The sequence below is a fragment of the Lissotriton vulgaris genome, chromosome 7, assembly GCF_964263255.1.
Source record: "Lissotriton vulgaris chromosome 7, aLisVul1.2, whole genome shotgun sequence".
Classification (NCBI taxonomy): Eukaryota; Metazoa; Chordata; class Amphibia; order Caudata; family Salamandridae; genus Lissotriton; species Lissotriton vulgaris.
Genome location: NC_141695.1, coordinates 1151503773 through 1151575861, shown reverse-complemented (window position 1 = coordinate 1151575861; position 72089 = coordinate 1151503773).

The window sequence follows — 72089 nt, the reverse complement described above, 5'->3', positions numbered from 1 at the left end:
GAAGGGTCATCGGCGGTCTGGTCTCCCCGTGGCAGCACAGGTTTATACTGGGTCGTGGTACAACGGATCACATCAGGCGGGCTATCACGCTATTTGATGTGCAGGCTGTCACGGGTGGACGGATCGCCATGATCCTTTTGGACGCAACGAAGGCCTTTGATCGCGTCACGTGGAAGTATTTGTGGGGGCTATTGGAACGGAGGGGCTTTGGCCCTAATATAAAGAGGGCTATAAAAGCCATGTATGTGGATCCAATAGCAAGAATTCAATTAATGGGTGGTAGATCAGAGGAGATTGCCATTTCTCGGGGGACTCGACAGGGGTGCCCCTGTTCGCCAATTTTATTTGCCCTGTACATTGACCCTTTGGTCAGAAGGATTTTAGGTTGTTAAAGTATCAAGCCAGTGGTGTGTAACGGGTTGGAGACTAAACTGATGGCTTACGCAGACGATTTGGAGTCAGCAATGGCTGCCCTTATAGGAATTACTACGGAATTTGCCAGTACTCAGGGTATCATCTCAGTGAATAAAAGACCCAGATAATTTGCTCAAATAATATTTTTAAGCGGGATGGTAGATATTTGGATTCAGCAGTATATCTGGTGGGTAGTATTCGCTCTACTATTGATACAATCATTAAAGATAACTTTTCGCCTCTGGATAAGGCAATCGCGGCAGAGTTAAAAAGAATAGACTGTATACATTTGTCTATAATAGGCAGAATTAACGTTCTTAAGATGACCATGTTCCCCAAAATACTATACCTTTTTCGTTCTATCCCGCTGGTGGTGGGAGAGGATGTGCTGAAATCTATTGAGGCAGTCTTTGCGAATTTCATCTGGCAATATGGGAAAACTAGAAGGTCTTTGAAATATCTCTCACTTCTGCTGGATAAGGGGGGGTTGGCAGCTCCTAACATTAGATTTTATCTCATGGCCTGTCTCTTTCGTCAGATGGCAATATTGTCAGACTCTGCTTCAAATGTGGCTGAGTCTTCTTTAGGGAATAGATATCCCCGTCCACCTTTAAATTGCTTTTAGGTAAGGAAGCTTTTGGAGTACTACTACGTAAGACGGACAGATGTTATTATAATAAAAAGCGATATAAAGTCTTGGACAGTGCCTGGAAGGTCTGGAAGTTCATTCAGAAATATTTGGCAATCCCAAAATTTAACTAATATACCCCACTCTGGGATTCTAGTTTGTTTCCTCATTTTAGCACTGATAGGCTATGGAGATCATGGGAGTGTCAAGGAATTAGGAGAGTGGGGGATCTATTTGATGGAAGTACTCTGATGACTTTTAATGAGATTCAGCGGGAATACGGAATACCAGTTAATCAAGGTTTTAAATACCTACAAATACACCAAACATTATTAAGTACCAGGCCGTGTATTACTCCAGGGGGTAAAATTAATGTGTTTGAGTATGTAATGGGTGGGGGTAGTACAATTAATTTGATTTATAAAGTATTAATCTCAACACTTCAAAATTATTTGGATAAAGTTGAAGCAGCGGGGAAGTTGAAATTAGAGGATCCGGATGCAGACTTAGATAAGGCATTGCAACTGGCTGGGAAGCTATTTCGCTCTATGAATTTGAGAGCCCAACACTATAAGACTGTGTTTAATTTATATTTTATGCCAGCTAAGCTATATGGATGGGGCTAGAGGGAAGACAATAGATGTCCAAGATGTCTTATGGGACCTGCTAATCTCGTCCATATGTTTTATCACTGCAATAAGCTATCCGAGGTTTTTATAAATATTCAGAAATTTTGGTAGGGGCTGCTAGGTAGGAAGATCAACCTATCCCCTACCCTAATGATTTTAGGGTATGATGGTAACCTAAGTTTGAATAAGGAAGAGGAAGCGTTTGTTTTTATGTGTGTGGCGGTACTCCGGATCATTCTGGCTGCAGGTTGGAAGGATACCACTGCCCCTCCTTCCAAATGTTGCTCTCTAGGTTGTTAGGGATTCATAATATTGAGTCAGCCCTGTATTTGGGGAGAGGGAGGAGAATGAGAGAATTAGGGCAGAACCTCTGGGCCCGCTTAAAAAATGGAGGGATTCTTGTTTATAGAGCAAGGCTGTGATATTTTGCTCTATCTATTTGTTTTATGTGCTCTGCTCTTTGATTATGACTTTGTGAGGAAAGTATGTACATAGCCCCCCTTGTAAATTTTAAATCTTTTGTAGCAATCCCCGAACCAATGTTTTCATATTTTTCCATCTTGTAAAATGAATTTTGTATTGTATTATTATTCAGAGATTATTGTTTTATTATTGTATTATATGGAGAATGAATTGCACCAGGTATCTAATAAAAAATAATAAAATTAAAAAAAGAAACTCCAGAACCGCCTCCTTGTCACCAGGTAGTGGATAATAAATGGGCCATCCCGGAGATCGTTCAGGGACCCTCAAGGAAGGACATGGCTGGGCAGAAATGTGCTTCCTCTTTGAATGCCTTGAACTTTAAAACACTAAATGGAAGCGGGTCTCAGGACCAACCAACCTCTTGCACATACACAATGAGCTCCTGTGCCTCTCTAATGGATTATATCTGGATCTCTACCCAGCACTTCACGTGGGCAAGTAACTATAAAATTCTCCATACACTGAAGTGCGAACGTGCAAGGCTAACCTGTACTCTCCACAGGGATACACCCAGATTGACACAACTGCAACTAATTGGTAAGCAAGAGTGCCCTTCGGGCTGCTAAGAATAACATGGCGAACAACTCCCTCACCTCCTGCCTTGGTGGAGCTGAGAGAATGTCTGCAACAAGAGGCCAGGAATGCTTTACTTTCATTGGCAAACTGTCTAAATCCACTTAAAAAGCTAACTGACAGATTCCTTAGCAAGGTCCAAAAGGCAGGAAGTACACAGACCCATATGGGACCTTGTAACCTGGTGCTGAGAGCTCTTAAGTGAGAATTAAACAAACTTCAGAGGTTAGCACGTAAAAGCAGAACAAGCGGCTGAAATCCAGTAGGCTAGGAAGGCCTATAGATTCGAAGCCTGGGAAATCTCTCGGTTCAACGAGGAATTGGCATGGATTGAACTTCATGAAGCCTTGAAAACTAAAAATCCCGCAAAATTTTGGAGCCTGATCAAGAAAAGATCGAGCCAAAATATTCGGAAAATCTCGCCTGCCACCTCGGCCGCCAAGTGGTCGAACTATATTTTAAACCTGTACAACACTGTCAAAGAAGCTTGTGGTCTGGATGCTTCATCGGAAGAAATAGTCCACCGTTGCAATAAAACTCTGCTGCACTGGGGTGAATTATTTTCCTATCAAGACTCGATTAAACGTGTTTTGGCCTCATTCTGAGCAGCTGGAACACCGGGCCCATATGGCTTGCCTACGAGAATATTCAAACCTCCCCAGGAGATTGGGCATCTCTGCTTAGCTCGCTCTTTAAAATCAGCTTGTGAGGGAATGTAGTGCTGCAGAGCTGGAGAGGTGACATACTCACTCCAATCCACAAAAAAGGTGCATGCAATAATCCATCAAACTTCTGGCTCATCGCCCTACTTGATGTGGATGGCAAATGCTTTGCAAAAATCTTCATTCCTGAGTTAGAGGAATGGCCTGAATACCCATCATTCAATCGGGCTTTAAGCATGGGCACGGCACTGAAGATAATCTGATCGTCTTCTCTTCTTTGATTAGAGCTGCTAACATCAAAAGTCCCCCCGCTTTATGTTGCCTCCATTTATTTCAAAACCACTTCTGATTTGGCTGAAGCTGTCTAATTGGGGCATCTCGGACAATCTACTAAGAGCTATCAGAAGCCTATACACTGGAACCTGGGTAAAGGTAAAAATTACGTCCATATTGTGCAATCTTTATTTGGCAGACATAAACAAAGCTCTGATGTCTGCATGTGCTTTTCCTCCTAAATTTGCCAGCTCCCACATACATTGCTTCCAGTGAGCTGCTGATACTTTACTATTCGACCACACAGCTGTAGGGCTGCAGTGATCTCTGTTGGCCTTTAATCTCTGTTGTGTGGAAAACAAACTAGAAGTCAATCATGCCAAAACCAGCATCATGACTTTTGGAGTCAGAAACAGACGTGCTGCCAAATTCAATTTATCAATTAACAATGTGGTTCTAGAACAAGTAACAAGCCTCAAATACATGGGCATCTACTTTAACCAGTGTGGTTCCCATGTCACACATCTGTCTGGTCTAAAGGAATCTGCCTTGTCAATGACCATGAGCTCTAAAAAACTGACTTCTAAGGTGAGTGTCCTGATCTAATGGGTATCTGTAAATAAATGTACGCCTATGCTCACATTTGGCTCATTGATCTTTAAAGATCACATCACTTCCAGGCTGGGCAAAGCTCAAACATGATGTTATAGAGGTCTATTTAATCTGGACGCTGTACCGTCTTCACAGATACGGCTGAAATGTTGTCTTTATAAACCATCTAATATGTTGACGGCACGGTTTTTGGGATACTATATGAAGAGGATGGCTGCCCCTCCGAGATCCCTTAAAGCATTGATAAAGGGAGGTATCCAAAACAAAAAACTCATCTGGGAACCCTTCCTGAGGGAGGCAATGGAAGCTTTTGACGTTCTGAACATCTTTAAGCACAATTTAACCCCAAAGCTTACAGCAACATTGTTCGTTAAAACCGCTAAGATGCAATGAGTGACAAACATGGGCTTTCTCAAAACACCCACACCAGTGTATGTGAGACTCTGTATCAAGAACAAGGGAAAGTATAATATCTACCCATCCCCATGAAACTGGCCCTTAGAAAAGATCTCTTGAGGCTGAGGTGTGGTTTAATTCCCCTAAATGGCCACAAAGTTGGCCGTTTAACCTGATCAGTGGAACACAACGGCCGTTCATGCAATTACAAGAAGAAAAGTCTGACCTACCTGATATGTGTGTGTCTAGCCCTAAAGAATTTAAGATGCTATTGGCTGAAACTGATGTTCAGCAAACTCTGCATAACACAATGCAACATGGCAACCGCCGTGTGTCTGAGTGGTGTGGATGTGCAGCTATCAGTAACGTGTTTAATTCCTCAGAGAAGCACTCAAGCTCAAGCTACTGAATCTACTGCCAGTGAGCCGTTAAGTCGGGACATTTTTAGACCCTTCTTTCTTTCCTTGAAGTCTCCACATCTCCGGCAAGCAGGTGAGGCCGTAATAGGTCTGCCATGCAGACTCATTCTAGTTGGACCTGTCTTTGATCTTCGGCTCTTTATCTTCAAAAAAAGACTCTTAGAGAATGGCCAAAGTGGTTTTTCTGCATGACATTGCAGCAGCACTTTATCCCATTTAAATCAAACTTTCACTCCAGTTTCTGGCCTGGCGGCAGTGACTCCAGCCAGATCTTATTGCATCTGTCATATTCTTAGTTCAATCTGCCCGGGACTGTTTCGGATTGCCTGTCCCGCACCTCAAAAGACTGTCCAGTAAAATTGAAGTTTAGTCTCCGGATGAGGCCTGCCACTTCTTATTGCATGAGGCACTTTACCAATAAGAATCTGTTCATTGACCACCTGTCTTCTACAGAATCTCTGTCATTTGAAGATTCCCTTGGGCCCCCGATGCCTAGAAAACGTGTCCTGTATAGGTCCAGTCACTGTCTCCACCTCATTTCCAATTGCATGATTGTCACCTCTGAGGATAACATTGAACTGATCAGGGCTTCAGAAGATGTTTTAATTAATATTTTTTATCTGCCTGCTGGCCCATTGTGGGTCATCCCAACCGACCTTCATTTGACCCCAACACAGCACCCAGCCCCTCTCTGTCCTGGGCTTGAAGGGTGCCTTCACCATCTTATTACAAGACACTGCACCTTGCACTTTAGTGGATAATGGTCTCAATTGCATTAACTGTGTGTTAGTACGATTGTCCGGAAGACCATGGCTGTTATAGTATGCTAAATGTATGAATTGAAGAAGCTATATTATGTTTTCGCACTGTTTTTATTTTTTCAAGAATAATGGTGTTTTATGTTGTGATGGTTTTAATTAACTTGAAACAATAAAAATGTATCTATCTATCTCTCTTCTAAACAGTGAATGTTCTTGAGTGCTTTAAATCTTAGTAGTGAGTTCCAGAGCTTGATGGATTGTACTGAGAAATCAGTTCCTCCTATAGATTTCTTATGTAAAGGCAGTATGAGGATCCATGGCACATGCCGGAAGTGCAGTACCTCATTTTAGGTGCTTTGCTTTGATTGAATATGGTCCTTTTCCTTGGGAGGCTCTGTGGACCATGGAGCATGCCTTAAAGATTGCTCGTTGTCTACAGACATCTAGTAGAGTATTTGTTGTATTCTGTATATGATAAAAACAGTGGGGACCAGGTAGAGGCTGTTGTTGGCATAGTAGAACTTGGAGATTATGAGTGGGAGCATACATTGTAGTTTTTGCTGTTATCCAAGGTGTAAGAAGATGTGTCACTGTGTTTTCATTGTGAAGAAGGTGTTCTCATTGAGTGGATGGTGCTCTTTATGACCATATTTACATATAGTATCAAAAATAGGTCTAAGTGCATGGTCTACCCTAGGTTTCTTACCTCTCTTCATGTATTTGGAGGGGCTTCAAGTTCCCTGAGCAATATGGCGGAAAGGTAGTTTTTCTGCCATTGTCCATAGGCCATGGACTTGAGATTTAGGTGGTTACTCTTCACTGGCACACTTGAGGCATGGGAGCATTTGTTAAACCCTCCCTTGTAGAGGGACATACGCACAATCCATTTTCAGAATTAATTGCAAATCATATTTGTAACAGGCGAGGTTGCTGGCACTGTGCGATTAGATGTTGGCCTGTAATTCGTTTGGGCCAAAGTTCTTCTGGAAAGAGGTGGTCTAAAGTAGGTGGTTTTAAAAACTGGTAAGTATGAGACTAGTTTCATGGACGTATTGAGTAAGCTTCTAGCTACCTCATTTGCACGGTTGTGCATAGGATATCTTTGGAGATTTTGGAGGTGATGGTTCTGAAAGTGATCCCGATGTTCTCTGCAATGTAAAGGTTGGGGAATTCTTTTTAGAATAGTTTAAGTACAAAGTGACACAAGATTTGTGTTGTCCCTCTTTGTGGTGTTTGAGTTATGTTTTAGATTGTTAGTAGTGCTCTTAACATTAATTTCTTTCTTATCAATAGTGGAACCCCGTACATGGACATTGTTTCACAGAAGGCTTGCGATTGTGGGTTTAAGAGGACAGAACAAGTGAGGGTTGGACTGGGGTGACAATTTACCAGCAAGGATTTCTGGTCGCTCATGGCAAACATTTTGCTGTGTGTTATTTTTTTTTTTAAAAACCTTTATTACAATAAAAATAATACAGTTACAGACCTACAACCACAGTGGCCGGCCATTAGCAATAAAGACCAAAGTTGCAATGTACACAGCCCATCAGCCGACAACCCGTGGGCCCGGCAGCGATTGCGCACAACAATGTAGTAATCCTGTGATGGTAGGAAGGATAAATTAAAGGTTTCACATTTTACATTTTATAAGAAACAAAAACACAAACAAAAGAAATATCGAGGCAATGAAACTATACGGTAAGTGACTGTCCCTGGGAGGAGGGGGAGCAATCCCACCTGAAAGAACATATTTGATAAAGGATGTAAGATCTCGGGGGGGGGGCGAGAGTGGGCAAGCAAGCACATCATAAACAATAGGATATAGAATTCAGGGAATGCACGGTCACGGGGACAGAGGAATGACAGGGACTTCTGCAAAAGGAGGGGTGCAAATCTCTCCACGATACAAGTTCCATTGGTGCCATATCCTTCCCCACTTCTTGGGCCTGCCCCGAGCAACATACACCGTTTTTTCCCTGAACATGCACCAGTCCATGTTTTCTTTCCAGGTTGAGACCAGTGATGCTCTCTGAGATCCCCACAGTTGGGCTATGTCCCTTTTTGCTATCATATTGCCAAGGGTGGCCCATTGAGTCTGAGCAACACTGTTGTCATTCGGCTCCCAGACATTCAACAAGCAGGGTTCTGGCCTCCGGCAATAACGAAACACCCGTCACCTCTTCCATAACAGCATGCACATGGTTCCAAAATACCACAACAGCTGGACACTCCCATAGAATATGAAGAAAGGTAGCAAGCATACCGCATCCACGCCTACACAACCCGTCAACAGAATAACCCATACGCATCAGGCGTGGACCCGTGACATATACTCAGTGTAGAATCTTCAGGTGCACCAGCCGGAGACGCGCCGGAATCGCGACCTCCTTAGGGGAAGATATCGCAGCCTGCCAATCTTCATCGTCCAACTCCAGTCCATCGCCGGTCCATGCACCCCGAAGCTGTACAAGTAGTTCCGACCCATCATTAATAAGTTTTTTGTAGATGAGAGAAATAGTGCTATCAGGGACGTGTCCGTCAAGCACTCTGTCTTCCAGAGGAGAGGACCGTGGAATAACGGTTCCAACCGGAAAGACCGACCCAAGCGCATGGTGGATCTGGATATAGCGAAAGTGCTCTCTATCACTTAATGCGTATTCCAGTTTGAGTTCATCGAAAGTTTTGATTCTGTTCTTGACCCAGAGATCTCCGACCTTACTAATACCGATGAGATCCCACTTTTCGAATCCTTTCGTCATCCAGAGATTGCCCAGTCTCTTTGCCGCGTAAAGTGGGGTAGCTCTAGTCAATCTGTCCGACCACCCCGTGGCAGCGGTTGTGCTACTCCACGCCCGTACCGCGACCCCGGTGGGCCCAGTCAGATTCTTCCTAGCAGATCTGGAGTACAGCGCCCTATTGTAGTTACCTCCCGGTAATTGCCACTTATCCATTTCGAATGCGGGATTCGGGACGGGCCCGTACATTGCGTGGTTAACTGCACTTAGTTGGGATGCCCAATAGTATCGTTTGATATCGGGCAACGCTATGCCTCCATCATACCAAGGCAAAGTCAGCTTCGCCAATGCAATGCGAGGTCGCCCGCCCCACACGAGCTTCCTCTGGAGGCTCTCAATCTCGTGGAAATAACTGGCAGGCACAAGATCAAGCATGTTTTGGATGGCGTACAGGAATCGGGGAAGACACATCATCTTAAAAAGAGCTGCCCTCCCCACCGGGGATAGCGGCAGGCCACACCACGCCGTCACGTCCGATTTAAGCTGAAGGAGCGGAGGAAGCAAATTCCTCTCATATCGTGCAGTGGAGTCCAATGATATATGAATCCCCAGATAGTTGAAACCGACGTGTGAAATCGGTATCGGGCAGACGCGCGGCAAGGGGGGCAGCTCTCCAGTAAGCGAATAAATACAAGACTTGGCCCAATTAATTACCAATCCAGAATTCTTCCCGAATGAACTTAATACGTCAAACAATACCCCTAACGACTTTCGGGGGAAAGTAAGATAAAGCAAAATGTCATCCGCATATAACGATATACGATCCTCAAAATCAGGGGACCACCTAATACCCTTGAGCGACGGTTCCCATCTGCGCCATGCGGCAAGAGGTTCAAGTGCGAACGCGAAGAGCAATGGAGACAAAGGGCCCCCCTGTCGCGTGCCTCTTCCAAGAACAAAAGATTCCGAGACCCTACCGTTGACCACCACCTGGGCCAGCGGTTGCTCATACAGGAGTCTAACCCACCCGATGAAACCGGGACCAAAACCAAATTTTGCAAGGGCCGCCCACAAATACGGCCATTCCACCGTGTCGAATGCCATCGAGGCATCCAAAGAAACCAAGATGGCCGGCTCACGCAGCGTCCCTGCCCTTGCCTGTACGCCATGAAGACGACGCAGGTTGAGCGCGGTATTTCGATGGGGAATGAACCCAGACTGATCTGGGTGTATCAAATCGCTGATCACCTTTATCAGCCGATTTGCCAAAAGTTTTGCCAAGACCTTGGGCTCGGCGTTTAGAAGCGATATCGGCCTATACGATGTACATTGGTCACAGGGCTTCCCGTCTTTATGAATGATAACAATGGATGCCAGTCTCTGATCCCGGGGAAGGGATCCGACATCTCGCGATTCTAGAAACATTTGACGAAGGTGTGGCGCCATTTTGTCGGGACACAACTTATACAGCTCGATCGGGATGCCATTTGGGCCCGTTGCTTTCCCCGAGCGAATGGAGCGGATGGCGAGCGCTATTTCATCGTTGGAAAATTCCGCCTCCATAAGCTCTTTGTTCGACTCCAACAGACTAGGCAGTGCGATGTCTCTAAGTAGCAAAAGTGAGTCTTCCTCCGGTCTGTCTGAAACCGGCGCGTAAACCTTCTGAAAGTGTTGGGCAAAGACTCCAACTATCTCAACCGGGTCCACAACCCGCACCCCATCTACACTTTCAACAACAGGCACCACACAGTTCAATCTATCTCTTTTGTCCAACCAAGCAATCAACTTTCCCGCTTTATCCCCTACATCATACAAACGCCCCTGTTGCTCACGACTCATTGCCTTGGCAGCATCAGTCACCAAAGCCCTATAATCAGACTGTTTAAGGGCTAGAGCATGCAACCCCTCATGCGTAACCCCAGATTGTAATTCTTCTTCCAACGCAGCAATTTCATTCTCCAGACGTACCACCTCCTCATTATTGCTTTTCTTCGCGCTGCCAATCAAGGACAAGGTTTGACCACGGATCACAGTCTTATAGGCCTCCGACAGTGAGATGGAGGAGGACACCGACCCCACGTTCGCGGCAAAATAGTAGTCCATGCATTTAACCACCCCGGCCCTAGTTTTAGGATTACAGAGGTGCCAGGGGTTAATCGGAGCCACCCGACCCACAGCTCCCAACTGTATATCAATAGTAAGCCAGAGTGGGGAGTGGTCCGAGATTCCCCTGGCCAGGTGTCGAATTTCCCTTACAGAGACCATCTGCACCGCCGGTACTAGGATATAGTCAAGCCTCGAGAGACTCCCATGAGCTCCTGAATAGAAGGTATATTGTGCCTGTCTGGGGTGCAGTTGCCTCCAACAATCCGCCAGACCCAGTGCGTCCAGGAAGTTACCAAGCCAAGATTGCGATTTCAGGAGATCCCTGGGGGGCTACGATCCTCCCTACCACAGACAACCGAGTTAAAATCACCACCCACAACCAGCATACCTTCGGGGAGACCCAATACCACCCTTCCCAAATCAGAGAATGTCACGGACTGCAAGGCTGGCGGGACATACACAGAAAGTATGGAGATCGTCTTCCCTTCCCACCTACCCGTGATAGCCGCATATCGACCCTTATCATCTAGTACAGTGTCGTCTATTTCCAGGGGGAGGGAGCTCCTGACAAGAACACCCGCCCCCCTCGACCCAGTAGGGAATCCGGAGTGCGCCACTAGACGATAGCCCCGTCTATTCAATGCATGGCATGTGTTCCCTATCAGGTGTGTCTCCTGCAACAACACTATATCCGGGGAGAGACGTTTCAGATACTGCAAAACTATCCCCCGCTTTATCCTGTCACCCAGACCGTTGACATTCCAACTCAGCACCCTCAGCCCCCTACCCCCCATCCCAGAAATGAGGACAATGCCCCCCCACAAAGAAACAGGCACAAAAAACGAAATATATAGCAATGTGTGGCCTTGTAATAAACAAAGAAACAACAAGTTCCCCCCCACCACCCCCAGAGAAATCCCCAAAACACATCCCTCCACCCTGCACCCCTGGGTTAGACCAAAAAGCCACCCCAACTTGCAGTGTGCCTGTCGCCCCATTAAAACTAATCTACAAAAAGAGAAGAAACCCCTAGAGGAGGAAGAGTCCCGATTCCCCCGCCCCGGGTAATTACCAATATATGTACACAAAGCATCATCGAACCACTGCTGTAAGTCTATAGAGCACGCACGCCGGTGAGGCCTCACTCCTCCTGTTCCTCCGAGCCACCTTCAGCGCCCCTCGATTGTTCTGAGTGATCTCGATGTGTTGGCAAAGTATCAAGCCAGTCACTGACGACCTCCAGTCGGTCAAAAAAGAGCGCACGTTCCTCATACTCAATCCTCAGTCGGGCCGGGAAAAGCATGGCATACTTCAGTCCCATTGCATTTTCGAATTTCGTGGGACCGTTGGTCCGTGATGCTTGAAGAATAGCGTCTCTGTCCCGAAAATTGAAAATCCTGGCTATGATAGGCCGCGGAGCGGCACCTGTTTTAGGCTTCCCACCGGGGACTCTGTGAGCACGCTCCACTGCGAAAAAGCTGCTGAGGCACTTGGGCGTCAAGTGATTCAATACGAGGTCCTCCACAAGGAGATCTGTAGATAGTTCAGTGGGCTTCTCAGGAACCCCGATGATACGCACATTGTTGCGCCTGGCCCGGCTTTCGAAATCCTCCAGCCGACGGGCAAACAAGTCGTTAGATGAACGAAGATTGCGAACTTCGGTCTGAAGATCGGAGACATCGGTAGTGAGACTGGCAGTCTTAATGTCCAGGGACTTGACTCGCTCGTTGGTCTTCGCAAGATCAGTCCTGATTAAGTTAATATCAATTGCCACCGTGTCAATCTTCGAAGCCAGTGTCTCATACTGCTGGCCCATAGACGTCTTCATACTTGCAATGGCACACATGACGTCCCTCAATGTCAGTTCTTCAGTCGCGGGAGAGCCATCCCCAGTCTCGTCCAGAACTTTACCCACACCGCCGGGGGATCCTTTTGGGCGAGTGAAGCGGTCTATGGTATTGAATTGGGTGGTACCCCCTCGGTACGTGCCCTTGGTGGCCCGCTTCTCGCTCTCCGGCTTGCCCGCCATACTGAGCAACGAGCCCCGACGGGGCTTTTGGGACCTGGTTTGAAAGGCTCCCCGCAAAGCTGACTTGTAGAGTTCCGGGACGAGGGTGGAAGACAAGCGTACGGCTAATAGCAAAGCACGGGCCAGCAGTGGCAACAGGCAGCAAGTCTCAATAGACAAAGGCCAAAAACGAAACCGAAAGTACCACAGGGGCGGTGGCCGATTCCCTCTGGCCGTTGTTGTTCAATTGCCACCTGGGTACCTCGGGGACTCGAGTCCCGGGCTGGTCATCGATGTAGGCCGCAAAGTTTCGAGGTGGAGTAAGTCCGGTTCCCGGCAGCCAAATCGATTTTTGGAAAGAGATTCTGTGCCAGTAGAGTGACATCTAGAAGAACCCGTCGTCTATATCAGGATTTGTGGCAGGATAGATGTGGGAGGCGGAGAGGGTCTCGGGAGCCCTGTGCTCACGCGACCATCTTGAATGCGCGCGAAGGTCCTCCCCCTCTGTGTGTTATTTTTAAAACTTTCCTATGGATGGCTGCTAGGTCTCCTCCAATTTTGCCAACATGATTTTTATTGGTGAGCCATATTCAGGCCGAATTGCTTTGTGGTGTGTGTATGAAACTGTGGATTTGTTGCAGTAGTCCCCCCCCACTTTTTGCCTGGTATTTGATGCAACTTTGACTGGAGAGCACCGGGTTCCCGCTAACCAGGTCCCCAGTGCCAGTTTTCTTGCCCCAAAACAAAGTAACTGGTCAATTGATCCCCAGTTTGCCAAACCTTTAGCACCTCTAAAAGGCCCTAGTAAGTGGTACCCCTGTTACCTAGGCCATAGGCACTAAAGAGAGTTCCTGAGAGCTGCGGTATATCTTGTGCGAATGTATGACGTTTCAACGCATACATTCACAACGCATACCATTACAACGAAACTTGTACAACGCAGGATCCTTTACAACGCATGCCATTACAACGCATGCCATTACAACGCTGATGATATTACAACGCATGCCATTACAACGTAAGTATGGGTAAGTATTTTTTTTTTAATTAATGGGAATGTAATAGTCGTGTAAATGTTGGATAGTGTAGGGGTTAAAATTACTATTCTAACTCCAGGGGGGTGTAATAGTAGGGTAAGTGTTGGATAGTGTAGGGGTTAAAATTACTATTCTAACTCCAGGGGGTGTAATAGAGGGTAAGTGTTGGATAGTGTAGGGGTTAAAATTAAATTAAATACTTACCCATACTTACGTTGTAATGGCATGCGTTGTAATAGCATCTGCGTTATAATGGCATGCGTTGTAATGGCATGCGTTGTAATGGATCCTGCGTTGTAAAAGTTTTATTGTAATGGTAGTGCGTTGTGAAAGTTTCATTGTAATGGCTGTTTCCCTCTTGTGCCACTCTAAGGGACCCAGCACCAAACTCATGCAGACTGCAACTTTAAGCTGCGTGACAAGGTGCTCTAAAAAGTAAAAACACTACATGACACACTCCCTGTGTGTCGTGTCCCCTAACACTGCATGTAATATGTGTAAGTCACCCCCTACAGCAGGCCTTACAGCCCTAAGACAGGGTGCATTATATTAGATGTGAGTATGTATCTGCATGGGCAGATATGTCCCTGTACTGGCCAGCTCCATTGCTGACTGTACAAGTGAACAACAAAGCCATCTTAAGGTATGTACCGGGTACTGGTCAAAACGAGTTTCCCAGCTACATAATGGCTTCACTGAAACCTTTGTTGTTTGGTATCAAACACCTAGTGTTAACCCCTTCCGTGCTCCCATCGGCCGTTGGCCGACGAGAGCACTACCTCCCTGTGCTGCCGTCGGCCGCTGGCCGACGCAGCCCCGCCCACCCTTTAGAACGCCTGAACCGCGGAGGAAAAACCGCTGCCGTTAAGGCGTTAATGAACCCACACTGATTCCAGTGATGTATTTAATATTTCCCCCTGAAAACCTACGGACATCTAGTGTATTGGCTGTTTGGTCCAGTCCAGCCTGCCACCACAGACGCATTTCTGACCCCCTGGAGGTGAGATCCCACACTCTGAGGTTGGAAACAATGCCTGCTCATTCCCTATCCTGCATCAACACTGTGGACTGGCCCCAATCTTCGGCTCTTGCAATATCATCCTTCCCCATTTCTGGGCTGTGCCCTGGACCTTACTACTCTGAATGAGAGAGGTCGTAAGATGCTCAGCTGCAGAGATCTGTCCTGGCCACAGGCTTGAACCCCGGCAATGCATACTCACGTCTTTACACTTAAGAGTTCTATAAATTGAGCAGCATTTAGTGGGGATCATGTGTTGTAGGAGGCTTGAGATTACATTGTTTTAATTGAATGCTACACATGCTATGATAGCTTCCTGTTCCTTGATTTAAATTGTATGGTTTTTCAAGGTGCCCTTTTTACTTGTACTTTTGCTTCATGCACTTTGTGAAGTCCACCAAGAGTGATATTTGATTAAGTATTAGTATTCATTTTTTACGTCCTCTAAGTAGGATGATAAGTAATCCGCATTTCAAGTCAGGAGGCTTGAATGGCCTCCAACGGTTTTGATATGTTATCCTGGCTTCCCCCAGACAGGGAAAATATCACCCCCTGCCCAGGACCCATTTGGTACCAGGATCGTTGGGAAAATTAGCTAGTTAGGAGGTGAGTTCACACTCAGGCTAGTACCACTCCTAAGGAGGGCTACCGGAAGGGAACACCACTAGGAAAATTCCATCTTCGTTTTTGGTGCAATTAGGTACTCTGCGTGAAGGGTATGCACACTTCCCACAGGAAGTGTTATATAGAGGTTGTAGTCACCCTGAAAGGTAGGTTGCCCATTGACTACTACCTGACACACCCTGTAACACCCCTAAATAGAGTATTTAGGTGGCACCCCTGATGACTTCAGATTCAACAGATACAAAGAAGGAGTGGACAAAGAAGATTGCTGACCCGAGAACAGAGGAGCAACGACTGACTTAGCGCTAACCCTGCCAGCTGCACCGACCCTCATGGAGAAACCCACTCGTCCTGCTGCTGTGCAGACTTCAAGAAACCCAGAGGGCTGCCAATTCTTTGCAATTCTACAGAGAACTCCCTTGGAGTAGAGGAGCTATTCTCCTGCAGCCGCAGGCACCAAAGAAGCAAAGGTCTGGTTCACTGTCCTGCAGCTTACCTGGAACACCAAAGCATGAGCTGCCCGGTAAGAGGTTGCCAAAGGGCACATCCCTCCTCCCTCCAAGTGTGGGTATGGCAGGACTGACTGGAGCTGCACAGCACCAATACCCAGGGTACCAGACTGCTTGCAGAAACAAAGGCTTGTTGTGTGCAGCCCGGACACCAACGCTGAGGAAATCCGACCTGCATGTCGAGGAACTTCAGGGACAGTGAGGCCCACACTGAGAGTGCTTAGCTGTCCTGATTGCCTGTTTCTGCAGAACCAAAGACAAAGAGTGAGCCTCCGACCGCTGCAACCAACACCTCAAAGCACCTCAGCTCTCACGTCCTGCAGCTGGGGGGAAGTGATGGTGCCAACGGGGTCCTGAGAACCTCTATGGCTGAGTCCACCCGTGAGTTTTCCTAGGCTGGACTCCGAGTCACTGTAGCAACCTCTTAGTGCAGGACCCCTCAAACGCAAGTGTCTCCTGCAGCACAAACCCAAAGCCCAAAACTGCATCTGAGCCCCACAGCCTGAGGAGAAGTCGACCAAAGGTGTCCCTACGTGCCCAAGCAGCTCAAAGACTGAGTCCCCCTGTAGGTACACCCGGTCTGGCCCCCCAGTCTCAGCTTGCAGCCTCTTTTCAACTGCACTGTTTCTCGTTGAAGTGAATGGGGCACCCAACGCTGAAACACACCTCTGCTCCTGGCCACCCGAGGTGACCTGTTGGTGTAGCCTTGGATCCTGCCCCATACTCACCTTAAGTCCAGGAAAAGCATCCTGTAAGTCTCTGATATTTGCCCGAATGCAGTATATGTTTTCCCCCTTAGGATAACATTACCACTGCAGCAATTGCACTGTGTGAACTTTTGAAACCTGTAAAAATTCATAGCTCGAAAAGTACGTACTTGATTTTGATAATCTTGGTTTCTAAATTACATAAAAATCTGTGATATTTTTTAAACATTGGTGTTGATTTTCTTTATTGAGTGTGTGTCTCACTTACTACTTTTGTGTGTGCAATAAATGTTTACCACTGCCCTCTGATAAGCCTGACTTCTCGCCCACACTACCACAAAGAAGGAGCATTTGAGTTATAATCTGGTCATCTGTAAACCCATTGGGGTTTTCCAGGACTCTTTACACAGTGTACCTCATTTTGTCCACTATATAAAGAGCCAGCTTCCTACAGTGTGTTGGTGTGGAGTCTGCACTGAAATGAATTTCTCTAATGAAGGTGAGGTCTGGTTTGTTTTCTGAGCGCAGATCAAATATTGTTTTTCGTAGACCATGTGTTGAAGGGACGACATTGTAGCTGTTGCACCTCTGTTCTCTTGATGCCATGGGGTTTTTAGGAGTTCTCCTTTAGTCTTTGAGAAAAATCAGTCTCATGGGGGATGGGATTGGGATGAGTTGAGGAGGTAGTCTGCCTGTGGCCAGAAGTGACAATGGAAGGTAGATTGATTGGATAAAGAAATCTAGGGTTTGGGAGCTGTATGTAGGGGCTTTTTATGGGTGGTGGCTCCTGGATAAAAAAACATCTTACAATGGGCAAAAACAACTCTTCCAGGGCGATGGCAAACTAAACTGTGAAACTTAATAACCCCAAAGCAGGAGAAAAATAGCAACTTTGGAAAACTTCACTGGCAAACAAATGCACATCCGTACAGCTGTACAGAATCAGCCTTCCAAACCTCAGACCAGGATTTACTGTGAGTTTTCACAGGAGCTCCTGCAGCGCACAGCAGTGCTACATGGTGCAAGGTGGTGCGAACGACATACCAGTCAATAATCAACTTACCTATGCAAAATATAGTCTTGTTTGCTATAAAGCCAAATAGCTTTACATTCTCTAGCTGCAAGCCCTTGACAATGTATGCAAAGGGGGTGTAACTGGGAGGAGGGGCGAACAAAGCAAACGCCCCTTAGACTTCATGCAAAGTCAGATGCATTAAACGACTTGATCTGGTCTATTGTGAAATCCTATTGGCAAATGATTCCAGGCGCAAATAATTGGCAAGTGGAATACTGCCTGAGATTCCCAAATGTAACATATAATTACTGTTTTTTTTGTTTTTTTTTTAGAATGCTTTACCTTTGGGTGTTTTCATCGTGTAGATAGACATGTATACTGGGGGGAGTGCCTTCAGCACAGATTTCATTCAAACCCCTGCTGTTTCATTTTTGCACAGTGGCGCAACTCTTAGCAATTAACTTAGCCAACACCTTGGCATAACTGTGGCCAATGACATCATCAATGTGCAACTCTTTGTAAATATGGTGCAACAGTGCACGTAACACGGTACTGTGCAAATCGCGCAGAGCTGGGCTGACAGACATAGTAGATTGGGGCTTCTAAACATGAGTGCCTCTATGTTTTAACAGCACATACTTAAAAAAGTTGTAAGAACCCATTCAGCGGTGTCATTTACCTAGACACATCAATCAAAGATGAGACTGCCTGACATATTTGGAGAAAGACAGTACTTTAAAGATTGTTCAACAATTGGCTTACATCTCCCACTGTTGATGGACATTTTGGCAGACACGCTGCAGGGACAGGTGGAGGGTAAATATTATGATGTATGGGGCTTGTGAAACTGTTCCCTGACCATCCTTGGCAGTGTGAGCCTTACATGTTTCACCCTGTCCTTATGCTCTGTTCAGGAATTATCACAAAGATAGACAGTCCTGCCACTGCTGATGTCAACAAGGGGGACCCCTTCCTGCTATGCTTATGTTCTGCTGGTGGGTGGGCGCCTGCACTGACTTTTTGGGATTGGGTGTCGTAACAAGAACAGGTGCCCTGGGTCAGTGCAGAGCTGACATTTTTTGTATACCCCCGCACTGCCTAAAGGGCATACACTCATCTCTGCATTTCTCCAAGATAGTGCATGGTTCTCAGCAGGTCCCTCTGGCCCTGTTGCTGTGAGGATGAATGGCTTTCTGTGACTTTGAGTTGACGAGGTTTCATGTAGTTTTCCCCACAACCCACACAGGGCGTCTGGAAGACTTCTCATAATTCGGGTTGGCACTGGTTGCCCTACCATTAGGTAGTCTGCTCTTCTGAGTGCCCTGCTCTCCAGGAGAATGACTGGGCTTCTCCTCCTGAACAGTTTCTCCCCTCCTTCGGTTTAAGGGACACTCCTTGCCTCTCTGAGCAAGCAGGCCGGCTTCTAGGAGCTAGGCAGACCCAGAGCTCTACAGTAAGTTGAGCAGACTTCGGGTCGGACATAAACCATCTCTGGATCACTCCCGGAGCATTCCCTTCCCGTTTCAAGAAGAAGTAGGAGCTGAAGCAAAGAGGGATTGTTAAATCAATTATTTATACTGATATTCGAGACATGGATTGTTGATCCACAGTCCAGGAAGTGTTTTGAGGTAATTCTGTTTCAAAATTCATTGCTCTGGTGGCAGGGCAGACAGTGTCTTTGTGAAAGGTGATGGCTCTCATAGCAGGCAGCAACAATGCTTGCTTACTTCTGAAGTGCTGAAATCATGAGCCCAGTGAAGTGTGAAACCTCTGCATCTGGCTGTCATCAGCCTTCATGAAGTAGCACTCAGGTGGAACCAAAAGGGGCAGATGCCTGCTCGAAATGTACTACCCTCTCACAACACAATATACTGACTCACCCCAATTCCTCTAGCATTAAACAAATGCACTGTTCATGGCAAAAAGTCAGTGCAGGAACATTGCGAACAACAGAACATGAGCAGTTTTTGTTTTTACCACCCTTTTGTTTGAGGTAAATGCATCCTTGTGTCCAAACTAGATGAAAGGATGCATTTCTCGCTAAAAAAGAGTGCCAAATGCTACTTTTGCATTTTGTGTAATCTTGTGACATTTTTCTGAAACCTCATTTAATTCTGCAAAAGTATAATTCATATATTTCACACACTCCTAAACCAAACCACCCCAATTTGTTCTTCTTCCAAATTCTTTTCAATCAAGGAATGGAGTGATCTGGGGCCTGGCCTTCTTAGGGAGGATGGCTAAACCGAGAGCTCTTTAGAATTGCAGGCACCGGTGTTTGGTGCACTGTGCACTTTCCTTGTGTGTACAAGTGTTTTCTAAACTGGCTGCGGGATGCAGAGACCCAGAAGACCATTGTATCGGAAAGGCCACGCAAGGACTCAAGATGGCGGAGTCAAACACCCCAATGCTGCCATGCAGGCAAGACTGGAGCCGAATGAAGGTTGCAGGCAACTATGATATTGTCCTCTCCTAACACAGCATGATGAGCATCTCACTGGCATCCGACAGAATCGGACTGCCTGCTGGTCATGAATTGTGAGACACACATGGAAAAGGTGATCCATGGGCCTAGCGCAAAGAGTCCCGGACTGCTGCTGGGTGTTTTTCTCTTTGTACTGAGGCAATGGTGGGTTTGTGACACCCTTGCTGTCTCGCATCAAAAAAGGGAAGGAGAAGGAGGAACAAGCTAGGTTCAACCTCCTATATTTTACAGTACAACACAGACACCCATGGATCATAGGAACGTAGCCAGGGAAAGATTATAGGTCCACCCGATTTGGGTGTGCCTAAATAGAAAATAACAATTTATTTTATTGAGTCCCTTCACTCACCCAGGGTTGCCCCTAGGTGACATGCTTCATCATTGAGGCCATCCCAAGCATCTACTGCTTGGGGTGTGCTGCGACTTGGGAAGGATACGTAGGAGCACTGGATTGTGAATATATGTGTAGTGCAGTATATGGGGGAGTGGTGTATTGTGCTAGTTTAAAAATACCTAACCAGTAAGCCAAAGTTTTATTCCTGCTTCTAGTCGGTAGGATAAAAAGAAGGTAGATCAAAGGAAAAATAACTGTTATGTGGTTAAAGTCCCTAATAATCCGTCAACATGTTTCAAGGTGTCCCCTACACCTTTTCTTCAGGACAACATGGGGACCAGCCCCCTGTGTACCACTCCGGTGAGTAAACCTAAATTAAGGTGAAAATCAGAAAAAAATTGCAGAAAACACATCTATTATATGTGCTTTTCAAATTAAACATACGGTTAATGCTGTACCCGCAGTATCTGTATTGTGAGAGAAAAGTAGATTATATATCAGTGCATACTCCCCACCCTAATGGGCAGGTCACAGTTCTTAGGTAGTTGCTGATGAATGTAGTCGGTGCCTATGAAAATTAAAAGTGATGGTAAAGTGCTCCTCAAATAAAATAACATTAACAGCAAAAGGCAGTGATAAATGTTCCACTGTGTCTGGTTTCCCTGTTTTTGTTCACAGTCTGCTGTTAACCGTATATCATAAAGGATGTGGTTAAGCATATATCACAGAGTGTAGAGAGCAATGTTCCCTCTAATTTTTTTCCTCTGTGTGCGGCAGTATAAGGTCTCTGTGCGCTGCAACTAAGGATATGTGCGCCGGGAACCAGACTGCGTATGTGGTCGCAGCGCCAAATATCACTCCAAACCTTTTCTTAAAAAAGTGAAAAGAGAGTGCATTTCCACACATGTAGCGCCACATGAAGTGTCTTATTGCAGGTTTTCAATTTAGATATACATGCAATTACATGAATTGGTTACACAGGAGAGTACACTTTGGGTTTAGAAAAGCACAGGACTCCAATGGTGGTATCAAAATAAGATTTTACTGAAGATCCTCGGCTCAAGGACTGTTCATAGGGTGGGGAATGTTGGAAGCCTATACAAGATCACATATATACACAATTACATAACATATTTACAATTAGACGTGCAATCTACGGAGTAATGTCTGGATACCCCATCAGAGATAGTTTATCAACAGTCCAAAAACGAGTCCCCTACAGCAAGTCATCGTAACAACTTCTGGATTAAAGTAACAGGTAGCGGGGAGGGCAGGCAGGTGCTGGGGAAAGAGGACTGCGAGCAGAGGTCCGAGAGACACGTAGTATCGCCGCTAATAGTTACCTCGATCATGTAAGTTACAGGCACATACAGGACACGGTCCAAGGCTACACAGTAGGTAGGAAGGCACATCTTTTATATCTTTCACGAGCTCCCTCTGTGTTTCTCACTTTTCAAAGATAGCAGGGGATGCAGTTGGCACTCAGAGCCACAGTATGCCCAGACCCCTCACTCTTATCTCTTCCTTTCAAGCAGCCTCAAGCTCTCTTCCTCTTTTCTATCCAGGTGCCTCTTGTTGGACTGACTTAACTCGTTTAAGACACCAAGATAAATATTTGTAGAGTGTGTACTTGGCACAAGGGTCTGCACATATCACTGTCAATGTAATACGTCATGAGAGAGGATATACAGAGAACACAGACACTTGCATGAGGTAGCTAACCAATTGCATTTACTGTTCCATTGTACCAGAGATGATATTGACCAATGAAGGCACCCAAGGTATTCCTGTTGGTCAGGTATGGTCACTTTATACGAGTAAACTCTGGCTCTGCGGATGCGTGGAATTTCGGTGAGTTCGGCGAATCAGAGGTTTCTCTTGGGTACGTGGAAGGAGATTCTCTAGTTGACGTACTGGGATCCAGTGTTATTGAGGCATTTGTAGGCGTGGGTGAGTGTTTTGAAGGTTACTCTCTTCTCGACGGGGAGCCAGTGGAGGTCTCGCAGGTGTTGATTATGTGTTGCTGTTGAGGGATGCCGAGGACGTGTCTGGCTGCCGTGTTCTCTATGGTTTAGAATTTGCAGAGCAGACACTTGTTGATTCCGTCGTAGAGGGCGCTTTCATAGTCCAGTCTGCTGGTTATGAGTGTGTGAGTGACGGTCTTTCTTGATTCAGGGAGGATTAATTTGATGGACTTGCAAAGGATGTGGAGGGTGTTGAAGCAGGTGGGGCGATGGCATTGACCTGTCGTCTCATGGAGAGGGAGGAGTTGAGTTCGATGCCTAGGTTCCTGTGTGTGGTCCGTGGGGGTGGGCGGGCTGCTGAGGCCAGTTAGCCACCAGGTGTTGTCCCATGCGGTGGGGGGGTCCGAGGACCACTGTCTTTGTTCTCTATCACACACTGTTACAGTTACAGACTCCTCCACATCACATTGCTTACACTGTAATGGCATCAGGGTTGGATTGGGACAGACAACTAGGCACCAAAGAAAAAGTGCCCCCCATTGATGAATTATATTTCTAAAAAGTGGCCCATATCTGCCAACTGGGGCAGTTTTTGACTTGTAAAGACACTCTATATAAGTGTTTTGCAAGGCACAGAAGGCTATGGATTTGAGCTTGCTGCAGGCAATGTTTGTTTCAATATCAGGGAAATCAACAGTAAAAACCTGGCCCACCAAACCATAAAATAGGCCCACAAAAAGCCAGAAAATCGGCTCACACACTGACCACCCCGTTGGGCACTGCCTGATTGCCTAAGAGGCGAGACCAACCCTGAATGGCATCTATCCATTCATCCTTGAAACGGGTTTGGATTACGTATCCACCATCAACCTACAAAGAAGGGTTTAGTATGGCATAAGGTGCATTTGTAAAGTGCTGCGTGAGTTCACCCCTGTGGTATCGTTGTGCGTTTATGAATTCCTAAATTAGTGGTACGCGTTTTATCAACACTGGAAGGGTGAAAGCCTAAGTGGAGCAACCAGGAGTTGAACCTGTGGCACTCAGGTGAAAGACAGACGCTAAAGTGGATGAAATAGTCCACCAAGTCATCAAACCCGAATTATAACGAGATGGGTCAATATTAAAAGGGATGTTTCTTTTATTCGCCAAAATATCAACATTTAGCAACTGAATAAGAGTATTGAAATAATGGAACATGGGTCCTGAACGATTAAAGACTTTAGACAAGAGTTAAATAATTACAAAACCATACAGGGAGACGTGTCAGTCTGTAATTTCCCTTACAGAAACTGATCAACGATCATATCAAATGACAACAAGGTATATGGTTTTTTCTTATGTAAAAATGCTTACTGCACTCCACAAATTAAATGCGTTGGGCTGCTCCTCAAAATCCATGCCATGTAATTCCAGGTCAGTAGGTTGTTGAAAAACAGAAGACGGTCATGAAAGGATTAACCCACTATCGGACGCTGGACAATGACCAAGGAAATGGGGAGTCCAGCTCACTAACTCTGACATCAGAATCTACAAATGCAAAAATAATATTTAGTGGGAGTAAAGAATGTGGTCAAATATTTAAATCGGGTGGGCAGGAGGGGACGGGGGTCCAACATATGCCCAGGAAGGCCGGATTCATGCCACATTTTCAGAAGTTCCACACAAACTACAACTGCACACAGTGAACCCCAATGGAACTCATTTATATAAGAACAGATTTGATTGTCCAGAACATTTCGAATGGCTCAGGTATTCCTGGACCTGCCCTGGTCACCTCATACAAATTATCATTGTAAACTTGCCATTAAGCAATTTATTGCAATACAACTTATCTAAACAATCACTCAAATAGAATGACGCCCAACCTCTGAAGGAAAGGAACCAATTGATTTTAACTTTTGAAGGGCTGACAAAAAACCATTTGATGCTTGGCACCTCTGCTGGGGGTTTACACTATGAGGGTGTACAACTACAGTTTTACACATTCTTGTACACAACCCATTCAAGGACTCTTGCAACAAGTGTCGAACTACAGTACAATGATGCAGTTGCAATCCAATAACGGAACATTTGAAATATTTGCTGTCAGACATTATGGGTGGTTCTGCGACCACAAAGAGAGCCAGTGGGGAAGCAAAACGTTAACATAACGGGAAAATCAGTACAACATGTATCTAATCATGGGCCGCAGCCTGCTTTGAATGGTTGGTTTGCAGTCTGCATACTTCAGCCTATAAAAGTTGCAATGATGTGCCTTCAATTTTGAAAAGGTAGATAAACGTTTGGAGCGTTGTAGAGCAGATTCGTTTTTTTTGGTTTTTTAACTAAAAATTAGATTCGGACGACCAATTGCGATCTACGACTTTGCCATGCAATAAAGACATCAAACTATTGTGCTATGCTTACATCAACATTTTCCAGTTAATCACAGACTGAGAACTCCACATTCATGTTTTGTTTACCTACCACTGTCCCACTGCACCTACTGGCTTAGAATCCCACCATCGCACATCTTTTTTAGGTCTGTGGAATCAGGTGCCCTGTCAACTTTTTTATTGAAAATTAATGTAATATTGTACAATTATTCTCATTTTGCAAGGCATAAAAGCTACATTATTTTTTAACTTGTACAGATGACCAGAAACCCAGTTAACACCTGCTTACTGTTCAATATCTTACTAAAGTAGGGGACCACAGGCCCGAGTGCAAGTTTGACGAACGTATACACTCCCTAGTTGGATAGTGAAAAGCAGTCAAAATTGTGGCACATGTGCCCCTCAAATTCCTGGGTCCCGGCCAGCGCCGCTGCATCTGCAACAGTGGCACGACGCCCCTAAATGTGTGTGTGGGCTTTAGGAGCAACATATCACACAGAGTTAAGTAAACCGTCACAGATGTAACATTTTCTGTGTTTGCATTTTCAAATGAAATTCGTTTTCTAGATAGTTTTAGTGTGAGTGGTGGAGGGGCATCTGCATAGTAAACCTGCCCGCTCCACCTTCTAAAAAAAGCCTGCAACCAACACACTTTTGTGACGAGTCAATGACGCACACACAGCTCCTCGAGCTGTCCTTCCGAAGGGTAGCGCTACTCACAGACAGATGTTTTGAAGCTGCGAGCTTACAGTAGTGTCACGGAGGCATTGATATTGACAAGGGCCTGACCAGGGCGGTGTGGAGGGGGCCGAACTTGAGTGGAAACAGGTGGGTAGCTTCTCAGGTCACACAGCAAGGCAGTGAAAGAGAAACCTCTGCTAATCCTGTTACCCCATGGTGTCCATAATCAAACCACCCGCTTAATATTACTTGTAATTATTACTCAGAGGCGCAGGAGCTCGCGAGTAAGTCAGCAATTAGATGGCTCAGTGTATTGTGCACCTGCTGCCGAGATGACTTGCTAAACCCAATCAAATCTTAATTTATTTCTGCGTAAAACCTGTTAAACTAATGATTTTGCAGGTTAGGCCCGAGACAACCATGTCAGAACCCCTTAACCTTAGCAAAGAACCAATTGTGCCATTTGGCGTGTTTCTAAGCACCTTGAAATCTATGGAGACTGGGGCTGAAAGGAATTGTTTCTTATTGCTCGGTGCGCCGCGTGTCCTGTTGTGCACCTCGGAGCGCTGTGATCTACTGCCAGCGCGAGCACGAGTGTGCCCAAATAAGTTAAAGGCTGCCACCAGTGCTGCGCCGCCAACCCCAAGCTAGTGCCTCCTGGGGCGGACCGCCCCCCACCACCCCACCCTAGCTACGCCACTGCGAAGTGTTAATACTCACTCTTTCGGACGTCTGGAAAGGCATTTCCTTCCTGCTCTTTATTGTAATTTCACGTGTGCAAATGTGGCCGCCGGGGGGGGAAGTGACAGCTGATGAGCGGAACAATGGATGGGGTGAAAAAAAAGACAAAGCTCATTTACGTGCAAATGGTCTCTTAAAGACGTGTGAAGTACTCGGGCGGCTGTTGTGTGCCCACGAAGCTGTCTCACCCAGGGGTCTGCACAGGACGGTGGAGGTGAGGAGGGAGGCTGAAGGACTTTGAGCACATTGGGCTTTGCATGCCTGCACACTCTGCCTCCCGCCTGGATTTCGCGCCGCTCGCGTTTTAAAAGCGGCGACGCGACCTGTCTCGTAGGGATGTCTGCGATGTGTGTGCGCGCTTAATCCAGGACACTGCGCGCTTCGGGTGACCGTCGTGCGCGCGCGCCCACCCGCGCAGGTTAGTGGGAACAGTGGTAGAGAGTGTATTTCTTTATGGAAGGTTTGCATCTCTCTATTCTCTGTTCTGGAATTCTCTAAGTGCATCTTTCAGGCACTTGCTTTGTATTTCAGTTACTGCCTTGAAGTTCATGCCTCATGTCGTGGGTCCTTTGTATGGAATAAATCCAGTTTACTTCATCTACAATTTGTGGACAATTACTTCATTGACATCATTGGATTGCACTTCCTACATTTATTGGCGACGCTTTCAAGACCCACCGACTTTGAGAAGGAAAGATCTCACCGAAGGAAAGATTTCACCGATAAATATTTTATCTACTTGAAGAAAGAAATATTTCATATCTTCAAAAAAACTTGAACATATCTCCACACCACTAAGGTACTGTTTATTTAACTTTGTGTGGCAGATTAATTTTTACTCGTTAGCGTTTGCTAACCGAAACCTCTCTTTGCCCTTTACATTTCTTTTGCGCATTGAAATCTTCTTCCTTGTGACATTTTGACGAACCCAACCTCAGCGCTTAAACTTGTCATTTTGAAATATTTTTTTTTTTCTTTCCTGGCATTTAACTTTAACTCTTCCAATTACTTGGTGCGACATTTGAAATTGCCTGGGTATTCCATCTCGCGCTGCACCTGAATTCCACGAGCCTTTCTCCTGCATTTCTTTGTGCGCTCTTCATGACTCATTTCTCTTCATGACGCCTCCTCTATGACGTTTGTTGTTATTCGTTCAAAGGTCGATTCTCCTCGTCAGCACGCTACGCACCACGTCAAGGTCACGTCAATCCACCATTTTACAGCCAGTTGAAAAGAAAATTCGCCATGAAGACATAATCGGCAATCAACATTGTGCCTTTCAACTTTTTCACTTCTGATTTTTACTTCTGATTCAAGCACACGTTTCATCCACATTATTGGTGACTTTATTTTTATTATGTTTTTATTTTATTAACATTCTTATTTTTTCAGCTGTTCACATTATTTTCAATATGTCATCTGACTCTTCCAATAATGTTATGCAGCCTCCTCCTTTATTACAGGTTCCTGGTAAACCTACTGTTCCTTGGCACAAATGGTTTAGAGTATTTGACAATTATCTCGAGGCTATTGATGCTACTAAATACCATGCTTCCAGAAAAAAAGCTTTATTGTTTAATCATCTAGGTACCGCTGGCCAAGATGTATTTGATAATTTGCCTATAGTTGCCGCACCATCTCCTGATGATGAAACATGGAATGTTTATAAGGAGGCTTTAGCCAGACTAGGTAGGAATTATGTGGACGAGATCATAACTGACAATGGTTCTCATTTTGTTTCCAGTGATTTTGAGAATTTTTTAAGTGGTGCCTTGGTTAAACATGTGTTAGTACCTTTGTATAGTCCTTCGTCAAATGGTTTGGTGGACAGGGATAACCGTCTGTTGAAGGAAGGTGTTCAAACTGCTGTTTCTAATAATTTGGATGTTTGCAAGTATCTTTGTGAAAAGGTTTGGAGTTACAACACCACTCCACATTCTACCAGGAATGTCACTCCTTATTTTTTTGCTCAGGGGTAGAAAACCTGTTTCTTCTCTTAACCCTGCTTGGTTGACAGGGAAAGTTGGTGAGAAATGTCCTGGTTTAGATATTCAGAAAGTCAGGAAACAGGTTGAACTCAAACAGGAAATGTATAAGAGAAATTTTGATGTAAGAAAACACGTTAACATTTCTTCTTTATCTCCTGGTGACTGGGTTATCACCAAAAGCCCATAAGAGTTACGAAAAGGGAATAAAAATTTTCAGCACCTGTGAAAGTTTTAAAAGTTTCTAAAATGGCTGTTATGTTACAGGGTCGTGGATGGTGGAACACAAATGCTGTAGTGAAAATTTCAAAAGAACAAGCGAAAATAATTTGTGATAGGTCTGTTAAAAAAGCTGACTCTAGTTGGCTTGATTTTGAAAAGATGTATCAGAAAAATGTTTTTGTTAATTCTTCTTCTCATACTTCATTGGATCTTGGGGGTGGTGATTCTAATGCTGTTATTCGTCAAAATGCTGAAAATGTTGAAAATGTTGTTGGGAATTCTGGCGATCATGCACCAACCAGATGCAGCTCTCATGTTAGAAATCCTGTCCGTTTTGATGATTTTGTTTATTATTGAATGTGTTTTTTTTTTTTTATTGTTTAGGCTTATTATATGGAGGGGGTATGTAGAAAGTGTATTTCTTTATGGAAGGTTTGCATCTCTCTATTCTCTGTTCTGGAATTCTCTAAGTGCATCTTTCAGGCACTTGATTTGTATTTCAGTTACTGCCTTGAAGTTCATGCCTCATGTCGTGGGTCCTTTGTATGGAATAAATCCAGTTTACTTCATCTACAATTTGTGGACAATTACTTCATTGACATCATTGGATTGCACTTCCTACACAGAGACACTCGTTTCACCTGACACATTTGTAAACACACACAACATGTAACACATAACAATATACTTTTTTAGGAAAACGTACTTTTTAAGTAGCAGTAATATGCCCCATGGTCCGCCTGGGTGGAGGGGCCTCAAGAACCCTGTAGATGTAAAAAAGTAATTGTATAATCGGGAGCTTTGGCTGTGCTCGAGATCGAAAATGTACTCTGTGATTGCACTCGAGATCGAGTATTTTAAAAATGGGGACAGAATTACTTAAAGACCGATTCCAGTTCCTATTTAGAAAAAACGCGGTACCTGTATAGGAAAAATGATCTTACTTTGTTCAGTTGCCCTCCGTCGGTGTGACCTATAGCTCCAAGGCTTGACCGCATCTTAGCGTGTCAGGGCCTCTGGGCTGTCTTATAGTTCTTAGTTTTGCCCCAGTCACCGCGTGGAAGTGAAGACTAGTGCACATTGTAGTTCCAAAGAACAAATGCAAAAACAACAGTTGATGGACAGAATGCAGAACAATGTCATACATTCACCGCAGTCCAGAGATTTGGGCCTAAATCCATCGTTTTTTTGCTCACCAAACCATCGCAGTTCAGACATGGCCATATGTAAAGCAGCCTTGACCCTGTGCCTCATGGGAACAGTGCAGCCCACACTGCCAAGCCATGTCTTCCCTGGACCGTAATCAAGCATCCTAGGACCGGTTTCTGGCTATCAGCCGTCTTCAGCCAGGATAGCTTGACTCTAGTGGCGTGGAGAGCACAGGACTCACGTCTGAGCATACCTGTCCCACTCGGTGTGACAAATGCAAAAACAACAGTTGATGGACAGAATGCAGAACAATGTCATACATTCACCCCAGTACAGAGATCTGGGCCTAAATCCATCGCTTTTTTGCTCACCACACCACCCCAGTTCAGACATGGTCATATGCAAATCAGCCTTGACCATGTGCCTCATGGGAACAGTGCAGCCCGAACTGCCAAGCCATGTCTTCCCTGGACCGGAATCAAGCATCCTAGGACCGGTTTCTGGCTATTAGCCATCTTCAGCCAGGATAGCTTGACTCCAGTGGCGTGGAGAGCACGGGACTCACGTCTGAGCATACCCGTTCCACTCGGGGTGACAAATGCAAAAACAACAGTTAATGGACAGAATGCAGAACAATGTCATACATTCACCCCAGTACAGAGATCTGGGCCTAAATCCATTTTTTGCTCACCACACAACCCAAGTCTGTCCATCAACAGTTGTTTTTGAAGTTCCAAAGAACGGCACGTCGCGAGCGCTATTGTGCTCATGTTCGTGCCAAAAAGCGCTTGGCACAAGTGCTAAATTATTTCTTCTTGTTTATTTGTCCGATTAATGAAATTTGAGAGGCACGTGTGGTAAATTGTAAAATTGTGGGCAGGCGGTACTGAACCCTGTGGCTGCTTACAGACAGCTGTCACATCTTAAATTGGGTAAAGCTCTCCATTAGGAAAGGGGAGTATAGTTAGGGAACTCTGTTCATATTAATATGTTTAGTTGGTGTTTTGGGCTAAAATTATTTCTACTTATCTAGAGAAAAATAAAACTAGAGGGGCATGGTAACAAATTAAACTTGTAACATAGTCGGCAGTGGGTATGGAACCCTGTAGCTGCTTTCAGAAAGATGTCAGCCATTTTGATTTGGGTAGAGCTTTCCATTATAAAGGGGAGTATATTTAGGGAACTATATTCATATTGATATGTATAGTTGGAGTTTTAGGGTAAAAAGTTTTCCGGTTTAAAGGGATAAGAGTTATTTTTTCTCAATTTTATTTACGGCAGTGTGCATTATCTTAGGAACTGCCTCCACAGGATATGTCATTCAATCCTACATTGTCCATGCGGAGCTTAAACACCCGTCTTTGTTCCTTTTCTAGAAGGACTCGCTCCACATTCTCACATGGTTTTATGTGTTCTAGGACTACCCATCTCATGTCATTTGGGGTGTGTTACTTTTCGTTGAGGTGTGCTGTCATCCTGGTGCTTGCCCTATGGCATCGGATGTTGCTTCGATGTTCACAGATTCTGGTGCTTATTCTCCTAGTGGTCATTCCCACGTAATGTAATTCACAAACACAAGTGACGAGGTAAACCACGCCTACAGTGTTACAGTTGGTGAACTTGCGCAGTTCCCAGGATTTCCCTGTGTTGAAAACAACCTTTTTTGGAGTGGTCGTAAGGTGGCAGAAGCTACAGTTGCCACATGAGTGGTGGCCTGTAGGTAGGGTACTGATAACCTGCTGGTTCTTCTTGCTTAGTGACTTCGGATGGGTGTGCACTAGTATGTCGTTCAGGTTCTTTGCCCGCCTGTGTGAGAATATTGGTGTTGTTATGTTTAAAGTGCCACTATTACCTATCTGCCAGTGTTTTTTTACAAGTTTTGCGACTTGGTAATATGCCATGCTGAATGTTGTTATGCATATGTTTTTTAAATCTTTCTCTGTCTCACTCTTCTCATAGGTTTCTAAGAGCGCTTCCATGTGATTACTTCTTGCTCTTTTTTTTTCAAGATAAGTAGAAATAATTTAGTCCAAAAACACCAACTAAACATATTAATATAAACAGAGTTTCCTAACTATACTCCCCTTTCATAATGGAGTGCTTTACCTAATTTAAGATGTCCAACAGCTTTCTGTAAGCAGCCAAAGGTTTCAATACCCCCTACCCACAATTTTACAATTTACCACACATGCCTCTCTAATTTATTTAATCAGACAAATAAACAAGAAGAAATAATTTAGCACTTTTTTTGCACGAACATGAGCACAATGGCGATAGCGACGTGCTGTTCTTTGGAACTACAATGTGCACTAGTCTTCACTTCCATGCGGTGACTGGGGGAAAACTAAGAACTATGGGGCACATGCATCAACCTATTTAGGAAGTGCAAACGGTGCGAATCGGTAAATTCGGCCGTTTGCACTTCCTAAATACGTTTTTGGGATGCATGAAACAATTTTTCAAAATTCGCTTTTTTTTGCATTTCCTAAAAATGCGAATGCATTTAAGGAATCGCATTTGTGCGATTCCTTAAATGCAATGCATCAATTTTTTAAAAATGCGAATTTTGAAATAGGAAGTGCAAATTAACACGAGGTTGACCCTCGTGTTAATTTGCGAAATTCTTTAAAAAAGCACAAAAATGCATTTTGGAAAGTGTCATGTTAAAGACACACATGTCCTTAGGACATGTGTGTGTGAAACATGCACTTTAAAATAAATTTCAGGGGTGCAGGGGGGGGGGTCCTTTGGACCCCCCTCTGCACCCTTGCAATGCATCAACAAATTGCGAATTCCAAAACAAAGAAATGCAAAACGGCATTGATTCCTATGGGCCTCTAGGCCCGTAGGAATCAATGTAATGCCATTCCTTAATTGCAATTCACAATTAAGGAATCGCAAATTCCGAAAATTAAGAAATCCTAAAAAAAATTAGGATTTCTTGATGCATAGGATTTTGCAATTCCTAAATTGCGATTCCTTAATTTTCGCAATTTAGGAAATGCAAATTCCTACAATGATGCATGTGCCCATTAAAAACAGCCCAGAGGCCCTGACACGCTAAGATGCGGTCGAGCCTTGGAGCTATAGGTCACACCGACGGAGGGCAACTGAACAAAGTAAGATAATTTTTCCTATACAGGTACCGCGTTTTTTCTAAATAGGAACTGGAATCGGTCTTTAAGTAATTCTGTCCCCATTTTTAAAATACTCGATCTCGAGTGCAATCACAGAGTACATTTTCGATCTCGAGCACAGCCAAAGCTCCCGATTATACAATTACTTTTTTACATCTACAGGGTTCTTGAGGCCCCTCCACCCAGGCGGACCATGGGGCATATTACTGCTACTTAAAAAGTACGTTTTCCTAAAAAAGTACATTGTTATGTGTTACTTGTTGTGTGTGTTTACAAGGGTGTCCAGTGAAACGAGTGTCTCTGTGATATATGCTTAACCACATCCTTTATGATATACGGTTAACAGCAGACTGTGAACAAAAACAGGGAAACCAGACACAGTGGAACATTTATCACTGCCTTTTGCTGTTAATGTTATTTTATTTGAGGAGCACTTTACCATCACTTTTAATTGTCATAGGCACCGACTACATTGATCAGCAACTGCCTAAGAACTGTGACCTGCCCATTAGGGCAGGAAGTATGCACTGATATATAATCTACTTTTTCTCCCACAATACCGATACTGCGGGTACAGCATTAACTGTATGTATAATTTGAAAAGCACATATAATAGATGTGTTTTCTGAAATGTTTTCTGATTTTCACCTTAATTTAGGTTTACTCACCGGAGTGGTACACAGGGGGCTGGCCCCCATGTTGTCCTGAAGAAAAGGTGTAGGGGACACCTTGAAACATGTTAACATGTTGATGGATTATTAGGTACTTTAACCACATAACAGTTATTTTTCCTTTGATCTACCCCCTTTTTATCCTACTGACTAGAAGCAGGAATAAAACTTTGGCTTACTGGTTAGGTATTTTTAAACTAGCACTATACTCCACTCCCCCATACACTGCACTACGCATAGATTCACAATCCAGTGCTCCTACGTATCCTTCGTAAGTCGCAGCACACCCCAAGCAGTAGAGGCTTGGGATGGCCTCAATGATGAAGCATGTCACCTAGGGGAAACCTTGGGTGAGTGAGGGGACTCAAGAAAAGAACATTTTCTTTTCTATTTAGGCACACCCAAATCGGGTGGACTATAATCTCTCCCAGGCTAGGCTCCTATGATCCATCACATATGGGTTTTTGTGTTGTACCCTTGCTGTCTCCCCACTTCCATACTACTGCCTGATGGGGAGTCGGGGACCCTGGCAGATGCTGGAGTTAGAAGCTATGTTGGAGGCTGGAGTCAAGATTGCTTACTCATTGAAGTCTATCAGATGTATTCCAACTTGACAGACATAACCCCCAACTTCAAACTGTTTTATTCTGGCAAATTCTAAACCTTTAACAATACTATACAACTTTGGCTAACAACTTAGAGGGTAGTGATAGAGGCATGGGGGCCCACCTGATAAGATAATTGTCCTCGAGAACAGTACCCAGTGGAGGGAACTGGTGAAGTAATGAAGTCCTGGGGCCACGCTGTACCTGGGTACAATGAGGCAAACACTGGCTGTAGACACTGGCACAAATAAAAACACAAGAGGTGGAGTGCTGGGGGAGACCTGGCGAAGGAGGTAACTGAGAGAGGAGCGGCAAGCAAAGTGGCAGCCATATCGACTGAACCCCACATGCCTGAAACATCAGATACACTTGACTCAATCCTCCAGGCCATATTAGGTTCTGAAACAGCCTTTTGAGCAAAACATCGACACTGTGGCACTGGATGTCAGTTTGTTATACCCGGGTCACAGGAAGCTGTTGGAAAGGGCAGTAGAAGAGAAGTCTGCAATTGAAAGGATGTGCCATTGGTCTTGGTCTTACAACATCAAATGCAAGACTTACAGAATAACATAATGATGGAAAAATATTTTTGAAAGGGCTGATAATGCTGAAGAGCGTTCTCGCTGGAGTAACTAAAAAGAATTGAATGCCCAAGATCAGCATTGTTTATTGAGGAATGGCTGCTAGTAAAGGTGCTGCCAAGCACACATTTGATTTTTTTCTCAACTGAAAGGGTACGTAGAGTTCTAACACACCCTTGGTGGCACATCTACGAAACTATCATGACAGGGACATCACAGAAACATGGCCCATGGTATATGGAAGGACAAAAAGTAGACAATTTCTTTGACCATAAAACTCGGAAACAGCTCAAAACTGAGGGGCATATTACCAAGCAATAGCGATAATTATCGCTATTGCTTGGTTAGAGACAAAAATTTACAGCTGAGCTGCGGCGATTTTTATCGCAGATAAACCTTGGTATTACCAAGGTTTATCGCAAATGCGATAAAAATCGGCCGCAATGCATGAATATTGCTGAAAAGTCCGCGATATTCATGCATTACCGAGCTAATGCTCTTAGCCATGTTATCCACCTCCCATTGGATAACATGGCTAAGAACTGCTCAGGGCAGGTGTTAGCTTTTGGAGATATTCGCGCTTAGCGCGAATATCTTCAAAAGTTGGTAATAGGAGATAGCGATGTTAGCGACTGTTTCCAGTCGCTAACATCTTGGCACGCCCACTTTGCATGTCATTAGTGATAAATATCACTGATATGCAAAGTGGCACCCTAGATGGTCGCTATCTCCTACTAGCTGTCGCTAACTGGTGTTAGCGACAGCTAGGTAATAGGGAGATAATTTTATCTCCGCTTTCTAGGCTTTTAAAGTCAAAAAAGCAGAGATAACCCCCATTGATAATATGCCCCTCAGTTTTCTGGAGGTCAAACAAGCGCTTAAATCACTTAACATTTCCTATAGCCTAATATATCCAGCAAAACTCCAGTGGCTGATGATAAGACATTCTTATTTGCAACTCTGGAAAAAGCCTGGGAATGCCTGGAGTCCAGGGGGTCATAAAACAACCCAAATGAGGAAACACATGGGGAGGTGATGTCACAAAAAGATTGGACCGCGTGAACCCCCCTCCCCCCCCCCCCAATTACCCCTCCTTTCAACTAATGAGCAGACTGCCAATGAATGTGTCAATTGATAAAGGATATTTGCCATGGAGATCCTCAATCTTAAAACAAGCTGTGACTCATCTAGATACACAAGAGGAGGCCTCAGAGTTGTCTACATCCCCAAATGGCCAGTACTCACCCCTGAAGGTTTAGCAAAAAGTTTTTTGATCTAAAACCTGAATTAAAAGAGTTGGAAACACCTAGTTTCTTTGAAAACTTTAGAAAGTGAATTTGGTCAATTGGAAATTGAATTACAATCCAAAGAGGAGGTATTTTAAAGGCTATTTTTTGCTCGTCACCAGCAGATTCGACTACGGGAATGCCTTCTACTTAGGAACAACAACCAAGCTCCTGAGACGACTACAACGAATCCAGAATGCCTCAGCACGTCTGATCTGCAACGTCCCCCGACGCAGCCACATCACACCCCACCTGAGAGGCCTACCCTGGCTCCCCGTCAACAAGAGGATCACCTTCAAACTCCTCATCCATGCACACAAAGCACTGCACAACACCGGGCCCACATACCTCAACAACCGTCTCAGCTTCCACATCCCCACCCGAAGCCTCCGCTCAGCCAACCTCACCCTCGCCACAGTTCCTCGTATCCGAAAAACCACCGGCGGCGGCAGATCCTTCTCCTACCTCGCCGCCAAGACCTGAAACACCCTCCTTACCAGCATACGACAGACCCAGGACCTGCTGGCCTTCAGAAGACTACTCAAGACCTGGCTCTTCGATCAGTAGCGCCCCCCCCCAGACCCTCACAGGTATGTAGCGCGCTTTAGGAATGCAATGATTGATTGATTGATTGAGTAATAATCATTGGACTTTGTCTGCTTCATTCATGAGCTGTGGAGATATTTTACTCAAAAGAAAGAAAAAAGAGTTGAATAAGAGATTAAAAAAAGAATTCGGATAAAATCGGCTCTTAAATGATGATGACCGTTAAAGTATCGGGGTCAGAAAAGAAAAAGGCGAGACTCAACGGATGATAAAAGTGCCCTCTGAATGAACTCACATGTGAAATGAAATTAGTGAGATGGCTAAGATAACCATCAGATGCGGGAATTGATAAAGATACACATGAATCTAAAAGAATCAATTAATGAAACTGATAATTTTCCTTAGGTAATAACATGAAAACATACTTTAAAATGACACATAGTTGAAATGTGCAAAAGGAAGCCATATTCACTAGTAGGCCCTTTTTAGATTTGCCCTTTAACAAAAATAAGCTTTAGAAATTCCTAAATCGTGCACGGATGTATGTAATAGCTTGCCGTTAATGTTACTTGCTTAGATTTTGCTTAGCGGCAGAATGTTCCCAGTTTAAAAAATGTACTCCTTTCTGTAAGCTACATATTCTTGATGTACCAAAATTGAACTTCTTATCTATCTCATGATCAGATAATACTCAATAGAGAATCACACAGTTTAACAATAACACTCACTCATATGAAATTAAAAACGCATTACTTAACACCTTCAGCGCGGCGCAAATTCTCGCGCTGTGAAGGTTCTAAGAAACGGGAGAGGCCGTGATGGAACGGTTCCGTCATAAGCACAGCCCAAACCGCGCTTGTGACGGAACCGTTCCGTCACAAGCATCGAAGGGGTTAAGTAGAAATCTGCAAGCAAATGTTTCTCTCTTTAGTATAGTTCATTGTTATTCAGTGAAACATTGAATAAATGGTAAAATAGACTCAGCAATAAACTTCCTTGGGAACCAAGGTTAGACGTTTCCAGATCCACAAATATTTAGTGATATCTGTTACATATTTGGTTGCAAACTCTGGACTTCATGTGTTTACTGTGGGAAAGGAAGAACAAAGATGCTCACCATCGAAATATGTCTTCCCATTGGATTGGTGCAATCTGACCTTCAACAGTGTTGTCTGCATGGCTTCTTGTCTTTTATATTAGTGTATGTTTTTAGTTAGTTTAAGACATTCACTCCACTCTTTTCTATGATCTGCGATTTGCTATTCTGCTGTGGGCTACTGCCGATGGCTATTGTTGCCTGTCACTTTGGAGCTGACACTTCCAGACTTTACCTTTTATTTTTCTATCTTGATGGGTGTATCTACTACTGCATCTGTTTACCCATATTTCTCTGTTGAGGCTTATTTTGTACATATTGCTACTGTAACTGCATGCTGATGCTTTTTGGAGATTGAGACTTAGCTGAGTTTCATGAACTACTCTTTATGGGGAGTTCGACTATTTAATTCGATTTCGAACTTGATGCTCCTTTGATCTCACACTTTTCTTGAACTCTTTATGGGTTCTATTAGCTCTTCATTCCAAACTTTAGTTAGAATAGGGACTAATTCCTTTATGGAACATATTTGCCAAATTGCACTATTGATAACAATAGTTTTTTGGATATTTTCGGTAAACGGATTTACCTGACTTACTAATTGAATAAAAAGACAAATGAATTTACTAATCTCTTTAAGATAATAAACACAAATTAAAAAAAGGTGGGTTGCCGCGAAACACGTTGTGGCCTTTTTCTTGTACATAAATTGCTTTCCTGCTTTATACTCATGGAGTCTACGCCTGTCATTTCGTTAAGACAGGACTGGTTGCGTAATGAAGAGTTCCCTAAATCCCTACGTTGACCTTCCTCGGTCTGGAGCACCGCGTACCTGGAAGTTTGTGGTTTGGACACTTGGAGACACAGACACACAGACACACAGAGACACACACACACACACACACACCCCCACACTCCCCCCCCCACACACACACACACTCCCCCCCCCCCCACACACACACTCCCACCATCCCACCATCCATTACTACAGTTTCTTGAAAGCTATATTGAGTTGTGCCACTGTTGAAAGTATAACCTGGGTAGCTTGCTGTGCTCATAGACAAAACACCAAAGGAGGGAATAAACATTCAACGTTTCTCATCTGCTGATGTGTTGATTTCCCAGGTTGGCCCACCTCACCCGACCTTGCCACTTCTTTCATCTTTTCTTGTAAGCACTATGGGTTTATGTGCGCCTGCTACATCTTTATTCCACTAATAAATGCTGTATGGTCATTACCTGCTAATGCATAGATAATATCATGACTAATAAATATAACTACATTATATGCAATTTTGGGGGATGGGCTTGCCCATGAAACATTATATGATCCACGCTTTTCTTAGGTGATGGGAAATATAAATAGCTTTCCTACAAAAGACTCACCTCGTCCTCTCTGAACTAAATAAACTGCAAGTAAATGGAGGGGTCAATTGAGGGAGACTACAAACTCAGCCTTTTCTCGAGGAAAGCTGCTATGAATAGTTCTGGGAATAACTAACAAAATAGGTTGTACACTTAAACAAACGTAGTTATATGATTATCAAATATTTCCTATATGGTATTCTCTTAAGTATTGCTTGTGTCTGTCCACCAAATACAGGGCAGTTGCAGTTCCTAGATGCCCTGGCAACACACCTGCTAGGACGTTGGGGGTTTTGAGTCTGTGGGCGAATTGCAATCTGGTGTTTGACTGTGATAAAGATTTTTCGCTCCCATCACTACAGGCTGCTTCCTGTCAAATGTTCACTCATAGATTTCAGCAATGGTCAATACAGTGAGGCTTATTAGACCTCTGGAGTGAACTGCACCTTGATTATTAAGACTATTCATACTACTCCGTGGAGAATGGGGTTAATACTAGATTGGATATGTATAGGGGAACCATGGGTCTACCACAAAAGGTGGCAAGGGCGGAATATTTTTGCTGCACAGTATAATATTGCAACCTGCTGATGCTCACAGTAAATTGGGGAAAGGGCAGTGCCAGTGGTTCCCACTTAGAAACATCAGCATAGAGCCTTGTTGGACCACAGCTTTCTGATCCGTGTTTGGTGAAGGCACAGATCTCTATTTCTTGGAGAATGTTGAAGCAGTATGGGTTATACTGATTTTCTACAGGTTGTATTTGGGAAGATTAGGCTCAAAGCCTTGCACTGGAGATCAATACACGTGATTAACTCCTTCCGTGCTCATGACAAGCCCAGCTCGTCATGAGTCACAGTGGAGCTGTGCTCATGACGAGTTCGGCTCGTGATAACGACCGCGTTCCGCCCTCACATGATTGATTCCCCACCAATGCGGGAGAATCAATCAGTGGGCGGGGTTGTGACGAGCAGAGCTCGTCATGAGCACAGCTCCACTGTGACTCATGACGAGCTGGGTTCGTAACGAGCACCGCGGCACCACGGACCACCCGCCCCCCCCCCCACACCGTGGGGGAATTACCCCCGCAGCAAAGGGGTTAAAGCACATTGGCCAACATATATGAGAAAGGTGGGAACCTAAGTCTTATATACAGCTGCCCTACTACTGTGATCCATGCAAATTGGTGATTGTGGCACAAACGCACAACACACACCTTTAGGATCAAGCTGGGATTCTGGTGTTAGGAGATTTATATGATAATGGTACATTGTCTACAATCGTAACATTACAAGAAGGGTATGGACTTGATGCAGAGCAATGTATCAACTATAGCGCCTTAGCGAAAACAGTCAAAGCATCCTGTGGGAAGAGGGAACTTAACCTCCCAAATCCGAGATATTACATGCTCTGCTGGCACATAAGGCACACCATAGAGCTGTCACAATGGTTCATTCTGGGCTGGACCCCACACTATGTTCATCTACGGCAGCCCTTCAAACAACCTTCGAACCTAAAATAGGCAGAGAGCTGTCAGACACGGATTGGGCACGTGTTTTGGACTACTCTATGTTTCGAGTTCACTCAGTTCAATTACTTGCATCATACCTACCACTTGGCATGGGTTTACCTAGGGAAGGCTGCAGCATCTCCTAGGTGGCATGTACATTTAGCTGCCTTCTTACATATGGTCTGGGAATTACCTATTATTCAAAAATATTGTACATCACTTTCATCCGTCAAATATGACAAGGCTGGCAAAAATGTTGATAATAATAGGACCTTTCTATTGAGTATGTTTGGTAGAAAGTATTCAAATTTACTGCTCTAGACTTATTCATATCGAAACACAACAAAGAAATTCATTGGAAAGCATATAAAATGCCTGACATTATGGTGTGGTTGAAAGATATCAATAAGTGGACTGGTGAGGAAATCAACGCATTGACGCTTTAGCGGAAACAGAGGGTTGCGGGTCTCTTCTTGGCAATACAATCCAAATGGGCCAGATGCCCACTTGAAAGATACACCTTATGATAATATGATATGAGAATATATAGCATGCTATATTGTAAGATTGGAACTATAAAGAGTGTAGAAAGATGAGATATAGCACACAACTGTGCACCAAGATATGTTGTATGTTTATGGCAGGAAGGAAGAATGGTAGGTCATGTTGATGGCAGCATGCGGTTAAACATGGCTCACCCATAAAGTCAGAATCTCACTGTTTATGTTATGGGTTTAGGATATTCTGCAAACGTTTTTATCTCTGTAAAATTCTTGTTCGCACTGCAACAGAAAGCACTAACTATGACACAAGATGGATGTATGTATGTACAAGAAAGCTCTACAGAAAAAAATAAAGAGCTATTTAAAAATAAATAAAGGAATGGAATGATGTGTAGAGTACTCATAGGGCTGCTCTGTAACCATGGTTGGTGTCTGCATTACAGCCAAATTCCCTGAGGTGAGGGGACATGATATAAAGTCTGCAATATGCTAGAGAGGTGGAGGGTCTTGTTGAGGCATCGAGAATCCTTCCTGTATACCTGCTCAGAGAGGGAAGGAGAGTGTCTGGTCCTACAAGAGGAAAGACTGTCCAGGAGATAAAGTACTTTATATGACCAGCAAGTGCAACACCCACATGGAGTGGACTGCTGATAGAGGCAGAAGCTAGTCCTTATACTTGTCGCCAAGTGCAGTTTCTTCCATGAACTGCATAAGAGATTGTGTATTAACTCATTGCCACGCTGCTGACATTCCCACCACTGTTTCCGAAGGACTGGTGGTGACACTACCACAGGAGGTATTACTGTATCGGCCTGAAGGCTGCATCTACCAGAAACGAGAGCCCACCTGCACCGGCCTGTGGCTGACACTTCCAAAAACAACCATTTGCAATGCAATAGGTCTCACATTCGGAAAGTTTGAGCTGTTGGTTTTGTAAATGACAATTTTTTTATTTATGTTTTGGTTTTGAAAATAGCAAAATTAATAGCTTTGTCAATTTACAATGCCAATAGTTTTAACTTTCGCAAATGTGACACCAATAGCATTGGTAATGCAATATGTGTTGTATTTACGTGACTTAGATGTATTGATATTACAAATAACAATGTTTTTTGAATTTTTTTAAATAGTTAATACTTAAATAAAAGTTATTGTAATTTATAATGGCAATAGCTTAAACGTTTGTAAATAACTTTTGTGAATATTATGTTCAGTGTATTTTATTATGACGAAAATCCAAGAACAGAAGTGAAATATTAACATCTTTTTGTGACATTTGTAATAAAGCTTGAAACATTGAGAGAACATATTTGAACCAGTTGTTGTTGAATGGCTGCACCGATTGATGATGTGGTGGCGACGAGTGATGCTGTGGCATTCAGTGATGCTGTGGTAGCGCATAATGATGTTGTGGTGCCCCTGAGTGATGCTGTGGTGGTGCTGAGTGATGCTGTGGTGATGCGATAGATAGATAGAGTGAGGGCGATAGATAGATAGAGGGAGGGTGATAGATAGAGGGAGGGCGATAGATAGAGTGAGGGCAATAGATAGAGTGAGGGTGATAGATAGATAGATAGATAGATAGATAGATAGATAGATAGATAGATAGATAGATAGATAGATAGAGTGAGGGGATAGATAGATAGACAGATAGATAGAGTGATGGCGATAGATAGATAGATAGATAGATAGATAGATAGATAGATAGATAGATAGATAGATAGATAGATAGAGTGAGGGCGATAATTAGATAGATAGATAGATAGATAGATAGATAGATAGATAGATAGATAGATAGATAGATAGATAGATAGATAGATAGAGTGAGGGGGATCGATAGATAGATAGGTAGATAGAGGGCGGTAGATAGATAGATAGATATATAGATAGATGACAGATAGATAGAGTGAGGGCGATAGAAAGATAGATAGATAGATAGATAGATAGATAGATAGATAGATAGATAGATAGATAGATAGATAGATAGATAGATAGATAGATAGATAGATAGATAGATAGATAGATAGATAGATAGATAGATAGAGTGAGGGAGATAGATAGATAGATAGATAGATAGATAGATAGATAGATAGATAGATAGATAGATAGATAGATAGATAGATAGATAGATAGATGTGTGCTTTCTATACAACAATCACTGCAATGCCTCATTAGGGCTAGCAATAGCTATAGAAATGCAATTACAATACAATCTATTTTCAGGTTATGTTGATGTTATGGAAATTATTGCAGTAAAATGAATCATATGTATAAGACTGCAGTAGAAGGGGCCCAATTAACATGTTTTGTCAGCAAAAAGGGAATACTTTCCTAATTGCCTCCGACTTTCCACAAGTAGGTCACAGCTACTGATGGAAAACCATCTTTTTGACGTAGGTTCTAAGTGAAGTGTCAACAGAGACGGGTAAATGGAATGTGTTGGCTTCAGTCTGACAGCAGACAACTAGAGCATGCCAGCTGCATTTGAAACGCAGAGAAGAGATAGCATAGGAAACCTACAAAAGGTATTAGTCCATCAGTTAGGAACAGATAACTTGTGCGGTCAAGGGAGGCAGCAACACTTTCAGAATACAGAAGCAGATTAATCACAGAAGTCCAAGAAATATAAATAAAAAACAGCAGAATGAGCAGATACCGCTGAACTTAAGAGTTCATATTTCTCCACCTCAAATGAGAAAATAGTGCAACAAGGGACACGTAGTATGTAGAAACAGAAAGATGGTAAACAAAAAGTAAAGGGAAGCAAGCAGAAGATTAAATTAGCAAAACAAAGCTAATCAATGGAAGGATCACATTTAGCACTAGTTACACGAGCGTTTTCACGCTACTGTTTTGGCTTTTAATGGATGCTGTGATATTAACAGTATGTTATATGCTATTTTACAGGCGATTGTTGGGCTTGTTTCACGTGAGTAGCATTGTTCTTTGAAACACATGTGGGTGCACTTATCCAATAGGGGTTTCATCTCTGTAACTTATTTGTTTTTTGTTTGGTTATGCCTAGAGATCGTGCGATGTCTGATTTGCCAAACACGTGAGTACAGCTGGTTACTAATATTTTTTGGTGATCTGAGGTTTTAGGAGACTATCCCCCACATGCATCAATCTAGGATTTTGCATTTCTCAAATAGCGAAAATTAAGGAATCGCTATTTAGGAAATGCAAAATGCTATGCATCATTTTCTTCGGTATTTCTTTGTGATTCGGTAAAAATCGCATTTTTTACCGAATCCCAAAGAAATACCGAATTCTTAAGTTAATTTTCGCAATTTCCATTGATTCCTATGGGCCAAAAGGCCCATAGGAGTCAATGCAAATTGCGAGTGGCACTTAGAAAATTTCATGGGTGCAGGGGGGGGTCCAAAGGACCCCCCCATGCACCCCTGAAATGTATTTTTCGCATCATGTTGCACACACACATGTCCTAAGGACATGTGTGTCCGTAACATGAATGTTGAAAAAAAAACATTTAAAGCATTTTAAACACTTTTTCCAAATTTACCGAGTGGTTCAACCACTCGGTAAATTTGGAACCCTAAGTGCGAATTTTCACTTGTCAAAAGTGATGATGCATTGCTTTTAAGAAGTCGCACATCTGCGACTTCTTAAAAGCACCCGCAATTTTAGAAGTCGCAACAATGTTGCAATTTCTAAAATTGCTTCATGCATCCCAAAAAGCACTTTTGCATTCGCAAACGGCCGATTTTAAGGAATCGCACCGTTTGCGAATGAAAAAGTGCTTGATGCATGTGGGGGCTAGTACCTTAACGCTTTTATACCTGCTTTCATTCAGACTTGCTGTTTGAATAGTGTCATTAAGGATTGGTTTCCTTGAAAATTTATAAGTGAGTTATTATTTAAGTTTCACAGTTTTGGTTTGGTTTGGCATTCTCTTTTGATGTCACTTGTATTACTGCACATGTGTATTTTGCGGTGTTATGTGTTGGGTAGCATGATAGTGATGTGTTTTGGGCTGACACTAGTTGCTTTTCACCTTTGTTTTCTTTATGTGTTGAGCATACTAAAATCCTACTCTAGTCACAGGGATGATATGCATTGTTGTTTTTATTGTATTAGATGTGTATGTGCAACTCTTTCATCCTGAAGATGGTCCCACGGATCTGATAGACCAACGGGGGGCCGAAACGTCGACGCCCAGCACCGTTTTGCATATTTGTTAAATTTGCAGATTGTAAATAGGATTGTATGCTGTGTTTAATCTCCATTCATATGTTTTTTTGAGTATCCATATTCCCATGCGAAAGGTGTGATGTATACTACTGCCAATTTATGTATGACCTCTGGTAGTATGTTTGTTACCAGACATTGACTGATGACATTCCAAGTGGATTAAAAAACATTTTTGATATACTCAGGTTTATGTGTATATATTCCCTGTGGTTAGATTGACTGAATGATCATGAATGTGACATTATCACAAATTATAAATATTTTTCATATGTTTCCTCTAGGGACAATGTGTTTTGGATATTGAATATACCCAGTCCCGAGTGGATTATTGGGTGGCTCTGTGTTATTTGCTTTTACTGAGTACTGGCACTTTTTTATTTTGATAGGGAGAGTACCAGCACTTTTCAAGGGTAACTTAATACTTGTAATTGGATAGTACCGGCACATCTCAGAAACAACTAGGAACTCTGGTACAGAGTACCTGCACTTCTACTTTTCCATTTCAAGCACTGCGTAAACGCATCAATTTTACGCGTATACAAAGTGCAGTTTCTTCACTGACACACGCGCCTAGTGTTTGCTGTTGGCTTCTGTGGAGCTTTAGTGCAAGGCTTGGCAAGATGCTTTGTTGTTGAATTTGCGCACCCTCCTCTCCCTGATAAAACTGTGCCTCTGCAGCCTGGATTGGTGACATTTCCTTCTGTTTGTAAGTACTGCAACTTGCATTTTTTGCTGTAATGCAGCCGTGGCATCAGGAGGCAGTCCCTTCAACACCCTGGTGGCTAGGATCTGTTGCTAGGCAACCGCTTATATGTGTAAAATAAAACCTGCTCAGTGACTCTGGGAGATGCTATCTGTACAAGAAGATCCTGCAGCAGCTACAGGAGATCCCACAGCAATGTTACACATTTCCCTTCAGCAATCTCTTCACATATGAGGACATGCTGCAAACTCAGCTCCTTTCTCATATTTTCTGATAACGAAAATGAAATAATTACAGTCAATTTGATCTGGTTTCATTTTATCTTGGTGTTCAGCCAGTTTTCTTTGCTGGCCGTGAGGTGTGTGCGTTTCATAAATATTTCACATTTCGATGCGATTGGAAATCTCAAACTGCTCCCTTGTTTCTAGCACAGCGGGGACTGTTGCTCAGAAATGTGTTCTCCTATGCTGTTTACCCACGTAAAAGAAAACAAACAAATGCACAGAAAAGCGAGAAACGTGCATGTTCAGGATATGTGTGCGCAGAGTCCGCAAACATGCTCTCTCTGCCGCCTCCAACTTTATTTCTCCGAGTCCCCAGTGGAGGATGGATTGCATGGACGCTCTGTTCATTGTGCCACTGCGCGCAACTGCTAAAATATTTGATTATTTTTTGAGGTGTGTTTCAGAGTAACCGCAAATTTCATGGGAACTGTCTCTAAAAATAGCCAGGGCGCCGTTTGAAACGAGGGATGCGCAATCCTTTTAGTTGATATTGCAGACTAAAAGAATATTTCAAAGTTGGAAGCAAGGCCACCTCGTGGGGCTTGGAAACATTTGTGTGAGACTTTTGGAAACCCAGTTGAGTGGCAGCATGTTAACATTTGAATGTGTTGTGTAAATAAATAGACTTTCACCAACACAAGCTGTTATATAGGCTGGAAAGTTTGCCACATCAGATTGGCCCTTGAGTTTGGTGAAGTGTGGCATTCCAGGCCTCTCAGTGGCACTCTGTAACAAGCAGGAAGTGGGATAAGGGAGGGGGTGGCAAATGGTGAGCACTTTCGCGGCTGCTTTGATGTTCTCAGTGGCCGCGCGGCTCACTGAGAACATCAAAGCGGCCGCAAAAGTCCTCCCAAAGGCTGCAGGCGGATAAATGGTGCACGCGCCTGGAGCACATGCCCTGTGCCCGATCCGCCTGCAGACTTTGGGAGCACTTTTGAGAGCCCCTTTTACTAAACTCTCACAGAGCAACGCATGCGCGTTGGCTCAGCGAGACCTAACAAGTGCCTTTCTGCATCAGCTCAGACGCCTACATTTGGCAAAAATGAACGCCCAACAGCATCCGCCCCAGTGCCACAACTGCCTACATGTCAGCTCAGTGCAGGCCTATACCACTGACTCAGCACACTTCCTGAGCATGAACTGCACCTGTATGAACAGCGACTGGGCCAAATACACAAAGAGGTAGTTTGCTACTAAGACTCCCGTCCTGGCAAGTAAGATCTTGTTGGGCCTGAGAGACTATTAAACTGCCCTGAGATCATATTTTGGGGTAATTAGTAGTGTTCTGCATCTGTGCGTAGTCTACGCCATACCTGTACTTTTTGTTTGGATTACCAAAGATGGAAAGGAAAGTGATAGATGAGCAGAAGCGGAAGCGGCCCCTTTAGAAGGTAACAGTATTTCACAAGACCTCAGACGAAGATTGCAAGCCTGTACCTGAACCACTTTTGGGTTGTGTAATAATGATCCACTATAAGATTAAAGTACTTTCTCTTGACAAAAAGTCAAGAATTGGACTGGAAAATACATTATTATGTCTGTTGATTGATTGTTGATATCTGAGCAGTTGCTCTCTTTGCTGCCTCCCTGAGAAGCCTTTGAGTGCTCGCTGCCCTGAAAGTCAAGTGCGGAAAGGGCGCACTTTGCCCAGTTTGCAGAGCCATTAGTAAGTCAGCCCCCAAGGCACCGGTGGCAAATGACCACAACTACCACGTTTGGAGCACATTAGCCCCTGTCTGCCCAGTGGCCCCCACCCTCCAATGAGGTAGACATGGACATGGGGACAGGCTGGCATGGAAACTTAAATACACATTGGAAGACAGGCACTGCAATAGTGTGACAAGGACAGTGAGACTGGTCAGGGTGACACAAATATCTTGACAGGGTATGAAGAATATTTTGGTTTTTGAGGGAATTATTTAGTCCACCTGTAGCTGAAGAGATTTATTTTCATAATTTTACTTCAAGAAAAAGCCACTCATTGTGAATATGTTTAAGTTTTCTTACATAGATTTAGTATTTCTTCTATTTCTGTAGTTGTAATTTCAAAAAACCCAGTTCATGTTGTACATTTATTTCATCTGTGCCCATAGATGTTAGTGACACATGTTAATTTTTTCAAGGCTAGAGACCCATCTCTTATACCTATATAAAAAGAATGAAAGAAACCGAGATTAATATTTCGAACTTAAAAAAAAAATCTTTCTATTCAAAATCCAAAAGAACAACTTAATAAAACACCACTTGATTGTTCTTTTCTCTTTAATTGCTGACCATTTCACATTAAACCGAATCAACACTTTAGATGCAGCAGTTTTTCTTGCCCACCAAGTGTCAATAAATATTCATTTTCAAATCTATACTCATAAATTCTAGATGGCCATTACTTTATTATATTTTTATGTAAATATTGTATTTTTATGTTTTTAATAGATATTACATTTGAACTAGCGATAAGTTTAATGTCTCATGATACATCCACATACAAAGAATTACATTACATTTTAAAGAAGTTATACATTTTTAGTACATACCCATAACTTTTTGTCTTTTGTTATTCCATGATATTCATCTTTCCAAACAATGCATGTGTGCATTATATTGTATATGCAGTTGCCTGTAGGTGAAATGTCAACAAAATATTTAAAGAATAGTTTATTCCTTTTTTGCAATTTGTCTGACCCTTTTCCCACACTCATTGACCCCTTCCTGTTGCTCTCAGAATTACAGTTTCCATACCTTGTTGTGCGGTCATTCAGCTTTAACCACTGTATCAGATAGGAATTGTCGTGGAACATTAGGACATTGCTGGAAGAAATATGAATGAATTCAACACCTGGTTACCAGTGGTTGCCCGCATAAACGTAAAAAGCGTGCAGACAGGTAAATGTCAACCTGGAACAGAAGGATGGCTTTCAACCAAACTTACGACTTGATTTAGAGTTTGGCAGACAGGGCACTCCATCTGAAACATGACCATGTGCCCTCTCCGCCAACCCTCAGTTTGGCAGATTTCTGATGGTGCTGTACCTGTAGGCTCCACTGGCAGAAAATGTACTCTGACACCCAACTGAACATGGGCTGCAAAAGTAAGGACCTCAGACCCTCTAGCTATTTAGAGCACACGGTCAGATATTGTTTTTTTTTGTCCGTTGCAGACATAAAAAAAGAATGACATCTTTCCCCTGGAAGAAAACTCAAGGGTTCCTTGTTTTTTTTTGTTGGTTTTTTTTGTAAATCAAACTTTCACTTTTGGAGTTTGTTTCTGAAAAAAATAAAAGTGTAACCAACGATTGCCTAATAGCCAATCACTGTCCAGTAAACTTGTAGTCCCTTCACAGAAGCCAATGTGATGTAGTTCCTCTCACCGCTGGGCCGGTGGTGATCTCTAAATTTGGAGGATGGCTGTCTGTCAGCCTTAATGTCCTACCGCCAGGGTCAGGCTGCTCGACCGGCCCTGGAAGCAGGGGGGTCGGGGGGGGGGGGGGGGGTTCTAGCAACAGGCACCTCCACCAATTTTGTTACTTGGGCTGGTATTGCAACACTGCTGTATGCTCAATGACGTGTGAACAGGTGACTACAACTCGAGGATCATGGGTGTATGACCACAGAAGGCAATGAGTAGGGCGGGTGGCCAGGTGAGTCGGGCCCGCTGCTGTGATGGTGTCTAAGCACAACCGCGTCCTCCAGAGACATCCTGTCTGAAGAGAGCAGAGTGGTTTACATTAGACATATTCCATGCGGGATCTGACTGCGCAGCTAGATTTATGATTATAAACTAACCCCGCGGAGCTGTGAAGGCTGCAATCCGTCCTCGGCCTTTGTGAGACCCTCAAGCTGCTCTGACCCGCACGCCTGTTTACGGAACAGGTCTTGTGTTTAATCTTAATGGGCCCTGCTGTCCCAGAGAAGGGAAGCCGGCCCAGGGCCTGTGATACACTGTATAATGTAGGGCTCGGGTCTGCTCTGTGTCTGGACGCAGCATCTTTCTGATGACAAGTGCTTTGTTTGAGGTAGAGCAAAGTTTAGATGTGCGCACGTGGCACGCAGGAAACACACCTTCCATAACCCGGAACCCAGATAGCGGCCTGGCGAAGGTGACAGGGGCCCTTACGCAAGCAAGAAAAGTAGCCCCAACCCCTGTTTTTATAGGAGACAGACATATTTGTGGGCCAGTGGGCCCTCTCGTGCCCCTGGACTCCAGTGCCACTGCACCTGCTGCACCATTGGCAGCTAAGTCCTTGTCACTTTGTGAGAAGGAACTACCTTAAACGAAGAGAAATGGGCAGATTTAAAAGGCAGATGTTTCCAAAATGACAAGAGTCAGTAACTTGTGTCTAGCTCTTATCCAGCCCCCAGTGGCAATGTTTGCCCTGTATATGGAGACTGGTGGTGTTGTCAGTCTGTTCAGCAGCGCATTCTGTGCACCCGCCTCATGCTTTGGGCAGTGGGGACTCTTCTGTACATGTGGTCGATCAACACCGTTATTAACATTTGGGAAGTCAGCAGACTAGTGGTCCAGGGAGAAAAGTGATGTATGTGACTCCCCATCAAACTACAGCTGTCTGCGCCACCTGCAACAGTTTGCTGAATGCTGTTTGGGGTAGGCAATAGGCTAGGTCCATCGAGTGCTGAAGGGTTCATTTGTGCAAAGAGGCAGGACAGTGTTGAAGTGAGTAGAAAGTGAATGGCTATTTTTCTTCTTAGGGTTGGTTTGCCACTTTCATGTTTGGTAGCCACATTGTCGCCTGTATCCTACAAAGTTAGTGATCACTCATTTGAATTGGGCGGGAAACCCTTGAGACCCTTTTCTACCAAATGCATACTCACTGCTCATATTGGAAAAAAATACTACTTGAACCCATAGATTAGTGCTCAAGGAAGATGTGACAGAGGAAAAGGGGTGAAGTCACTGGAGGGGTCGGGGCTTGAAAAGCAGAGTCTGACCATCAATTTATACATTTATGTTTTAATTATCTGCTGCAAAGATATTGGCAACAGGAGATATGTGAATGTTCATTTGTTATACATTAGTTAATTGGTCACAAAGAGGCTGCATTTTAAAGTATTTTACAGGGTTAAGACACCTGCTTCAGAGATCATTGTGTGCGCAGCAATTTTGAGGGGATTATAACAGTGGCAAGAATAAGATACTGCTAGTGGTTAACACAGCTCTAGGAGAGTCCTGGATTTTGTCCAGTCACAGTTTTGACTCATAAAGTGGCTTAGAGGATTAATGTGCCTGTTGCAGAGCACAGTAAGTAATACACACTTTGCAGGTTTGTTTTTTATTTAGATAGATAAAGGGCCTACCTCTTTTCGCACTGGGATAATTTTGTTACTTCCAGTTTGTACGTTGCAAGGCTTCCAATATAGCACAGTGCTCTATCTACTAGCATCAAGGAGCTGCCGCACACTGTAAGTCATGGGTTTAGCTCCTTATTGTTTCATTCTCAATGTTTTGTTGTTCTAAGATTGCAAAGAAAGGTTAATTTGGGAAGTAAGGAAGTCTTATTAGTACAGACAACCACAATCACCGCGTTAGGTTTTTATATCCTGGCTTTGTGTTTCTCCTGGCCATTCACTCTTAACATATAAAATCTATAAGTGTGGATGGTATGTGATTGCTACACATTACAAGTTATAACCCTCATTATCTTATGTAACATTTCGTTACATTAATTTACGCAGAATGATTTATTGTGCCTGTGCCTGATGTAAAGTGCTCTGACACCTACATTGAGATGAGTCGCTGCTGAGAGAACAAATGAAGATTGTTGGTTTAATTTGATTTGAGTATCTCTATGAAATAATAAACTAAAAAATAGTATGTGCGATTTACATCAATATGCGTGCCATTTCTCATGCAGACATAAATCTCGCATTCTTACAGTGCAAGCACAAATCTTACATAGGTAGTTGAATAAAGTAAAAAACCTGCCTCCAAATCATAGTTTCTCTTAAGTACTTGTGGCGTGATAACATGGCTGCAACTTTGTTTCTTCCATTGCTGTGGCTTCTCAGTGTTAGGCTTCAGATAGCTCACATTGAGTGTTACTCTCAAATAAAAGGAGGGCTGATAGCCCTTTAAATTAGGCCTTTGTTTTGGGCCCTGGATTTAAGTGTAAATAATTAAGCCCTGTAGGAAGCTGGCTCTGTATATACTATACCAAAGTGAGGTATAGTGTGCACAGAGTCCAGTGGAACCCCAAAGGTAGGCAGAGGTAAAGTTTGATAGCACCTTACTCTCTATTTGTATTAGTGTGGTCAAGCAGTAAGGCTTTATCAGAAGACAGTGTTAAACACTTGTTATACACACTCAATCAGCAAATGAGTGAACACACTCAAAGACTGAACTTCAGACCAATTGTTTTGTATAAAAATATTCTTTTAGTTATTTTATTTCCTAGAAACAAAGCAAGCCTGGCACAGGTAAGTGATAAATACTTTGCAGTAAATATACAGTTGTAATACAGTTTGAATTGTAATTGTATATGCACTTAGTTTTGACTTACAGTTTTGTTACTGAGAAATGTGATGCCTTGTAAATACAGTACTTATACTTTGAATGGGCTTTTTATTGAAATTACAGGTAAGTTACTTTGGAGATTACTTTTCTTACACAGGGTAGTATACCTGGATATTACACTGGGACAATTCCTGTAAACAGGTAAGTAAAATCGTTTTTTGTTAGTACAATTTTAAAGATTTTCTTTAGGTTTTCCAACTCCGAGCGGGCCACTAGGATGTGGAAGCAAAGCTCCTGGACTGAAGCTCAGGGCAAATGGGGGTTTAGGCAAGCACAAAAGATGCACCCTTAGCGGCACTGGGGTGAATGGGTGCAGAGTGCTGTTTTAATGTAGGAAGCCCTGCAGCTTTCATTGGGTTGTCTACGGTTTGCAAAAACACAACAGGCTCGGGTACGAAAGTCTTCTGGGTGTGACCACCACTTTGGGAGGTAGGGTGGGATGTTGGAGGTTGGCTAGGTATCATTGGTTGGGCCACCCAAAGCCTTGAGACATCGGGTGCAGGGGTGACTTTTAGGGTCGGATCTTCTTACCAGCTTCTGGTCGCGGTTGGGGGGACCTTCCAGATTTAGGCTGCAGGTGTCAGCTGAAGGCTTGAGGCAGTTCAAGGATTACTGGATCATGGGTCAGGATTGCCAGGGAGACCTCCTCGTAGTGTTTACCCAGTTGAGCTCGGGCCATGGACGATAGGTGCGGATTCGCAGTTTGACGCCGGGGCCAGAGGTTGGAGATGAACAAATCCGGTGTTCACGGGAGGCAGTCTTTGTGGTTGAAGGCAGGCAGGTCCTCTGGGGTTTTCGAGGTTGTTGGGTGCAGGACCCACCCAGATTTTGCAGGAGCAGGTTTGAGGTAGAGACAGGCTGATAGGGCTGGGGCCAAGTCAGTGGGCATCTTCCTCTTGTTAGCTTTGGCAGGGCTGCTCGGGCCTTCTTCTTCCTTTCTTCTTGTAGCTTCTTGTCTGAGGAAGCAAGGTTAAGGGGCGCCCCTAAATACTCGATTTAGGAGCATTACAGGTAGGTAAAAGTTGGAACCAATGGGTCCCTTACCAGGTGTGAGTACACGCCCTATTATGCCACCCCCCAGTGGGAGGGAGGCATATACCTTTTCCTTGTTGGCTGTGTCCCCCCATCTGCAAGATGGCGCGGACTGAGAGTTGTGCTCCACCTAGCCTCCCCCCACCTGAGGGGTGGAGTTGGCAGAGGTGAGCACACCTCTCTTCCTCACTTGTTTTTTCCTCCGGATCTCCCACCAAAAGTGGGGGTCAGAACCATTGGGGACCTGTTGCCGAAAGCAGCAAGTGGCCTGGGGAAGCTCACAAAGGTGGCAAGCCTTTGAAGCTTCCCCTTCGTGGACTCTGCTCATCCTGAGGGAGGAGACTTAGCACCTAGTCCCAGGATGTGCATTGTTTCAGGCCCCCAAGAGCAGCAGGCTCTCGATCCAGGGGTCCAGAAACATGTCTTGTGTTGGCAGCTGAGAGCAACCACTCAGCCGTCTGTAGGTTGCTGCTTCGAACAAAATGCAGACAACATGTGGGCACTGCTGAATTGTGTCCTGGTGTTGGAAAATTATATTGGGACAATTTCATCATGTTTCCCTGGATTGGGGTATCCCAGATCTGGCCAGATGTAGCTGCCGAAATTGTGATCTGGCATGATCTCCCTACTTTCTAGCACGGTGCATACGATGCTCAAAGTACCTCTTCACTTTGATTTGCCATTCTGTGACTGCCTGTATGTACAATAGGGCTACTTCATTGATTCATTGATTAGTGGCCTGATATAAAGTATGATAGAGAACATTGTGTCTGACACACACATGGACAGATGACCGCTATATTTAGAGATCACCACCTATCCAGCTGTGAACTCTGGGCCTTCAGCGGAACCCCTGTCAAAATTATTCCCCTGAAGATACAAGTTTGATCAATGGGCACCATCTGTTTGGTAGCCGTTCATCAAATTGCTTTTTTTCATTGAAAAAAACCTCCCAAAGCAGGAGTTTGTTTGTGAAAAAGAAAAAAAACGAATAACCCCCACAGGTTTTCCTGGTTGTGCCAAACAAAAAAAAAAACATTAGACCATTTGTTCGAAATTAGGCTAGTGGTCTGATTTCCTTACTCTGATGGCCTGTTCTCTGTTGAACCACTCGTGTAAGTTTTCTGATGGACAGAGCCAGGAGCCAGAAAACAGATGGCTAGCCTAACTCAAAATAGAACAGGCACAACGAGGGTTTGGCGGAAAGGGCACTCTGTCACATTTGTGATGGACCAGTCTGTCCAACAAATTCTAAATCCGGGCCTAGGCTTGGTTAGAAGCCATCCATTTGTTCTAGGTTGCTGTTTACTGTCTGCAAGCAATTAACATTTATGTGGACAGCCACTTGTAATCAGAAACCTTGGGTCTTTTGAGATGTTGAATGCATTCGTATTTCTACCATCATGCTCTTTGTGTTCCAAGATGATATCCATTTGATGCAGCCGTCAAAGCTGTTTGACAACACAAAAAAGTATGCAAACTGTGACCCTCAGTAAAATGGCAGTCGGGTCGATGAATGTGGGGCAGAATCATACATGCAGCTAAAATGAACAAAATATTCTGTACCTACTTTGTTGGTCTTTAGCCCAAAGGTATTTACATATATAATAACATGCACATAGCTTAAATGAAAAATAATGGAGTAACCTGTCCACCAAACTCTAAATCAAGTCGTAGATCTTTTATGTTCATGATTAGCTTGATATACTGGACAGTGGTGTTTTCTGAAACATATTCTGTCACTTTTATGATTTTCATGTAGGCCTGGGCACATTTTTTATTACACCCGAGTTATCAGAGTAATTTCAGTCTTTGTTGAAATTACCAAAATTACGCCAGCTTGAGTACGTAACAGCAATTTGAGGCAAAAATCCTACCCCTGGAGCACAGGAACCTTGAACTAAGACAGAGCAAGTGAGAGCAGCCAACTTCTGTTCATGTCCTATAGAATTTAGTACTATATTCTTTGCGCGAAATGCACCATCAGGCCCATTTTGGACAAGGGCCCATTTTGCACTAAGAAAATAGCGATAATTGCTGGATTACGCTTCTTTCATAATTACTCATAATTATCAGTAATTTTGCACTAATTACTCTACAGGGAGTTGCGCCAGTTACTTCCATGCCTATTATTATGCCATCCTAAAAATTAGCTGGTATTGGCAAAGTAGAATTCTAAGCGGTATTTCCAATGTCGTCCTTGCTCCACTCTTGGCACACACTTGAATTGTTGGTTATGTTGCTACTGCCTGTTTCTCATTTTTGCCTTTTTTTGTGTGCAATGTATAATGCACGTAACCTTGAGCAACCTCTGCAGAAGTGTGGGCTATGGTCTCAGGCACTGATAGATTGGATGTTTCCCAAGTCACATGCAGCTGATGTACTGACAGAACCTGGCCATGTGTGAGAGTTATGGAGCTCCTGGGCCCCCCAGTTGTGTTTTGGGGCTGTACATGGAAATCGCATCACCTCTCAGCACATACTCGTTTATGGACTGTGCTTACCCTGTCAGTCTCAACCCTGCTCAGTTCTGGCATTCCTATGTGTTACTGTGTCTCAAAGTGTTCTGCAGTGGTAGAAAATGATGCATGTGAAATTTTTATGCAAGCAAAATCTTCCAAAAGTCACAGTTCTATCATCATTTTTATTTAATTAAATTAAATATATGTTTTTTCACATACTCATCAATGCAGCCAACTAGTATGACGTGAAAATGTCTTGCATCAACTGTGAATATGGTGTATTGCGGCTGGAAGGCATCTTCTGCTTGAAACCAGAAGTAGTGTCCTGCTGGACATGTTCTAGTGTCTCAGCTGATAATAGTTTACAAGCCACTTCCTTGAGGCCTGGCCATACATGCACCCCACATGCATCCACCACAAGCGTCACGAGTGACTTGAGCCTGTTAATAAAACGGGCGGAGTGCATGTGCTTATGGCCAGTTACAGTTACACAAGCATTGTGTCTGTGTCATCATTTCTAAATGTGTGTGGGCCTAACGCCCACGACTTTACACCAGTCTCTTAACAATATTGCGTGTGATGTTTGTACACAAGATTTTCTCTATGTACAATTATCACCTCGATGACAGCTGAAATATATTTTGCCTAATATGTGTAATTTCTGGAAAAAGTTAGCTCACATTACTGTAGAAAATAATGTCCCGTTCCCTTACTTTAAAAGGTAGCATAATATAAGGTGGCCTAAACAGGCAAACAAAAAATAGTTCGAATGAATAAACTTGATGTAGAGAAAATGGGATCATCTCTAGGCGCGAGGGAGCCAGTGAGGTTTGTTGGTGGTGATAGGTGCCGTTTGGCAGGTACTGAGACCAGAAGTCCTACATAGCAGCCTTGTTTTATCAGTTCAGTACATGGTGTACAACTTACACTCCCGTCCTCGACCCCCACCCCCAAGACTATTGTCAAAGTTGTGAATTAGTATTCCCTTTATTTTAGGGTTACAGTTTTGGTGCTAGATGCATTCCCTAAGTGGAATAATGACTGGATCGCAATGAGGTAGATGACGCCCACCCAAACCCCGATGTACATCAGTCTAACCAATGCTTATTTTCAGACGGTGGTTTCCTGTACTTCGCACCAGCACTTAATTGTCAATTCAAGCACTTTTTACAGTCTGCCACATGGTGGCGCTGTCGATTTAGAATACATTAAAAATGACCAATACTTGCCACACAAGCCATTCTTACAGCTTAAGGTGCGTGGAATATTCTGAATTGCCACACTTGTAGGGGTGTGATGGTTAGTAGTTGTGTTTGTACTTTCATTGGCAGCACTGGTAGGGGCAATGGATGGAGAACGCTGCAGTCGCCTCCTGATAAGGGCCCTGGCACTTATATGTTTTGCAAATTAAACACTGGACCATCTAATGTCCAATTCACAACCATCTGGGGAGGGGCTGGTAGCAGTTACTCATTGACTGGGGCACTAGCAGCAGAGATTCACTCACTGGATACTCCTCTGCATGGTCACTCCTCCTGGTCCCTTGGGCATCTCTACTTAAAGCATGCCAGCTCACATACATCATATCAGTAGCAGGCCAGTGAAGTCATTTGTCTCAGAGAAACTAAATGAATGCCACAATGGCCAAACAAACATGACACCTCTTCCGCATTGGTTTGTGGATTCAGCGAATCCCCTGCACCTTGGGATGCGACGAAAACACACAGATCCTCACCAGTCAAGCAGGGACCTCGAAACATGACAGGTGGCCCTCTGCCAGAGAGGAAGGCCAGTGCCTCCATCGGTGGACCACGACCACTCAGCGGGGCCTCTATTACTTCTGTAGAGTTTTCTTGGCAGACCATTCTCATTTGTGGTCAGGTATCATGTCATCCATTCTGCCAGAGGAAGGATTTCCATTTTTTGGGACAGCTGCCAAGGGTGGGAGTTTTTCACTCAAGTGACTACCTCCATCATGGTTGTAGCCAACTCAGGAGAAAAACGTTGTAGTGTGAAGTCTCACCATGCCCAGGTGTGCTGGTAGAACTTTAACCAATAGAAGTGGATACTGGAAAAGTACCCCCCTCCTCCGCAAAGTAGAGAACACTGTCAGCACCCCATTGCATAATACATGCTGGAACTCTCTTCCTGCACACCAGAGACATTTGAATAGGGATTATGTGAAATGCCACCATAGTCCAAAGGGTGGCCAATGCACAGGCTAACAGTGTTAAAAAGTGTGGGACTGGTCCCCTAAACAGAAAGACGCTACATCATGAAAGATTGCAGGTAAGTAGAGCGTTATTCTTGGAGAGAGTTTAAACAGAGCGACCTCCAGTACACGGCCCTCCAAATGTCACTGCCGCGTTAAAATCCACGCACTTACCTTTTCCAACCCTCACAGTCCACATATGAACCATTCAAGCAAGCCGGGCCGACGACGGCTGAAATGCCAGAAACCGGTCCCCGGTAGCTTGTTTCCTTCCCAGTATAAGAATTGGCTTGGTAGTTTGGTTTGCCCTGTTCCCATCATGCACTGAGACAGGAACAGACTAATTTGCATGTAGCCAGGTTCTGAGCTGGGATGGTGCAGTGAGCTAAAAAACGGTGATGGATCAAGCCCTGATCTTTGGACTGGGTAAGAGTGGTCTGCTTAATTCAGACACTCTGTTCATCACCACCCCCTTTTCTGAATCACATATGAACCAGAGATGAAATACCGGCACATTTTCCCCCAAATAAAACAAATAACACAAATAACAAAAGCAAGAAATTAAACCTACAGCTAATAATAACCATGGTAAAGCCATAAGATAATGCTTAAGTTTAAATAATTACAAGGCTGCATGAACACACAAAATCCATCACCATTGTACCATATAAATACACATAAGTGATATATGAACATAAGCAAAGAAGTCGACAGCACAGAACGAACATTGCAAACCTACGAGAATACTCTTACTAATGCCACGTACTCGTCTATCCTTCTGAGCACGGTTCGTGTGACTTGAATTCATTTTATTGCACGGTTTCTGCTGCTCCTAAATGGGTAGGTACAAATCCCACCTCCTCATGGGGTTCAAAAGCACTTCTGGCTTTATTCCAAATCTTGCTGCCCCTAGCATGCACCACACTTCGCATTACCCGAATAACTTGTATAGAAGCAAAAAGTTCAGGCTCACCTTTGGCAATATATCCTGCTTTCTTAGCCCTGACCCAACTACCAACAACCAAGGAGGCCTATTTACAAGTCCCTTGCGCTGCCGGTACATCATGTTGTGTGACGCACGAGTGGCGCAACCTGTGGCCTAATATTTACAAAGACACGTAAAGCCACCCTGCGTGGCTTTAAGTGTTCCTGTAAATATTGCTTCTTCTCACGCAACCATTACACTGCATGTGAGGGGCGTGACATGGTTGTTGCTTTGTGTGTTCCCACACAACACCCATGTATTCTGATGCATTTCCAAGATTTACGAGAAATCGTGAACCTGGAAATGCATCAGAGTGCTACGCCACCCCCGGGGTGGTGTAGCGAGGCACAACGAGGAGAAATGATACATTTCTCCACGTTTTGTTTCTCTGTCAATGTGTATTGTATTGTACAGCACGCATAGAAAGAGGAAATCACCTAAATTGATTGTTTTTGTGCAGGAAAGTTTCCCTTCCTGCACAAAAACATTCTCTCCACGATGAAGGCATCCTTGCACCATGGTGCAAGGGTTCCTGCATTAATGCATGACAGCTGATTGTGTGGGAAGCAGGGGAAAGCACAGGGATGCAACATATTGTTGTAAATATGTTGCATCCCTGTGCTTTGAAAGTGACACAGTGCAGAGCAGCCAAATGGCTTGCGGCACGTACTGAGTCACTTTCATTGTAAATATAGCGCCAAGTGTCACAAATCCCTTCTTTTGGGACACACTTCATATTCACTTTGCACCTTTTCCCTTACAGCAGGGTCTGGTGACTTAGTGGACTAATGCATGCACTGTAGGGGTCTGCCTTTGACCTCATGACCTCAGGTTTAAATCCAAGTGAATCCACTCAGCCTTTCATCCTTCTGTTTTTGATAAAATGAGTAACGTTGAGTTACAATAAACGTCTGTTATTCAGCGTCATGATACCCTTGGGTGAACATGCACTGTACAAATATGCTATGTTACATCAGCTAAACCAGACAAACGTAAAATATTAATTGAACATCTAGCCAAACTTTCTTCTCATCATCTAAGGCTACCTCATTCAAACCTAGAAAAGGCATTCAGGATGAAAAATCTGCAACCAGTGTCATTTTGCCTGACACTTATTCAGTCTTAGAATCATACAAGAGGTATTGCCGCTTAGTAACCTTGGATGTTGCCTTGGCACCACTTTAGGGTTATATTTATGGCAAAGTAGCGCAGCACAGCAAGTCACCTTGCTGCGCAGCTTTGCATTACAGAGAAAGGGCAGGAATGCACCTGTTGTCTTTGCACCTTGATGCCTTTGGGTAATTGTTTGAGCTCTACAATTCACACACCTTCCTGCACAAAAACAATCCTGAGAGGCAAATTCCTCTTCTTATGTGTGATGTAGAATGCAGCACACATAGAAAAGAGGAAGTAACGAGGAGAAATATAGATATTTTGCCTTGTTATGCCTCACTTGGGGAAGAGTATCTTATTGGTGAATCCTCAGATTTAAAAGTTCATGCACATCTGCCGATGCATCAAAATCCATAGGAGTTGTGTGGGAACACTCATGCACTGCCCATGGAATACCTACCCAATGCAGAGTAACGCAATGCAGCGATTTGCGTTGCTTTGAGTAACTCCTGATTTATAGAGCCACCCAAAATGGCTTTGCATGGCTTCAAAAATCTGTCTTAAGGTTTGTGTTGCTCTTGCACCACATTACGTGGTGCAAGAGTGAAACAAACAGCCTCATAAATAAGCCATTTAGTGTTAAACAAATCAATGTTTTTTTCTCTCCTATAGGTAATTGTATATTTGTATATTAAATTATCTGTGGGTGAAAGACCAACAAACTAGGTACGGAATATCTTGCTAGTTGTAGCTACCTGTGCGACATTGCCCACACATTCTTTCACCCCACCGCCATTTTACTGAAGATCACATTTTGCATACATTTTTGTGCAGTCAAACAACCTTGAACACTGCATCAAATGGATTTTGTCTTGGAAGTCTAAGACCATGGAGGTTGAAATACAAATTAATTCAACATCTCAAACAACCCACGGTATCCGGTTACCAGTGGCTGCCAATATAAATGTTAATTTCATGCAGACAGATACATTTTGCTAAATAGTTTTTCGGGGTTTCTATTTTGTGCATTAATATTGATAAATAATATATTTTTTATATATAAATATATATATATATATATGGGTTGAATTGAGGCAACTGCAATTGAACAAATGTTTTATGATATGTAGAAATAGGTTCAGTAATCACTGCTGAGAGTAAAGGGCACCCCCAATGCTTTTGTTTAGAAATACTGTGTTTCCCATCACAATGCCAATGCTTCCTTTTCAATGGTAGGGTAAATATGTTCAGCCCCCCAAAGTGCCCTAGAAGCAAAGATTACAAGGTCTTCTTTACTATAATTTCTTCTTTGCATCAGAACAGCACTTAAACCACAATTACTAGCATTGGTAACAACAATGGTGGCATCTTTGGTATCGTACGGTTTCAAAGGTGCTGCAGAAATTATGTCCTAAGATATAATATTGCGATACCAAAGGGGATGATGGCCGGAGCGTTTGAGCAAATCAAACACTCACCCTCAGTCAACTGATCTGGGTTTAATATGTCATCATTCTTTAGCTCACTCCACCACCCCAGTTCAGACATGGCCATATGCAAATCAGTCTGACCCTGTGCCTCATGGGAACAGTCCAGTCCGAACTGCCAATGTTTTGCCAATGTTTAACATTCCGTCCATTACCTTGTGTGTTTTGCTATTCGCCCTATGTGGGAAGGGTATGTCCAGAAGTGGGTCCCGTGCTCACTACGCCACTGTAGTGAAGCTATCTTGGCTGATGACGGCTGATGCCCAGAAACCGGTCCTAGAATGCTTGATTCAGGTCCAGGGAAGACATGGCTTGGCTGTTCGGGCTGGACTGTTCCCATGAGGCACAGGGTCAAGACTGATTTGCATATGGCCATGTCTGAACTGGGGTGGCGTGGTGAGCAAAATAACAATGGATTAAACCCAGATCTGTGACTGGGGGTGAATGTTTTGCCAATGTGCAACACTGCGTCCATCACCTTGTGTGTTTTGCTGTTCGCCCCATGTGGGAAGGGTATGCCCAGGCATAGGTCCTGTGCTCACTACGCCACTGGAGTCAAGCTATCCTGGCTGATGCCGGCTGATAGCCAGAAACCGGTCCTAGGATGCTTGATTCCGGTCCAGGGAAAACATAGCTTTTTCAGTTCGGGCTGGACTGTTCCCATGAGGCACAGGGTCAAGACTGATTTGCATATGGCCATGTCTGAACTGGGGTGGCATGGTGAGCAAAATAACGATGGATTAAACTCAGTTCTGTGACTAGGGGTGAATGTTTTGCCAATGTGTAGCATTCCGTCCATTACCTTGTGTGTTTTGATATAATATCAAAGGCATTTTGCCAATCCACACTCCACACGTACACTGTATCTTTGTCAGTTAATTCCTCATAGGATTGTTCTTATTGGCAAAATGGGGAACACATTTAAAGTGAAATTTGGCTAACCCAAAAAGGGAGCTTGATAGATCTTTTTTGGCTGGTGCATGGGGTTTATCAACAACTTTTAATAGACTCATTTTAGGTCTAATCCACACTTGGATATGTTATGTCTCAAATAATCAACACCATTTGTTGTCAAACTTGCATTTATTATACCTGGGGCTGTATTACAATAAGTGCCCCAGGGGCGCAACAGGCATTTGCACCCGTTTTGCACGTCCCCAGGGCACTTTGGTATTAAAGAAGGGAGCGCAGACGCTCGTGCGCACCCTACAGTATTACCGATCGCACTGGCGCACTTAATGCGCCAGTGCTACCATCAGGGGGCATTCCCTCATTTGCATAGGGCGTGTCCTATACAAACAAGAGAATTCCTTTGCCACTGCACCCATGCCATATTAAATATGAGGGTGCAGAGGCAAAAATGCTCTCAGGGGCGTACTCACAGTCGCCACCTTCTAGGTGGTGCACTGTGAGTCCCCCTGAGAGCCGTCCTCTGGAGAGGCACCTACCTGCCCTGCAAGAGGATCTCTAATCCACTTCAAAAATGCAGATGGGTTTTGCCTGCACTGTGAAAACACAGCGGCTGCAAACAACTGTTCCGTGTTTTCACATAAATGCACTGCCCCCAGGGCAGACCAAGTTTGCGGCTTCCCTAGGGGCAGCACATTCACCATAATGGGGGACATTGTCATTGTTTACGCCTAGTGCACCTTTTTCAAGGTGCACCGAGCGTAAACAATGACAATGCATAATACTACCCCTGAATGCCAAACCTCTATCATGTAAAATTTGCAAAACTTAGTTAAATCTCACATTGAGTTTTGCTAGATTACTCCCAAAGACAAGTATGTCATCTTGGAAATACCTAACCTCCCCCACTCACAATCCTTAAACATCTCTTTTTTGAGTCTTTGGAATTACGACGAGGCTATCAAAGGATGCACAAAATCAGATCGTCCATAATAGATATATGTCGGATACATAATATTAAAGATGCTTGGAGATACTTGCACCCATCAATGCCTGGCTTCACATACTATTCTGCACCCCACAAGACGTGTACTAGAATAGATTTGGCTTTAACTAACGATAAATTATTACAGGTCAGCTCCATGATTCTTACCCCCCGGATAACATCTGACCACAACGCACTCATAATAACATTCGATACACGAAGCATGCGGACACCACCCAGGCCTTTTTCTTTCCCAAAACACTTACTCTCAGATTCAAACTTTGTGACACAACTCAAAACTCATCTCAATGAATTTATAACCTTTAATAGAAACACAACTGGGTGTTGCATGGTATGGGACTTTTGCAAGGCAAGTATTAGAGGGTTTACTCAAGCCTATGTTTTTAGGCAAAATGCAGAACAGAAGCAACATAAGCTCACATTACTAGATAGTATTACCAAACTAGAAGATTCACTTGTCAAAGCACTACAGCACAACCCCACAGCAGTTATGGAAATTAACCTAAAACTTAATACATTGAAGACGAACGTCAAAACCAACTTTATTAGGAAAAACAGTGCCAGGATCCACAAATTTAAAATAGCTCAATACGAGGGTGGAGACAAAATCGGTAAAGTCCTAGCCTATAAAGTAGCAGAAGACAGAGCAGATACTCTAATTTCTAAAATCCGAGGACAAGGGAACAAAATATATAATCAGCCACAAGACATACTTAATCAATTCGCTGAATATTATCAAAACTTATACACCCCAGAAAATTCCGCCGATATGGATCTAATCGAGGAATATGTTGAAGAACATCCACTGAGTACAGGGAACCTTTTAGACTTGGGTGTACTCTCTAATGCCATATTACTGAATGAACTACAACTCGCCATCAACTCGTTACCAACAGGGAAAGCGGCAGGAGAGGACACAATACCTTTGGAACTTTATAAAATTTGCAGCCTAGAATTAGAACAGCTATTATTGGAAGTAATACAATCAATTGGACCAAACGGCGTGGCTCCTAAATCATGGAACAGGACAAAAATATATTTTTTTTTAAAGAAAGGAAAACCCAAGGAAGAGAGAGGGTCATACCGACCCATCTCTCTGATAAATACTGACGCTAAAATATTCGCCAAAATCATGGCAAATAGATTAGCCCCATTTATGCCCAAAATTGTCAACCCGCAACAACACGGTTTTATTTCTGGGCGAGATACAACAGCGCACGTTAACATGGCAATCACAGCATTCGACATCGCGGAGGTTAAATCCATCCCACTCGGCATGATACTACTAGACGCCGAAAAGGCTTTCGACCGAGTGGGGTGGACTTATCTTTGGTGTGCACTATCTAAAATGGGAATTGGGGGACATTTCTTGAAGGGTATAAAGGCACTTTATGACAAACCCACTGCTTGCATCAGTTATGGGGGCTTGACATCATCAGAATTCCCTATTATGCGTGGGACACGGCAAGGTTGTCCTCTTTCTCCCCTTTTATTTGCCCTCTCACTTGAACCTTTTCTACTTGCCCTCCACCTTCAGAATTTGATTATTCCATTTAGTTTCAGCTCACAGGAGTTGAAAATGACAGCTTACGCTGACGACATTGCCGTATATTCTATGGACGTCGCCAAAGCACTAAAAGGAATTTACCTCGAAGCTGAGAAATTTGGGAAGGTGTCAGGCTATAAGCTTAACACCCAGAAGACGCAAGTATTGTCGAACTACTCCCCATCTGTCCCTATACCCGAGATTTGCACAGAGGCCACATACCTAGGGGTTAAATTAACAGCCAGACTACAAAACATTAATAATATAAATTACAATGACTTGACTAAAAAAAACACCCTTATTCTGAAAAAATGGAACAAACTGCCCTTAAATATGATTAGCAGAATCAACCTTATAAAAATGAAAGTCCTACCAAAATATGTATACTTATTCCGCTCCATTCCGCTGGCACTAAATAACAAATTTTTCCAACATCTAGACGGGCTCCTGAGCAGCTTTATATGGGGCTATAAAAGGGCCAGAAGGCCATTAAAAATAATGAAAAACAACTTAAATAAAGTAGGACTGAATGTCCCAGATTTCAAACTATATTTCTGGTCCTCATTCTTTACTCGTATACGCTCACTACTACACGGAGACGGAACTCTTTTTTCCCACTCTTTTATGCTGAACAAGATTCTCTGTTTTTTTTGTTCAGAATTAACGATCCGAACTACTACAAAAGGGTAAAATTCAAGACCGCCAGAGATATTGTTAGGATTTGGAATAATATACTAAAATTCTGTAAAACAAACTTTTACCATCCAAAACTTCCTCTTTGGGGTAACCCAGGTCTTCCGGCTATTTTTACAGATTCTATCATCAATAGCTGGTCATCTTTGGGATTAAGACTCTGGAGGATCTATACGGCTCGCAGGGTTTTTAGAATTTAACACACTTAAGCAGCTATATGATCTACCGGAAACCGCTAGGTTTAAATACATGCAGATCCATAACTATTTGATCAACAATAAAAAGATACAAAATATCTCCGACTGCGATATTTGGACATGCCTATATTCAAAGAAGAATAAATCAGTTATTAGCGAATCTTATAAAATACTTAGCCTTTTTAGAACTAATGACAGTGATAAACTGGCGGCAAAATGGAGTACCCAGTTAACCTCAAATATTACTCCTAACCAGATAGAGCATTCTCTTATCAATATAAATAATCTTGTACGGTCATCCAGCCTACGGCTACAACAATTTAGAACGACATGCATGTTATATTACACACCGGAAAGAATCACCAAATGGTCTTCTAACCCCTCTTTTAGTAGCCGCACTAAATGCCCTAAGTGCTCGCTGGAAGCAGCTAATTTAGCTCATATGTTGTACTTCTGCCCCAAACTTAAGAACTTTTGGGGCGATATATTGAAAGTGCTGAGATTAAAAAATATTGCGTATCCCAACATTACGGCCGCTTCGGTCCTACTAGGCCTTAATACCTCTTTATCCCCACATTCATCTTTAATTACCATACTATTTTCATGCGCTAAACTTACCCTGGACAGGGCTTGGATAGACCCAGAACCACCGACGGTTTGGAAGTGGTGGAGCTTAGTAACGGAAATACATGCTATGGAGTTAGCATTAACAAATCTCAGGGGAACACGCTCACTGATTAAGTTTAATAGAATTTGGGGTATTTTTCTAGACTAAAAACTTTACATTGTTATGATTTTGTATGATTCTTAAGTCTCCTTGGCTTAATTCTGCAAAGGGAACTTCTTTTTTTTTTCTTTTTTTTTTTTCTTACTGTGTTTTATCTCATAATTACTTTGCTTCTTGCAATTATAATTTATTGGTTTTCAATATGTACCTCTTTTTTTTATGTACTCGTTTATGAACTTTTGCTGTTGGTCGCTTTATCATTGTCTTCCTGCACATTAATAAAAAAAAAAAAAAAAAAAAAAAAAGGAATTACGACGAGGCTGGTGCTAAGCCAAATGGGAATGGAGATGAAGCAGAAAGTCTCTTTGGGGGTCACAAAACAGGTAAGGTGTCTAGATTTCTGACTCCATACCGCCTGATGGTATGCAGCCAACATATTAAGTGCAATGAACACTGAAGTCCCATCAAGTGTATTTAACATCTCACTTATATTGGGACGAGGTTCTCTATCAATCCATATATTCTGATTCAGGTCACGCAAGTTGTCACACAGATGCAGAGAGTTGCACACTAGGACTACAGGAGCTAGCTATTCTAACTCTTCCTTTGGTTCTATTGCATCCAAATCACATAACCTACCCAATTCACTCAGCTCTCAAGTATACCAGCACTCTTCACACATTGTGTGTAATAGGAGTGGTACCTGTTTTTAACACAATTCTGTGTGGAAAGCCCATTAAATTTCACAGACATTCAAGAAGCACATTAGGAAATAAATTTTCCACCCATTGGTTCTTTGGCGTAACATTCATAATACTAATTTAGACTTGGATATCACACATTTGGGATGATTGGAATTTAAAATCATATTCTGTTCTCTCTGGTCATTTCACTGGAGATTTCCCTTCTTTTGCCACATAAACCACACACTGAATAGTTTGTTTCCTCAAATTCATATAAACTGTCAAATTGCCCTTCAATTTGGATCTTCTTCACTCCATAAGCATACATTTTTATGCTTGAATCCTTAAGTTCTTGTGATTTGCATTGCTTGAAAATGTCAGGGCCAGTTAAAGTGAAAGGTGATGCCAGATTGTCCATTAATTGCACACCAATGCCAATGTTAGTGACATTGCAATATGGGGGGGGGGCTCCTTCTAAATGGTTTCAACAAAGCGATACTCTCGCTGTCACCCACATCCCAACTGCACCAGATAATTCGTCATACTCCACAAAAGTCAGCAACATATCATCTCATCATTCTCCATGTAGTCTGCCACTTGAGATACTGTCAATCTATGTGCAGTATGATACACTCCGGAAAATTGCAGGTACACTTGAAACATGTCTGAATAATTTTTAGCTTAATAATGGCTTCAGAAAATGTAAAAAATGCAAAGCATGACAACATGGCAAAAACATTATGGAGATGAGTTCGGATTTAGGAGTGCGGATAAACGCTCAGATATGTATTTTACAACACATTTGAGCTGTAAAAAACATAGATGAAACTTATCCTGTAGCTAGTCATTTTAAAGAATATCATAACAGTAACCCCAATCTCTTGAAATATAATATATTAGACCAAGTGAAGAAATCAACCGAGGGAGGAAATCGGGAGACAATATTGAGACAGCTTGAGTGCAGGTACATTCTGAGATTAGGCACAAAAGAACCTACGGGTTGAATATGGATGAATAGATGTTTACATTTCTGTGAAAAGGGAGTATCCTTACTCCTTGCCCCTTTTGAATTGAAACGTTCAACAGTTTTTACTTAGTTTGTATTGACAGCCTCTTTAAAGGTTTACGCAAATAGTAATTGGTTTTTCATTTATTTATTTACAGATTGTATACAAAAGACACCCGAGTGAGAATGCAGAAGAGCTAAGATATCATTTTGAACGAATATTTTTATTTTTATAAGAAATTGTTACTTTGGGGCGAGATTGATGTTTACATGGAGTCTCATGAATGAGAACACTGTATAGTTTATGCTGTACAGCATCAAGCTCATTTAGTGTTTTCTTGAGTATTTTTATCTTATTGATCTGAACTCGTATGGTCTAAATGATGTGACAAAGATGGGTGTAATATTCAAAGTTAACTTTATCTTGAATTTTTGGTTAACCACTGCCTTTAAGGGGTCTAACAAAATCCTCTTGTTTTGTTTTAAGTTCAGCTATTATTAGCTAGAACGGCATATACTCACAAGTGGGTGCACATATGTCTAGTATTATTTTTTCTTTATAAGCTAAATATTGTGGACATATAAATGTGCTTAATCCTGTTTATTTGAACACATTTTTGTGAAACAGGGCGGGATTTTGCACATTTCAAAATGGCTGCGATGTTTATTAACTTGAAGTAGAAGTTGTAAGTCCATTTTCTATGTTGAATACATGTTAATAGCTGGCTGTTGTAATACACCGGCATCTTGAGAAAAGCTATCAGGAGCTGAAATGTGTTTGCCATGAAGATTTTAATAAATTGAACACCCAGCACTATGTGGAGTGCCGTTTCTGTGTGGACACATACCGAGAATTCTATAAGATTGCAATGCACAGGCACAGGCATGATACATGTACCCGCGGCATTCAGGTTGCACGCCGCCACATGCAACCAGTGGAAGGAAAAAAAATATATATATATACATATATATATATACTGTGCCTGGAGTGGTAAAAGGCTTTGGCCATTTTACAGCTCACCATGGATAGTACTGTGCTAAAACTTTGCTGTGGAAATGGTAAAATATTTTGGGGCATATTAACAAGGGCTTTATCTCCACTTTTTTGGCTTTAAAAGCCAAAGAAGAGGAGATAAAAATATCGCCCTATCAACAACAGGGTGCTAACATGCAAAATCGCATGTTAGCACCTTTTTTCATTACGCTTCACTTTGCATCTCTATTGAGATGCAAAGTTGGCGTTCCAGAGCAAAATAATAGGAGAAGTGTCGCTAAGCATTTCTCCTATTATCAAGCTTCACGCTAAGCCTGTTAGAGACAAAAAAAGCAGCGCTAACCACGGCTAACGCTGCTTTTGTACGTCTGCTAATTTTCAGATTTAGCCATGCAATCCAGTGGGAGGTGGATTACATGCCTAAATCCACCATGGGCTATCAACAAGGATATCCCTATCCTTGTAGTTTTATCGCTGCATTACCAGCGATAACCTCCCAAAATGCCGCTATTGCTGGATTTTTTATAGCCTAGGCGGTTAGCTTTGTTAATAACGCGATCACCCGGCGATATTATCCAGCGATAGGGGGCGTTAAAAAAATTAACGCTAAGCATCCTTAGCGTTAATTTTCCCTGTATTTTGTTACTATGTTATGAAATATGTATATAAAATATATACATATTTATTATGAAAGTATGCCAAACTCACCATATGGCTGTGCCCCTTGTCCAACAGCCAGATTCCAGAAAACAATTACCAAAAGAACCACTCTACACCAACTGGGGATACACTAACCTGATCCAAAATGGTGAGTGCAGAGCGCACACAAACCAAATGGTGACCAATCATATGGATGGAAACGCACACTAAAATGGAACCGCACGATGTGCGAGATCATGCACATGTCACAGTCTTAACAATCAATCCCAACTTTAAAATGGCAGATGAGTGATGTGCGGTACAACACACATTCTTCCTCTGCAGCATTTGCGCAGAAGTGGCGGTTGCACAAGGAAGCCTGCGTGCAAAGCTACCATACCTTGGGCAGAGACCTAATCTTCTGCCTGCCCCTCACTGTACTTTTGGCCCCTGAGGAATGTAACATAGGTGGCGGGGTCCAGAGCCAACACAAGATCACCCAAAATCACAGCCGGTGGGCGAGATGATAGTAACCTGTTAGGACAGCTGGACACTCGATGGAGACAGCAAGACATGCAGGCCAGACCTACTTGTCGCAACGTCAGTCAAGGAAGATGCAACGTCCTGAAGATTGCAGGTAACTCAAGCTTTATCCTTGGAGCATGTATACACACAGCGACCACCAGTGGACTATGTGCTGGGAAGAGGAACTTTTGATGGTTCTGAGTCAGGGAGTGATGTACAGTGGCCGATAACTTTACTCTTAGCTTTATTGCGGTACCCATTAGCACTAGAGGCTGTATGTGACCCTCGTAGTACTTGCCAAAACTGGAGGCTGTGTGCAACTCCTCATACAGCCTCGCACAGTAAGATCGTGTATGTGCGTTCAGTGCTTGGTGAGTATCTCAGGCAGAAATGCTGTGTAGAAGTTCCACCAAACAGTACTTTGGAATTTAGTTATGGACTGTCACACAAAACCAATGTTTGAGGCAAATAGTTGTCCAGGAGACCTCATACATTGGTCACAATCACACACACACAGTGGCAGGGAAAACAAGCTGAAAACCACTTTAAACAGTGTTTTTCCATCTCGTTTTCCGAAGCTTTGAACTGCAGATGTTCATTAACTCCTTTGCTGCGGCGGCTATTCTGCCGCAGCACTAATGGGGAGGGGGGGGGGGCCGCGCGGCGCTCCCGTACTCGTGACGGAACTGCTCCATCACGAGCCTCGGTCGCGCTGTACTTGTGACGGAGTGGTTCCGTCACGGCCCCGCCCGCTCAATAGAATGCGCCGCCAGGCGCGCCGAGCGGGCCGTGACGGTACCGCTCCGTCACCAGCACAGCGCGACCGAGGCTGGTGACGGAGCGGTTCCGTCACCAGCGCCGAAGAGGTTAAGGGGTGTGATGTGAAAACACCAAAGGATATCAGCACCAGCCTCAGCAACCTTTTTGTCTGGGTGGGGGAGGGTTTGGGGGTGGGTGTGGTTCAAAAGTGCCTCGAATTTACTTCTCAGCACGAGGCCATGCCCCTCCTCACACAGTGATATTGCTCTTCAAGTTGGCAGGTATGCACTTTTAAGCTTGAAATTTCACCTTTGCACAGTGGCACAACGCTTAGCTTCATCCTTAAACACCGCAAGGCTTATTTACAGGCTCCTTACGCTGGCGGCACGTCACTTTTTCCCATGTTAAAAGTGACGCACCTGCAGAACAACGGCTTGTGAATAAGCCCCCGCTTCTTGCACAAGCGTGGCCAATTAAATCATCAATGCAAGACTCTTTGTGAATGTGTGCAGTCCTGTGTTATGTGAAGGGCAGCACT